This window comes from Ailuropoda melanoleuca, chromosome 11 (assembly GCF_002007445.2).
Source record: "Ailuropoda melanoleuca isolate Jingjing chromosome 11, ASM200744v2, whole genome shotgun sequence".
Taxonomy (NCBI): Eukaryota; Metazoa; Chordata; class Mammalia; order Carnivora; family Ursidae; genus Ailuropoda; species Ailuropoda melanoleuca.
Genome location: NC_048228.1, coordinates 13,943,072 through 14,009,650, shown reverse-complemented (window position 1 = coordinate 14,009,650; position 66,579 = coordinate 13,943,072). Strand labels below are relative to the sequence as shown.

Below are 66,579 nucleotides of genomic sequence, written 5' to 3'. Positions count from 1 at the left end.
ATTAAGGAAGGTCAGAGTGCCCCTCTTGCCCCTGCTGTTTCTCAGGCTCCTTTAACTTACAATAATCCAGTACGCCAAAGCAGCATATTTTGGGGTGACATGCTCTGCACTCCTTCACTATACTGCCTGGGTTTTCCCTGGCAGCTCCAGTTTTAAATATTTCCTCCCTTGTCACGTTATGAATCTTGGATGGTTCAGAACACACAGGTATGTATTAGTGGTTCTTTTAGTGCGATATGAATGAAGATGTGACTGGGTACCACTAAATCTTCGTAAAACCTCTTCGAAGCTGTGATTACTCCATTTTACAGAATTTGAAAATGAGATACAAAAGGAGTACATAGTCTAAGGTTACTAAAAAAAATTATAAAGCCTAAAATTGATTCCAAATCCAGCATTTTTAACGCTGCTTTACAGATGCCCACCCTTGCTTGAATTTACCTCCAAATCTGTTACCCGATAACGGTGATAAAGACAATACACTACCTTACAGAAAAATACCATTGTCCTTTTGTTTGTAGATTCTGGGAATGAGAAGACCGTTTCCTGAAAATTAGCTAGACTAGATTATAGTCGGGTAGTAGATTGGAAAAGGCCCTGATCATAAGTGACACGGAAGCTTTGCAAAAATTAGTGGAGGCAAGTCAAGTATTGCCCGTGCAAGTGATGAAAGCATTCTTCTGAGTGGCAAGGTTGAAAATCAGTTGCTTCTAATTATTGAAACAGGATCAATAAAAATTATTGAAATTATTAGAAATAGCCTGACATAAACTGAACAAGTTCTGAAATGGTTTTAAACTTCTCTTTGACAAAGAGTCACGTGCTGGTCTGTGAGAAGGTATTGGTACTGGAGTCTGATCTCTTGAATCAGGAAGGTCTGTCACCTTTGGGAGAGCGATTAATGCAAACTGGGAGGGGTCATTTGGACTAAATTCATTTGAAAGAGCCTGTCACCTCTTCCGGCTTCACCCCTGTTAAAATTCCAGTAATTCTTGATTATTCCACATGACAGAAATGAATAATATGGAGTATGTGGTGAAATTTGCTATGTCCTTAAATTAAAAGCAATTTAGTTTCAAAGAAAGTACTTTACTGAAATCCAGGTACACTACTAGTGAGGTAGGAGCTCAGCATTTTCCTCACTAAACCTTTCTGCCTGATACGTCCAAGTGAAAAAGATGTACCAGTAACCGCAGAATGAGTTATTACGCTGCAACCGTGATCCAGCACATTCAAAATACTGTCAACACAGTTAATCTGACTGGAGCTAGGGTAGAGAAGATAGTGTATGAGAATGTCATAACAATCAGATCAAGGATAGCTGTTTTTAGGAAGGCATTCCAAACTTCTGAAGTTCAAGCGCAGTAAGTTCTTAAGAGGAAGGTGATAAATTATGCTTTAACCTAAGGTGATAATGCAGATTTCTTCAGGCAGCTGTGAGTTAGTATGTCCCTATGATAAATCATCCTCGTGATCATTCTAGGAATTAAACTATACAGAGTAACCTCTCCAGCAGGAAAAAAAAAAAAAAAAACTTTGCTAATTTTCATCTGAAAACATGGGTTTTTCTTAAGTTATCCCTTTCTTACCTTCATTCCATTTTTGTCTCCTTTCCAAATTGAATGAGTGTTCCAGTAATGCTGCTGATTGGTACAGCAAGTTATTTCTCTGTCTTCTGGGAATTTTAGCCATTTGTTTTTTTTCTCTTCCATCATCACTGCTGTATACTTCTATTATAGTTTCCTTTGAGAATTGAGCCATCATCATAGCTAATTGCTATTTGTTGTAGCTTCCCCTTTATCTTCATCTTGGCCTACAGCAGCTGCCATCCATGTATCCCCCCATTAATCTGTCTCCACCCTACTCAGCCAGCCTCGTGCCTAACAGACACCCTTTGCTCCAGCCAGATAGTCGTCTTCCATCTTTCTCATAGAAACTGTTCGCCTCTTGGCCTTTGGGCTTTTTGGTGCATGTTGTTCTCATTAACCTGTAACGCTTCCCCACGCATCCTAATCCCACCATTCCTTTTTCAATTCAAATGCAAACTTCATAAAGTTTCCCTCTAGAATTCACATTGATTCTCCAGTCTCAGTATTTCTAACATACCGATTGTGAAAACTTCACATTTAATTTGTCTCCACCTATTTTGTATACCAAGCTTTCTTCTCTGGGAGAGTGTTATCTTCTCGAGATCAGGGCAGTGAAGTATTTGCTTCCATACTTTTCTTTTCTTTTCTGCATTAATTGTTACCCTCTGCATTGTATAGCAGCCACCTATTGATGAGGCTCTCTCCTGGGCTGGTCATTTTTGAAAATTTTTCTACCTTCAACTCAAAAAACACCAAAATTTTCTTGACATTGTCTGGCACATTGGCTTGCTTTATAGCACAATGTTATGTAAGTTTTTCCCCCTATTAGAGTATTAAGTAAGTATCCTTTAGAAGAGAAACTATACTTTTACCATCTTTGTAGCTTCCACAGTCCCCCAAACAGTACCTTGAACACAGAAACCATTAAATATTTATTTAATTATATTTTGTTGTATTCTGCAACCACTAATATAATCCTGGTCAAAAAAATACTTGTTGAATTACCTCTATTGTAACATAATAGTATAATGATGCCACTAAAATATGTCGCTACTGATCTACTACTCTCAGTGGGGATACTTTCTGAGTTTTGTTTTTTTTTTTTCAAGTACTAGTAATAGATATGCACTAACCCATTACCCCCTTGTGGATTTCTTGTCTTTGATTTCAGTAAATATTATTTGAATGGCTTCTGTCAGGCACTGTCTGAGGAGCCACAGGGGGCGGTGCAATAGTCATTCAATTCATTTAGAGGTACTGACTGAGCAGCAGGATGCTCACACACTCTGCCCCAGAGCCCTGAGGTTCTGCACCATGGTTTTGGTGTTAGGAAGGCTAAGCAGGGTTGGCTTTTGAATAATCTACTTACCCTGTTCCACCTACACACATGTGCACACTTCAACCATAAAAACTCAGTTTTGTTTATTTAAATTTTAGGGTTTCATAAAAGATGTCATTTCAAAATAAAGAAGGAATTCTGCTGCTTTTTAAAGTTTAAAAACAACTTCAATAGGGCCAGACTTAAATTGGTAGTCATAGATGACAAAGATGTTGAAATCTACAATTTTGAAATCTCGTTATGCTAATCAACTGAGTGACCAACCTGTTTTTGTTTTATTAAAAGGTGTTGGACAGTCATTGAGGGTGGAGATTGACAGGTTAGTCAACATGAAAAGTCTTCTCTCATAAAATTATATAATAGGCATCTAAGAGTAGACATGATGACCTTAACATAGGCATGAATAGAATAACAGTGTTAAGTAAATGGATGCCAAGGTGATAACTGCTATACATAAGATGTTAACCAGAATTAGACTTATTTTATAAATATGAAAAATGTCAACATATTAACAGCAGTTATCTCTGGAAGATGGGATCACAGATCATTTTATTCTTTGTGCTTTTTCCTATTTTCCAAATTTTCTCAGTACAAATGCATTACAAGTTGGGAGGAGAGTTTTTTGAAAACAAGCTATTTAAAAAATAAGTAAGAGTCTACACCAAAGTTATTATTTAACTGTTTCTTCTTTCTTTTCTTTTTTTTTTTTTTTAAGATTTTATTTATTTATTTGTCACAGAGAGAGAGCACAAGCAGGGGGAGTGGCAGGCAGAGGAAGAAGCAAGGCTCCATCCCAGGACCCTGGGATCAAGATCTGAGCCAAAGGCAGACATTTACCCGACTGAGCCACCCAGGCACCCCTGTTTAACTGTTTCTAATCATAAGCACCAGGCACATAACTGTTAGGGGGTTATAATGACTTACAGTAGTGCTTTTTAAACTACATTTCATGGAGTTCTGTGATTCTTCAGGGGCCGACAGGAAGTGGAAGGGCTAGATGCAGGGAATGAGGCTTCAAGCCCCTACTGGAGAAGGTCAGCTTTTATGTTCAGATCTATAAATATGCCCTGTTAGAAAACAGACTTACTTTTTTTCTGCTCTGATGAGAGCTGTGTCAAAAAGTCACCTTGGGAGACCCATGTTCAAATTGGTGGAGTAGGCCACGCCAAGGCTCCTGAAACATTGAAAAATAAGCAGAAACTATTTGAAGCAAGTTGTCAGAACCCTGGGAAATAGTGAAAGGGTTACAGCAACCAAGCAAATGCTGAATCAAAATACATGAAGAAGATAAGGACAGAATTAAAGGGAGAAACAGGCTGTTCTATGGTAATAGTTAGAAACTTCCATACCCTACTTTCAATAACGGGTAAAACATCTAGACAGAAGATCAGTAAGAAAATCGAGGTCTTGGGGCACCTGGCTGGCTCAGCCTGTTAAGCATCTGACTCTTGATTTCTTCTCGGGTTATGATCTTGCGATCATGAGACTGAGCCCTATGTTGGGCTCTGAGCTCAGTGTGGAGTCTTCCTGAGAGTCTCTCTCCCTTTCCATCTGCCCCAACCCCACTCATTCTCTTTCTCTAAAATAAATGAATAAAATATTAAAAAAGAAAGAAAATCAATATTTTGAACAACATAAATCATAAATCAGCATATGGGATACCCCACCCAACTATACCACATCAGTTGGTAACCAGGCAGAGTAGAATAGTGTATTGGCTTTAGAAAACGGGGGATGAGTTCATGAAGTTTTCAACATTGCCAAGTCACAAAGTAATCCTACACAAATTCCAGCTCAAAATAAACGAGGAGGCTGTTGCTGGTTTAATAATGCTCATTCAATTACATTATTCTGCCCTTCCTAAGCTAGCAACTTGGAGCCTCCATAGAATGTGCTACTTAGGCACTTTATATCACAAATCCCAGAAAGTCACTAAATGTAACTCCAGGGCTATTTTAATACTGTCTTGGGTCCTAGGATCCAAACCCAGGGCTCTTACTCTACTGACTATCCTACAAGACATACTTAGAATGGCACGTTCCCTCACTTCTTCCAGGTTGTTGCTCAAACATCACCTACTCAGGTTGCATCCTTGAATGCCCCATTTAAAATTGTGCCCCCCAATGTTACCCCTGGCACTCCCCATCCCTCTTCCTGGCTTTATTTTCTCCATAGCATTTATACCATCTATTGTACCATGTATTTTACTTCTTGTATATTAGCTATATCCCCTCCATGAAGACAGAGATTTTTTGTTTTGTTTTGTTCACTGTCGTATCTCTAATAGCTAGATCAGCACCCTCATATAATAAATGTTCAATAAATATTTGCTGAATGATATTTTGGAAGAAAATTTACTTACATAACCACATTAAATTAAATTGAATCTGGACTCCAGAACACACAGACTCTAGAACCAGACTGCTTGGGTTCAAATCCTTGTATAGCCACTTACTGGCTGTTCATCTTGGCCAAGTTATATAACCACTCTCTGCCTCAGTTTCCTCATCTGTAAAATGAGGGTAGTAATACTAATTCTTATTGTTCAGAGTTGTGAGGATTAACGTGAGCGGATACATTTTTTTTTTAAAGATTTTATTTATTTATTTGTCACAGAGAGAGAGAGAGAGACAGCATAAGCAGGGGAAGTGGCAGGCAGAGGGAAACGCAGGCTCTCTGCTGAGCAGGGAACTCAACGCGGGACTCTGGGACTCGATCTCAGGACCCTGGGATCATGACCTGAGCTTAACCAACTGAGCCACCCAGGTGTCCCAACGTGAGCTGATTTTTATAATCAGCTTTGAACAATATCTAGCATATTGTAAACACCATTAGGTGTTAACTTGTAGTGGTAGTAAGAGTTGCATTGAGCTGCGTCTGAATTAGTGCTGTGTTCTGTGCATAAAACATTTGTTTGTTTAGATTTTACAGTTTCCTCTTTGTATTTTGGAACAAATTTGTAGTTTGAAAATTTTGTAGGCTCTGGGAACTAGCCTTTTCATGGTTACAGATGAAAATAAGAATAAAAAGAATCTCAAATGAAAATTAGGCATCTTGGAATTCTGGAAAGGCCATTTAATCAAGCATTTTAGGAAAAAAGAAGCCAATGGAAAATATAATTCAAGATATTATCTGCGTCTATGAAAGGCTACACCACTTCTCTGTAACATGTATCACCATTGTTTGTACTTGTTCAGTATCAGTGTTCTATCTCTAGATTCTGACCTTCGAAGCTAGATTCCAAGCTCCATGGGAACAAAGTAGATTTGTCTTGTTCATCACTAAAACTCACGTCACATCTGTCACATGGTAGGTGCTTAATTCATATTTGGCTGAAGAAATATGTACTCTTGGCCACCCAGGATCCAAGAAAGCTATGGTGAACAAGTTATACTTTTATCCACCAGAAGCAAGAATTTATTATTTCTGCGTCTAAGAACCTACATTCACACTCTTTTCTTCTATCCGGTTTTTTACTGGAACTCAATCATGACCCCCTTTATCTGATGGCCTCTGTAGTCTGCCTTCTTCCTCTGTGCCTTTGAACTTTTGTCCATCGTTACTAGCTGGTGACTTTTTCCGTGTGTTGAAGTCAAATTTCCAAGAGAGAGACCATAACTGGCTTAATTAATTAGGAGTATTGGTCTTAGATAATATTTTAATATTATAGGCTACTCTCAAGTATTCTAGATTGACTGCCCTTGGATCAAGAGGCCTAATCGATATGGCTAGGGTAGTGGTGATCTGGTTCAGAATATGGTTATTATCTGGGTATAAGGAATAACTAAGGCGGATTCCCTCAGTACAGCTTTTGTATATAAGGTCTCAGAATACAGGATGCTGAAGGCTGGCTTGCTGAGGCTGAGGCTTTTCGGCATGCCCCATTTATTCATTAGATTACAATTATTAATGTTTACTTTGTGTTAAAGGTGTATTGTGGGGAAGGGGTAGAGATACAACACTCCATCCTAGCTCTCCTAGACCTCACAGACTAGTGGAAACAGTCAAGCAAATTGCATACAGAATAACGGTGTGATATTGGTGAGCTCATTGTGCTATGGAAACACAGAATGAACAGCCAGTGGGGACTGGGAGTGTGAAATAAGCTCCATCTGCACTCAGGTTTTTCTGTTCTAAGGATGTGTTGAAGAGAAGTCCTGTGTCACATTTATATCCTTTGATAACCCTTGTTATCTTGATATCTTGTATAAAAAATTATCTAAAGCAAAACCAAGAAATGGTATTAAGCGTATACTCCTTCACCTAAAGGACTTTTGTTTTTGTTTTTATTTTTAATTTTATTTTAGTAATCTCTACACCCAACGTGGGGCTCAAACTCATGACCCCAAGATCAAGGGTTGCATACCCTTCCTACTGAGCCATCCAGACACCCTGGACTTTTGTTTTTGAATGAAGCAACAGAGTCTTTGGCTCTCAGCTATTTTCTCCAGGGAGTGTAGTGAGTGTGTCAGAATTGTTTGAAAATAACCAGTTACAGCCCAGTAATCTGAGAGATGTGTCCATACACTGGGCTGAGATCCGGGGAGAACTTCCTCGTCCTCCTCCTGATTTCAGATTTCTGTTAGTCTTCTCCCTTCACAGCAGCCCTAACCAGTAATTACTGGACAGGTATTTAAGTTCCCTCTTTTAAAAAAAAATTTGAGTATAGTTGACACACAATGCTACATTAATTTCAGGCATACAACTTAGTGATTTGACAAGTTTATACATTATGCTAAATTCCCTCTTTTCTTACTGGTAATCTAGATATTGTAGGAGGGAGGGCTTGTGGTAACCTTTCATTCTGATAGAATTCTTAATGGGGGTAGATATTCTATGATGAGAAGCCCCCAGAACACTACTCTTTATTGGTGAGTATTAATTTTCTCCGTGTCCCCTAACTTTCTTCATCTTCTGCCACTGCCTTGCTTTCTCTTTTTTTTTTTTCCCAATGAATTCTCTAGTAATGCCTGCTTCACCCAATAGCCTGAATGTGGGTCATTGGGCCTGACGGTTATAGATAAATACTGCCTTACACTTGAGCATACACTGAATGTAAAAGTGTAACTCTACCCCTCAATGACCAGTTTTAAAGATGATGATGATATTCTAGGTATTCTGATCAGACCTAAGATGAACCTGGGAATTTGAATTCATTCGATGAAGTTCTTAATGACCTAAATATCTCTGCTAGTGGTGTTCATCCTTGAACATTTGATTTCTGGCACATAGTTACTTTCTAAAAATTGTGGTTCTTTGTTGAATCAAGGAAAGCAGTTGTCAGGGATTCTTCGGGGGGATAGAAAATGTCCGTCTTTGTTATTACTTTAATTTGAAACTTGGAACTGTGGAAGCACTTAATAATTATTGTTTTTAGCTGCACAATATGTTCCCTCAAACCATTCTGGATTACCCTTTGGACACTGAAATGCAAAGACCCTGCATTGGAAGTCTTTGAAAGAGTTCATGCCATTGACCAGTAGATGGCAGTCTTATACTATAGTTCAGAGAGAGCAAGTAGCAGAAGGTAAAGAAACATTTCATAAATTGTTTCAAGTATGCATCCGCAGTGCCCTTCCTCCCCACACTGATCCCCCTCACACTGATCCCCCTCAAAACCCCTCCCACTTACTTTCTACCCAGACAGCTATCTTACCCACCCAATCACCTCTCTTTAGGTTCCCAGGGATCTCTTGTTGCCAGTCTCTATTTGCTCACAGGAACTTTTAGACTTATTCTTCGTCAGCTCATAAAAGCAAGGCCAGCTACATAATTTGCAGGCCCCTTGTAAAATGAAAATGTGGGCTTCTTGTTCAAAATTTATTGAGAGTTTTAAGACAGTAACAGCAGCACGTTAAACCAAACACAAAGGCCCTTCTGAGCCCGCACAGGGTGTACGTGCAGGAAACTGGCTATGCTTTTACAAACTTAAAAGATCTCTTTCTCTGCCCACTTCTCCCTCTGTTATTGCAGTGCAGTCCTGTGACACACACCAAAGGGCTAGTCAAAGGAAGAATCACTGAATGTTATGCAGACATCATTGAATTTTCTTTTTTTTAAAGTAGGCTCCACACACAGCATGGAGCCCAATAGGGGGCTTGAATTCACAGTCCTGAAATCAAGACCTGAGCTGAAATCAAGAGTCAGTTGCGTAACCAACTGAGCTATCCAGGAGCCCCCAGGCATCTTAGCACTGTGAGAGAATTAGAGATCATCTAGTCCAATTGCCTTATTTTAGTGACGACTAAACTAGGGCACCTGGCTGGCTCAGTCAGTAGACCATATTGATGTGGGAGAGCGAGGTTCTTGTCTCACGGAGCGGAAGAATGAATCTCTCAGACAACGGAGAGTGAGTAAAGCGATAGAAGTTTATTAAGCAAGGATACAGAAAAAGCTCTCAGGAGTGAGAGGGGTCCCGACAGGGTTGCCACTGAGGGCTTTTAGGGATGGTCTTTTATAGAAAGCTAACCAGGGAACTAAAGTCTGTTTAACATCTCTATTGGTAGCACCATTGAGTAAGGAAAGGCTAGTGATAACACCTTCAATGGCTTACTTCCTTTTTAGGGTCGGGTAATTCTTGGTTAGTCACAAGGAGCTGTTCTAACAAGACCTCACCTCTGACACCTGGGACAGGATGGTCTGGTTTGTTCCCTTATCTCTGGTTTTCTTTCATCTCCCACATTTTTAATTTTGTGAGTCTGATCCCATGGCCCCGTACCTATCTCTCCCTGCCTAGCCCAGCCTGTCCCTTACTCAGTATAACTCTTGATCTAGGGGTCGTGAGTTCAAGCCCCACATTGGGCATAGAGCCTACTTAAAAAACAAACAAACAAACAAACAAACAAACAAAACAAAACATTGTACTCAATTCTGAAGAGATGAAGTGGTTCACCCAAAGTTCCCAGCTAGTTATATCACAGACGACCAGAACTAAGAGTTCTCACCTGCCAGGCCAACGCTCACTCTACCACATAGGCTTGGTGAGGGATATTTTGAGAAAACAGTTGTCCTGTTTATTCAATCAGGACTACTTTGTTCTGTTTCTACAAGAGAAGGGTGCAGGTTCATATTACTTAGATTTCTTGAATACCAGCTATATGCTAGGCACCGTGTTAAATGTTTTATATATTATGCCTCAATTAAAAACAATTGCAGGAAATCATTACCATTTTCCTCATTTTTCACGTAAGAAAAAATGATGCTCAAAACTTGACTTTTAGGGGCACCTGGGTGGCACAGCGGTTAAGTGTCTGCCTTCGGCTCAGGGCGTGATCCCAGAGTTATGGGATCAAGTCCCACATCAGGCTCCTCTGCTATGAGCCTGCTTCTTCCTCTCCCACTCCCCCTGCTTGTGTTCCCCCTCTCACTGGCTGTCTCTATCTCTGTCAAATAAATAAATAAAATCTTTTAAAAAAAATAAAACTTGACTTTTAGTAAGTAGGAAGACAAGAGTTTAAGCAAGTCTGTAGGATTCCAAATCCATTTTCTTTTTACCACATCATTCCCGAGTTCTAGCAACAGAGTCAGCCTGTATTTCCTGAACCTTGCTCCCATTTTTGGTCAGCTCTAGATGATCTTGGGGACTCTAGCTAGACTTTCTGTGTTCTTCAACTTTATTCAGCTTGCTCCTGCTCTAGGGCCTTTGCTCCAGGGAGTTTCCTGCACTTGGGATTATTCCCCTGGACAATCCATGAAAACAGGAATGCATGTCAGCTAAATAGGAGACTGATCATGGGCCACTGTAAGGAGATAGGCTTTTTTCTTTGAATGAAATGAGAGACACTGCAGTGTTTTGTCAGAGTGACATTATGTGATTTAGATTTTTAAAGGATCCTTCTGGCTGCTTTGTTGAAAAGAGACTAAGGGGGTAAGGAAGGGAAGGTAGAAGTTGGGAGGCTTTTTAAGGGAGTTAACATTAATCCAGGGGAAAGATAATGGTGATTCAGACCAATGCGATAGCAGTGCAAGTGATGGGGAAGGCTTGGCTTCTGGAGTTATACACGTATTTACATATTATAATTTTAACTTTGTGTTATGGAAATTTTCACATATATACAAACGTAGGGAGAAAAATATAATGAATTCCCATATTCCTACTAGGCACCCAATGAAACTATGGTGTGTTAGGTACTTTCCAACAGCTGTACAATTGTTAACTTGTAACCAATCTTGTTGAACATGTTATACCCCCCTCCCTTGTCTCCCCAACCCTATATTAGGGAAGAAGCAATTTGAAGCAAATCCCAGGCGTCGTATTTCATGTGTAAATATTTCAGCTTTTACCACTCCAACTACTTCTGACTGCCCTTCTTTTTGCTTTCTGCTTGATCATTCTTTTGCATACTCATGACTTTTTACTTACCGTCTGCCCTCTTTGTCCTCTTTAAACTTTTTCATTCCTACCAATTGCAAATTTTGTATTCTCAAATTCAGACTCCCTAAAGAAAGGAAGGTTCTTACTTTTCTTTTCTTTTCTTTTCTTTTCTTTTCTTTTCTTTTCTTTTCTTTTCTTTTTCTTTTCTTTGCTTTTCTTTTTTCCTTTCCTTTCCTTTCCTTTCCTTCCTTCCTTCCTTCCTTCCTTCCTTTTTCTTTCTTTTTCTTTCTTTCTTTCTTTCTTTCTTTCTTTCTTTCTTTCTTTCTTTCTCTTTCTTCCTTCCTTCCTTCCTTCCTTCCTTCCTTCCTTCCTTCCTTCCTTCCTTCCTTCCTTTCCTTATGTAAGCTCTATGCCCAACATGGGGCTTGAATTCACAACCCCACAAGTTGCGTGCACTACTGACTGAGCCAGCTAGGGGCCCCAAGAGAGGTTCTTCTAGGTTCAGTTAGTTGTATTCTTTTCTCTGCACAGAGGTTATAAACTGGCCAAATTATGATAGATTGGCTGTTCTTGAGTCTGGCCCCCTCTTGATCAGTCAAGTTGTCATAATATTAAGGTCAGTTTTTCAAAGAGGAGTGATGGCAATGGCACTCCATTAACAAGTGATAGGCAGATCTCTAATAAATAGTGGAAATGTAATACTGGAAAGGATATAAATTATGAAAAAATGTGAGCCTGCAATAAAGCTAGAAATTGGTTAGTACCTAACCGCTTAATTGCCATTATTTTACCATCTGACTTGACTCATTTAGAGGGCTATTCTTGGGTGCCACTAAGGAATTAAGGGGCATTTTTTAAAAGATGTTTTTGTTTATAATAGGCTGAGTAATAGCGTAGATCATAACGTACTGGATTGGAAGTCAAAAGGTGTATTTAATTCCTGTGTTCATTATGGACTCTGTACAACATTAGACAAGCTAATAAACTTCTTTGTCCCTTAGCTTTTCTACTTTCAAATGAGATTAATACCACCCTTTTCCTAATTCACATATATAGACAAGTAAAATTAGAGGGATGAAAGTACTTTGAACATTTGTTTTTTTAAAGTGAAAATCTAAATAATTGCTATTTTCTATGTGAAGTTTTTAATGCGGTTATAAAATGAACAGTGGATTTCAGTTCTTACTTTTGCAAAGGATTGCATATTCTCTAATCTATTTCTTTTCATCACATACTCAAATGTTTTTCTTCCCACACTGTGATGTATCGGCCATATGTATGTACCACTTAGAACAGTGCCTGATAGTTGGTAAGAACTATATAAATATTAGCTGTTACCTTCATCAGTGTGAAAAAGAAATAGTCAAAACAAAAGTTCATAGAGTTAAATGCTGATTAACTCTATGAGTTCTAGAGTTAAATGCTGATTAACCCTCTCCACCCCGTAATACCCACCTTCTCAAAATGTAATTGCTTGAAGTATATAACATAGCACACCATGTAAGAATATGAAGAAAATAAAACTTTTGGGACCCTAGCCAATTGTTAGAATGAGTGTTTATGAAAAAAAGGGGGAGGAGGTGACAATTGAAGGTGACACTTTTGGTATCTGATAGCCCAGTGGTTCTCAAAGACTGCTTTGTTCTCAAAGACCCCAAGAACCACTTGGGAGCTTTCTGAAATCTCTGGTTCCATTTGCAGAGATTCTATCTAGTGGCTTAACAGTAGAGATCAGGAAAGCAAAAAAAAAAAAAAAAAGTTAAGTTTCTCTGGTGATCCTGATTCTTAGCCAGGTCTGGGAATCACTAGTGTACAAAAATATAATAGAATTCTTTAACTTAGTACATCATTTATTTCATATCATTTTATTCCAAGCAGTATTTATGGGGAAATATACATATCGACACCCAGAGAAGGGGATTAGGAAGGTATCTATCAAAATCAGAATGGTGATTGTCTCTGTATTTAGGTTTATAGAAATATTTATTTTGCAATTGCTTTTCTTATTTCTGAGTTCTGGTTGAGCATATGTTATTTTTGTAATAGTAGATGTTTCTAAGGAAAATATTTACAACCAGTGCAAGATTTGTTTTTATTGAGATATAATTGGCATACGATATCCTATTAGTTTAAGGTATACATCGTAGTGATTCTGTACTTTTTATACCTTATGAAATGATCCCCATAGTAAGTCTAGTTAGTGTCACCATTCAAAGTTAATACAGTATTATTGACTATATTCCCTTTGTGTACGTTACATTCTTATGACATTTATTTTATAACTGGTAGTTTGTCCCTGTTAATTCCCTTTACCTATTTTGCCCACCCCTCAACACCTCCCCACTCTGGTAACCAACAGCTTATTTCCCGTATCTATGACTGTTTCTGTTTGTTTTATATGTTTGATTGTTTTATTTCTTAGATTCCACATATAAGTGAAATCATATGGTATTTGTCTTCCTCTGTCTGACTGATTTCTTTTAGCGTAATATCCATCTATGTCACAAATTACATAATTTCATTATTTTTTATGGCCGAGTAATATTCCACTCTGTATATCTGTGTGTGTGTGTGTGTGTGTGTGTATGCGCTCACGCATGCCACATCTTATTTATCCATTCATCTATTGATAAACCTATCCATATCGTGATTATTGTAAATAATGCTGCAGTGAATGTGGAGGTGTCTATATTGCTTCAAATTAGTGTTTTTATTTTCTTCGGATAAATACCAAGAAGTGGAATTGCCAAATCATATGGTAGCTCTAGTTTTAATTGTTGAGGCGAACCTCCATGCTCTTTTCTTCAGTAGCTGCACCAATTTACATTCCCACCAACAGTGTACGGGGATTCCCTTTTCTCTACATCCCTGCTAACACTTATTTTTTGTCTTTTGAGTAATAACTGATCTGACAGGTGTGAGGTAAAATTGTGGTTGATTTGCAGTTCCCTGATTTGCATTTTCCTGATGTTGAACTACTTTTCATGTGCCTATTGGCCATCTGCGAGTCTTCCTTGGAAAAATCTCTATTCAATTTCTCTGCCCAATTTTAAATCAGGTTGTTTGGGTTTTTTTTTTTTCTTTTATATTAAGTTGCATAAACCATATATATTTTGAATATTAATCCCTTATCAGATGTATGACTTGCAGATATCGTCTCCCATTCAATAGATGGCCTTTTCCTTTTGTTAATGGTTTCCTTCTCTGTGCAAAAGCTTTTTATTTTGATATAATCCCATTTTTTTATTTTAGCTTTTGTTGCTTTTCCCTGAGGAAACTAGTCCAAAAAAATATATATATTACTAAGACCAATGTCAAAGGGTTTACAACCTATGTTTTCTTCTAGGAGTTTTATGGTTTCAAGTCTTGCATTCAAGTCTTTATTTATTTATTTATTTATTTTTAAGAGTTTTTTTTATTTATTTATTCGACAGAGATAGAGACAGCCAGCGAGAGAGGGAACACAAGCAGGGGGAGTGGGAGAGGAAGAAGCAGGCCCATAGTGGAGGAGCCTGTAGTGGGGCTCGATCCCATAACGCCGGGATCACGCCCTGAGCTGAAGGCAGACGCTTAACCGCTGTGCCACCCAGGCGCCCCATTGCATTCAAGTCTTTAATACACGGTGTGAGATAGTGGTCCAGTTTCATTCTTTTGCATGTAGCTGTCCAGTTTTCCCAACAGCATTTATTGAAGAGACTGTCTTTCCCCATTGTATTGTCCTTGCCTACTTTGTCGTAGATTAATTGACGATATAAGCATGGGTTTATTTCTGGGCTCTCTAGTCTATTCCATTAATCTATGTGTCTATTTTTGTGGCAGTACCATAGTGTTTTGATTACTATAGCTTTGTAGTATAGTTTGAAGTCAGGGAGCATGATACCTCCAGCTTTTGATACCTCAAAATTACTTTGTCTATTTGGGGTCTTTGTCATTTCAAATAAATTTTAGGATTTTTTTGTTTTAGTTCTATAAAAAATGCCCTTGCTATTTTAATTGGGATTGCTTTGAATCTGTAAATTTCTTTGGGTAGTATGAACATTTAAAGAATATTTATTCTTCCAATCTATGAGCAGTGTGTATCTTTCCATTTGTTTGAGTCAGCTTCAATTTCTTTCATCAGTGTCTTATAGTTTTCAGAGTACAGGTCTTTCACCTATTTGGTTAAATTTATTCATAGGTATTTTATTCTTTTTGATGCAATTGTAAATGGATTATTTCCCTTTCTGACAGCTTGTTAGTGTATAGAAATGCAACCAATTTCTATATATTAATTTTGTATCCTGCAAGTATACTGAATTCATTTATTAGCTCCATTAGTGTTTAGGATTTTTTGTATATGATATCATGTCATCTGTAAATAGGGACAGTTTTACTTCTTCCTTTCCAATTTAGATGCCTTTTATTTCTTTTTCTGACCTAATTGCTATAGCTAGGATTTTCAATACTATGTTGAATAAAAGTGACAAGAGTAGGGGCGCCTGGGTGGCACAGCGGTTAAGTGTCTGCCTTCAGCTCAGGGCGTGATCCCGGTGTTATGGGATCGAGCCCCACATCAGGCTCCTCCGCTATGAGCCTGCTTCTTCCTCTGGCACTCCCCCTGCTTGTGTTCCCTCTCTTGCTGGCTGTCTCTATCTCTGTCAAATAAATAAAATATTAAAAAAAAGAAAAAGTGGCAAGAGCAGTCATCCTTGCCTTATTCCTGATCTTAGAGCAAAAGCTTTCAGCTTTTCTCTGTTAAATATAATGTTGTAGGTTTGTCATATATGGCCTTTGTCATGTTGAGATACATTTCTTTTATACCCACTTCAAGAGTATTTATCATAAATGGATGCTGAATTTTGTCAAATGCTTTTCTACATCAATTAAGATGATCATATGATTTTTATCCTTTATTTTGTTACTGTGCTGTATCATGTTGATTGATTTAAGGAAGTTGAACCATCCTTGTATCCCTGGAATAAATCCCACTTGATTGTGGTATAGGATCCTAATTCAACAATTTAGTTTGCTAGTGTTTTGTTGAGGATTTTTACGTATGCGTCCTTTAAGGAATATATGCCTATAATTTTCTTCTTTTCTTGTGTCTGGTTCTGGTATTGGGTAATGCTGCCTTTGTAAAATGAGGTTGGAAGCATTCATTCCTCTTCAATTTTTTTGGAATAATTTGAGAAGGATAGGTACTAACTCTTTTTTTAAATGTTTGGTAGAACTCACCTGTAATGACATCTGGTTCTGGACTTTTGTTTGTTGGGAGTTTTTAAATTACTGATTCAATTTCATTACTTGTAATCAGTCTGCTCAAGTTTTCTGTGCCTTTATAATTCGGTCTTGCAAGGTTGTGTATTTCAAGGAATTTATTCATTTCTTCTAGGTTTTCCATTTTGTTGATGTATAATTGTTCACAGTATTCTCTTGTGATCCTTTATATTTCTGTGGTGTCAGTTGTGACTTCGCTTTCACTTCTGATTTTATTTGGGCCCTCTATCTTTTTTCTTGATGACACTGGCTAGAAATTTATTGATTTTGTTTATCTTTTCAAAGAACCAGCTTTCAGTTTCATTGATCTTTTCAATTTTTTTTTTTTAGTCTCTATTTCATTTATTTCCACTCTGATCTTTTTTATTTCCTTCTTTCTGTTAACTTTGGGCTTTGTTATCTTTATTCTTTTTCTAGTTCATTTAGGTATGAAGTTAGATTATTTGGGGTTTTTTTTGTTTGTTTCCTGAGGTAGGCCTGTCTCACTATGAACTTCCTTCTTAGAATTGCTTTTTGCTGTGTCCCACAGATTTTGAAACATTGTGTTTCCCTTTCCAAGGTGTTTTTTATTCTCTTTTTCTCTTCAGTGAACCACTGATTGTTTAGCAGCGTGTTGTTAGTCTCCACATGTTTGTGTTTTTTTCCAGTTTTCTTCTTGAATTCATTTCTAGTATTATGTTGTGGCCAGAAAAGATGCTTGCCATGGTTTTCAATCTTCTTGATTTTATTGAGACTTGTTTTATGGCCTAACATGTGGTGGATCCTGGAGAATATTCCATGTACACTTGAAAAGAATGTATATTCTGTAGTTTTTAGATGAAGTGTTCTGTAGAGAACTGTAAAGTCCTTCTGATCTAGTGTATTGTTTTAGGTCACTGTTTCCTTATTGATTTTTTTTTTTTTTTTTTTTTTTTTTTTTNTTTTTTTTTTTTTGCCTGGCTGATCTATGTATTGATGTAAGTGGGGTATTAAAGTCCCCTACTATTATTGTATTACTGTCAGTTTCTCTATGTCTGTTAATATTAGCTTTATATATTTAGGTGCTCCTGTTTGGATGCATTAATATCTACAAATTAATTGATTCTTGGATTGACCCCTTTGTTATTATGTAATGTCCTTCTTAGTCTTTTGTGACTGTCTTTGTTTTAAAGTCTATTTTATCTCTGGGGTGCCTGGGTGGCTCAGTTGGTTAAGCATCTACCTTCAGCTCAGGTCATGATCCTGGAGTCCTGAGTTGGAGCCCCATGTTGGGCTTCTCCCTTTCTCTCTGCCCCTCCCCATGCTACTTCTCTCTCTCTCTCTCTCTTTTGCACGTGCGCACACATGTGCTCTCTCTCTCAAAAAAAAAGTATATTTTAAAAAATAAAATCTATTTTATTTGATATGAGTATTGCTACTCTTTCTTTTCATTTCCATTGACATGGCATATCTGTTTCCATCTCTTCACTTCCAGCCTGTGTGTGTCTTAGATCTAAAGTGAGTCTCTTGTGGGCATAATACTGGTGGTCTTCTATTTTTATCCATTCAGCCAACCTATGTCATTTTATTGGCGCATTTAGTCCAGTTATATTTAAAGTAGTTATTGATAGGTATGTACTTATTGCCATTTTGTTAATTGTTTTCTGGTTATTTTTGTAGTTCTTCTCTGTTTATTTCTTTTTCTCTTTGTCTTCTGCCCTGTAGTTTGATGGTTTTCTTTAGTGTTATGTTTGGGTTCTTTTTTCTTTATTTTTTGTGTATCTATTGTAGATTTTCAGCTTATGGTTACCATGAGGTTTATCTATCTTGATTTATTTATATAGCATTTTATTTTAAGCTGATAGTCACCTAAGTTTGAATGAATCTAAAAGTGCTACATTTTGGGGCGCCTGGGTGGCAGAGCGGTTAAGCGTCTGCCTTCGGCTCAGGGCGTGATCCCGGCGTTATGGGATCGAGCCCCACATCAGGCTCCTCTGCTGTGAGCCTGCTTCTTCCTCTCCCACTCCCCCTGCTTGTGTTCCCTCTCTCACTGGCTGTCTCTATCTCTGTCAAATANGTTTATTTTAAGCTGATAGTCACCTAAGTTTGAATGAATCTAAAAGTGCTACATTTTGAACCTCTCCCCATGTTTTGTTTTTGATGTCACATTTTATATCTTTTTATTTTGTGTATTTTTAAACTACTTAGGTAGTTATAATTTTTACTGTTTTTCGTTTTTAACCTTCATACGAGCTTTTAAGTGGCTGATCCACTGCCTTGACTATATATTTGTTTTACTAGTGAGATTTTTTTATTTTCTATATTTTCTTATTTCTAGTTATGGCATTTTCTTTTCCAATTAAAAAAGATCGTTTAATAGTTCTTGTAAGGCTGGTTTAGTGGTGATGATGACCTCCTTTAGTTTTCACTTGTCTGGGAAACTCTTTATCTCCCCTTTAATTCTAAATGATAGCCTTGCAGGGTAGAGTATTATGGGTTGTAAGTTTTTCCCTTTTAGCGCTTTAAATATATCCTGCCACTCCCTTTTGGCCTGCAAAGTTTCTGCTGAAAAATCGCGACCATATAAGATTTTAAAGACCCCATGCAGTCTGTCATTTTAGTTTACCAAATGTGGAAAACAAAAACAAAAACAAAACAACCATGTAGTCTATCAATGCGTATGTCACGTAGCTTTTTTTTTTTTTTTAAGGAGAAGCTACTTATAAAGCAATGTGGAAACAAAGTTTATTCATCTGTGTTAAAAAAGTCACAAATTCTTTTAGAACACCAGTACAGCAATAATGTACATCTTAGGGAATGTAAAACAAATTAAATCCTAATTAGCTTTTACTTATTTTGCCTTGGTAAGATTAGAAATGTGACTCACTGTTTATATTTACAAAAGGACTAATCAGGAAAACAAAAACAGTTTTAGTACAATATAGATTTTCCATTCAATTTGTGTTCTGGGCTGTGGTCCAAGAACAAAGCTCATTCCTTTTTGAAGGTCCTCTTGGCTTCTATTCCTTCATACACGTAAATCTGAAAGGTGTTAAACAGAATAATTTGCCATTAAGATTTAAGGCTCAATGAAGAAAAATATTAGTATTATTATAGCTTTGAAATGATTNCTCCAAGAACAAAGCTCATTCCTTTTTGAAGATCCTCTTGGCTTCTATTCCTTCATACACGTAAATCTGAAAGGTGTTAACAAACATAGAATAATTTGCCATTAAGATTTAAGGCTCAATGAAGAAAAATATTAGTATTATTATAGCTTTGAAATGATTATAGTTTTTTTTTCCTTAGTTCTTGATAGCAACATTTTATACAGATACAGGATATACCCACTTAAAAATACATTTTTTGGTTTTTAGTCACTTACATTTTTAGTTAAAATAAGTAAGATTTATGAGAAAAGTAATACTTTATTTGTTGAAGATATAACTCAGCAATCACAAATACAAAATTATTATTATGTAATTATTGTTGTCTTTAGGAAATAGCTATGATCTTTTTACCACTCACCTGAACCAGTTCACCACCTATAATTTCTCGGGTAGTATTCAGTTCATTTCCATTGTCTAGCCGTTTGAATTTTCCAACAAGTTTATTTCCCTCTAGGTTCCAACTACCCTATAAATGTAAAATAATAATAATAAATAATAATAATAACAAGCAGCTTTTTTTAGGGTCTTCCATATGTCAGGCACTGTTCTGAGTTTTATAGATCTACTTCTTCAGTCTTCATAATGACCTTATGAAGTAGATATTACTGTCTCCATTTTATGGTTGAGAAATCTGAGACAGAATAATTCACCTAAAGTCATAGGGCCAGGATTGAACCTAGGCTTTTAGGGCTCTAGGGTATATGCTGGTAACCCTTATGCTTTTCTCACTCAATTGTTTCCAAATGTTTAATTTTAAGGTAGATGAGCAATGCTTCCCTTTTCTAAATCTTTCATGTTAAAAAGAGTATCCTAAATTTAGTCATGGTTCAAGTTAGTTTCATGGAAGGCTAACAATTCTGTGTATGTTTTAATTTTATAATTGTTGTAATAATTTAAAGGGTGGCCATTGGGATGCCTGGCTGGCTTAGTTGATGGAGCAGGCAATTTTGATCTTGTGTTGTGGGTTCAAGCCCCATGTTGTGTGTAGAGGTTGCTTACAAATAAAATCTGTAAATACATAAATAAACAAATATAAAAATGGCCGTAATTAATAAAATATTTGACAGTTTGTCATTACAAACATAAAATATAACTATAAAATCCTGAGGACAAAAAAGATTTTAAAAAATCAGTTGAAAAATATGACTACCTAAAATTTTTTATCTTAAACATTAAAAGGTACATTCCCAATGACCTACAATGTAGCATGCATCAGACTTTTCCATTTGGTCACTCATTCATTAACTAATTTACTCATTTATCTTATTATTTCACTGTATTTATTACATGACTATTATGTTTAAGTTTGATAAATCTAAAAGCTTTTGCTGCTATCAGGTATGTAAAGTTGAAAACACTGATCTTTAGTTTTCTTTATGAATAATAGGTCTATGCTTAATCATCCAAAAGGTGTTTTTCTAATTCTTATTGTTCAATCCAGATTATTTACAGATGTATGAAAATAAAAACATTAGATTTAAATATCCTGCCAATTTGTGCAATATATAATGTGGATAAACTCTATTGGCTGCTTCAGTAAATGAAAGAGGCTTAACATCCAGTGACAGAAAACAGATTATTTTAGTATTGTGTAGAAAAATCAAGAATGCATTGCTTGTAAAAAGTATCTTACAGTGAGTTCAGTTCCGTCTGCTAGGCTGTAATTAAAAGTGACACCAAGCTCAAAAACAATTTCAGTGGTACGAAAAGTGCTTGATTCTTTGATAGTGAATTTATTTCCTTCTTGTGTAATTGTCAGTTTCAGATTGTCATGAGCTGCAAGCTTCCTTTTCACCATATTAACACCTGCAAAGCAAAAGATGTTGGAGAAAATAGAGTCAAAATGGCATAGAAAGTATTTATTTCAACAAATTCTGTTTTGTTTATGTACATTTTGAGGGTGGGAAGGAAAACCTGATAGCATTGCCTTTGCACAAGAGCATTCAGATTGTCTCTTACAGAAAAAATTCAAGCTTAGTCAGATCAAGAGTAGTGATTCAAGCTATTTTTCCAAAACTTATGAAAAATTAAATGAAAAACAGAATTGTAGAATCTTAGAGTAATTTTAATATAATCATCAAACTTTTGCTTCATTGTTAAGTAAACTAAATTCCAGAAATGTCAAAGGATTAACTATATTAATATATTTATAAGGAAATTTAATTCTGCATAAATATTTTTAAACTTTTTTTACTTTTCATAATGGCTTTAAAATTTTGAACTCATAATTCTCTTTGCTTTTTGTGGCATTTCTGACTATCACAAAAGTGAGAAAATTGGCAAGTATTGCTGTCAAATTCATTATCGTAAAAATGTGCAAATTCCATAAATTTCAACATGGAATTCTGGAAGTATAGAATATAATTTATGCAAATTTTCTTTTTGGGGAATGACTTCAATTTGTTTGCGCATCTCATCCAGTGTATGAGCTGCCAGAGTATTGGAATAGATATTAAAGTTAGTTAAATTAAAACCCTCATAGAAACTACATGGAATCATGAGATTATTCCCAATATTTTATGTCAGAGGAAATGAGAATTAAGTCTAATATATTTAGAGCTGTGAATTATGATAGAACTTTTTTTCTACTACTTTACTATATGATCTTTGTTTCCATCTCCTAGAATTCAACATTTTAAAGTTTTGAAGTGTCCATTATGCACTGTCCTTTTTTACTCTCTAAACCAAAAAAAAAAAAAAAAAAGCCAGTTTTCAATGATAAAGATAAAATCGGCAGTTGAAGAGTGAATGAATCATACCTGGATCTTTTTTGTTACAGNATCATACCTGGATTTTTTTTGTTACAGAGAACTCAAAGAATCTCTTCTCCCACTAGTGAAACTGTGTAGTTTTCCTAATATAAGAAGTGAGAATATTGTTTTCCCTACTCTGAGCCTCACACATTCTCACCACCAGAACAGGAGACATTCCCTAAGCCCTGAGGTTTAGAAGGAATTAGAAAGAAAAATGTCTGTGAGGAACAAAATGACAAGCCACTGAAGAATTAAGCCCTTACCCATTTTTTCCATGAACTTGTCATAGTTCTCATTCCGGTCTGTCTTCCAAGTACCATCAAAAGCCATGATCTCTAGTTGAGTCAGCCTCTAAGCAATCAGAGATTCAGGTCTGTCCTTAGGAGACAATTTATTCTATTTCTTATCTTAGAACCAACTTCATACTGTGATGTGGAAGTTTAAAGTTTAAAAGGTCACTTAACTACACTAATGCCCAGCCATTGTAGTTTATCGGTCTATAAATTTCTTAGTTCCTTTCCTGAAATTGAACTGAATTACAGTTGACCCTTGAACAACATGGGTTTGAATTGTATGGATCCACTTATATATAAATTTTTTTCTGAAAGTACGGTAAAATATTGTAAATGTATTTGCTCTTCCTTATTTTTAAAATATTTTTTCTAGCTTACTTTAGTGTAAAAATACAGTATATAATACATATGGCATACAAAATATGTATTAATTGACTGTTTATGTTATCAGGAAGACTTCCGGTCAACAGTGGACTATCAGTGTTTAGTTTTTGAGGAGTCAAAAGTTATACAAGGATTTTTGACTGCATGTGGGGGTTGGTGCCCCTGACCCCCCCATGTTGTTCAGGAGTCAACTATAAAACATGGTAAACAATACCTATTCTATCTCAAACTACAACTTGTGAGTACATTTATTTCAAGGACTAGAATGCATACTCTCTTAAAATAGGTTTTCTGCTTTTAAGTTCAAAGTGCACACTACATTGGAGGTAACACAATTTAGAACATATATCAAATAACATCTGGAAATAAGACTATTAATGACCTGTCCCCTTTTTACAATAGCAATTACCTTGTAAAGTAAGATTTTATGACCAAATATAAATAAAAAGTTAACGTTAATATGATATTGAGACTGAAGATTTATTTATTTTACTAATATGTTCTTTTGCATTGTGCTTTTGGGTTGCCAGGAGTTTGGTAAATATCCTGACACTGGTACAGTGCATGACACATAAGTGCTCACTAGGTTTCTGTTTTGGTCTAGAATGGTGATAAGCCACTGAGAAAAATTTTAAGAGGTAGAAATATAGCTAGACAACCTGAAAACTTCCATTAGAGAAACAATCAGTTTTAAACATCTGCCATGTACACAGAAAACAAAAGGCAGGTATCAGCTATGCCATTAATTAAAACCATTCATTTTTTTACTCTTATTCCCTCTCATCCCCAATCCTGGTGCAATGCAATCAGAAGCTAAAACTCAATATGTATGGGGACGAGGCTATGGAGGATAGCTAAAAAGGTAAAAAGACAAGGAGGTCACCATATCTCTCCCTTTCCCCACTGCAGGCTTTCAGCCTGGAGCAGGACTGAGCTGGTGGAGGAAATACATTAACTTGCTATGAAGTGCAGAGTTTTGATTATTAACTAGTCTGAATATATCACTTGCTCAAAAGAGACCATTATTGTGAATAAATGTGACCAAAGAAACTCTTATTAACTCAAGGTCAGTAGAGAAGCTAAAAAGCATGCCCAACATTTCATTCAGAGTTAGAGGAAGGATGTATCTAACACATTTGAACAGGAAACTGGGGGATAGTATTAAGTTTTTAATTTTTTTATAAGTAGGCTCCATGCTGGGCCTGAACTCACAGGGCTTGAACTCATGACCCGGAGATCAAGACCTGAGCTGAGATCGAGAGTCAGATGCCTCTTGATCAAGCCACCCAGGCACCTCTAGTTTTTAATTTTGATTGTATCCATTGGGCATACTTTTACAGTGGAGTTGCCCACTTAATATTTTATCAAGTAAGCACATTAAAAGGCAAACTACCTTCTACTAACTCCATTATTTCATTAAAAGAGAAAAAGGCATCAGAACATGGGGGGAGAGAAGGGTTATAATTTTAGAATAATAGAAGTCCTTTAGATTTGTAACTAACTTTATGAAAATTATTACCTTGTCTTTGTTTTTCTCTCTTTTATCAAAGATAATGAAAACCTCATCATTTGGGAACAATTACCCTACTATACTTTCAATTTGAGAACAGTAGAAAAGTTCATGGTTACCCTAAAGCCAAGGACTGGTCTCTCAGTTAATCCACTACTACTTATGGGCATTTGTGAATTTAGAAGGCCGTGAATGATAGCTCCAGTGTTTCTTTCTAGATTAGAAATATGGTACAGTAAAATAAAGCTGTAGTTCAGAAACAAAAAGACTTGAGTTTCAATACTGCCTACAACACCCATTACTGTACAGAACTTTGATGAGATTACTCTACCTCTCTGAGCCTCAGTTTCCTTATCTATAAAATGAAGATAATAATAAAACCTAATACATACGGTTTTATGAACAAATTACATAAAGCACACACGTGAGCAAAACTTCAAGTAAACATCAAGTTCTCAATAAATCTTTCCATCCTCATTCTCTGAGGAGGAAACTCCAGAAGTAATCATCAACTTTTAGATAGATCCTAGGTCTCAAACCACTTTAGGTTTTTGTAAATGAAATCCATGTCCTTCTGTTGTTTATTAGAAAGCCACCTGAAAGTTGTTTAGATATTTCATGACTTATACTCGTGGTTAACTTGGAATTGCTTGTTAAGGATAGCCTGATGCTGTAGCTCCCTCTAGGAATATATCTGTCTACTCTGTAATCTCATGACTGCAAGAAAAGTGCCTGCCCTGGTTAGGAAGGTGGGGAGGAAGAAACAAAATGGCTTCTTGCCATTGTTCACCTAACAGTGCCTTCTGAATGTGGTCTTGTCTCCTGGCTACCTCGAGCCTCTCAGGGAGTGCAGAGTAGGATAAGGTAAGCAAATAGCACTTGGACTCATGCCAGCCCACTAACAAAATGGACAAGCTAAATTTTGCAGTCTTCCATTTATCAGTGGCAATATCCTAATTTAAAGTCAGTTAGGAGTCTCTGTTGTCCGTAGACAATCCACCGTTGGATTTTTTTTAAATGACTAGATCAAATTTTTAACACTATACTTTTCCTTTTTTAGCTTCCAAACTCTGTAGCTTCCCAATTCTTACCACTCACCTGGACCCCACCTAGAAAAGATTATATAGGACCTATAGACCAGGGGCGCCTGGGTGCCTCAGCTTTAAGCATCTGCCTTTGGCTCAGGTCATGATCCTAGGGTCCTGGGATTGAGCTCCGCATTGGGCTCCCTGCTCTGCTGGGAGCCTGCTTCTCCCTCTCCAACTCTCCCTGCTTGTGTTCCCTCTCTCACTGTCTCTCTCTGTCCAAAAAAAAAAAAAAAGAAAAAGAAAAAGAACCTGTAGACCAAGTTCCTCGCAGACCTCTCCTACTGATGCTACAGTTGGACCACCCAGCTGAGGGCTGACCCAGTTCTTTATTTTCTTCTCTGATAAAGCTGGAAGACTTAGGGTCCTGCAGCTTGGGAGAGTAGGTGGATTGGGTATGTGTGTGCATGTGGGTGCAGATGCTTTCTCTCTCTCTCTCTCTCAGCTCATAGTCCATGTGAGCATGGAGTGGTATGGAAGAAGTGGAAATCAGCAGAAGCTCCTGGTAATCCCTATCCCACTCCTGCAGGGGATTGTACAAACTACATTCCTAACATGGCTTACAACGCCCCTACTCGTATCTCCAGTCTCTTGCCCTTCCTTACTGTGTCCTCCAAGGTCTAAGCACTCTAAACCTCTTTCAGTCTCCCATCTCCTGAATGTACATGCTTTCTCTTGCTTTAGATCCCAGCTTGGTCATTGACTGCTCTGAGAAGCCTGTCCTGAACTACCAAGGGTGGGTCAGGTAAGCCTACTTCTCCCAAATGTAGTGACCTTCTAAAGATCTCATAAAAGTGATAAAAGACAAAAACAGCCAATTAATGATAGCCAAAGAAATATTAGTATCATCATGAAGACCAGAGACATCATGAGGAAGGGCAGTACAATGTTTCAAGCTCATCTCAAAGAAATAGCTTTCTAGAGATCATGAAATCCTTTCACCGCATCGCAGAGTAGGAGGGAACGTTTTTCTAGAATATTTAAAAATATATCATTTATGGAAAACAGTATTTTCAGGCCTTTTCTAATCACTTCAGAATTTCAATCCCAACTTGTTTAACTTTTACATGTCAGAGAAAACTAGTGGTCTCTATCAGGCCCCTGTAAGAGAAGAATTTGAGGTACAAATACAAGGAGCAACAAGAAGCTTTAAGATTACCATCCAATTCCTAGCAGCGAATGGGGAATGAGAAAGAATTCTAGTGTTTGCCTACAGAGACCACTTCATTCTATTTTAACTGTAATCCTCTAAATTTTAGAAATAGTAAGGCCTGTTAAATTATGTCTTAGACTTTGCACCTGACATGGATGGTTGGTTTTCTTCTGAACTGTAGAGTTATAGCAGTGCATAGCAGGACATCTGCCATATAATGCCCAGTGTGGCTTGCTGATTGTCCTTAATAACAGGACAGCCATTTATGTGATCCACATGTGTCAGTTGAATGATCTTGCATGAAGGATTTATAACTCTTTCATCTTCTGCCTTCTTTGTAACCTAGGTCTCTCCCCAAAATGATGAGTCTCCCTCAAGGAATTTTGACGGAATGTCATTTATCTCCTATGCTCCTCATGCCACAGATAGTGGAAGACAGGTTTGCATTATCTCAGCTCTCCGTTGCCCCATCCAAACCATTATGTTTCTGCCCCCCCCCTTCCTTTTTAAAGAAAGTCTTTTCTTTTGAGGCCATTTTCTTTTGGCTGTCACCTTCCAGCCTACTTCATCATAGTTATCTGTCATTTACCCCATCTATCATTATATCATTATCTACCATCTGTCCCCATCTGACATTGCTATCTACCATCTATCACTGAAGATCTTGGCAGCTGGCTCACCATCATCCTCTGTGTCCTGCCTTCATCCTGGGTGACCTCAAAGTCCATGTAGATAAGTCATTTGTCCCTCTGGCCTCACAGTCCTATAACTCCTCATCTCTAGTAACCTTTATTTCTGTTACACTTTATCCACTCACACATAGGGCTGTAAGCTGTGATTTGTGTTCTCTAGAGTTTTCCTTCTGTTAAATTTAACATGGGACTTTCTGACCACAGCTCTTCATCCTCTCAGCTTCTTTATTTTCTCCCATATCTTGGGAGAAAATTTGGCTTGAAGAGAATATCAGTCAGTTCCCTCTATTTTCTCCCAAATTAGAACCCCCCCGGTTTCTTTACATTCTCCAGTCAATATCCTATTGCCAATAAAAAAAACCCTCTTGCACATTTTCCCTTCACCAACCCCTGTGCTATTACACGTGTGCTTTCCATTCTATATATTCCATTATATCTATCCATCTGTCTGTCTATCTATCTATCTCACATCTTCTTTATCCGTTTATCATTCGTTGGACACTTGGGCTGCTTCCCTATCTTGGCTACTGTAAATAATGCTGCAGTAAACATAAGGGTGCATATATCTTTTCAAATTAGTGTTTTTGTTTTCTTTGGGCAAACACCCAGTAATGGAATTATATATCACATGGAATTTCTTTCTTTTTTTAAAAGATTTTTTTAAGGTAATCTCTACACCCAATGTGAGTCTCAAACTCACAACCCCAAGATCAAGAGTCACATGTTCTACCAACTGAGCCAGCCAGGTGCCCCTCATATGGCATTTCTATTTTTAACTTTTGAGGAACCCCCATACTATTTTCCACAAGAGCTGCACCAATTTACATTCTCCCCAACAATGCACAAGGGTTCTTTTTTCTCTGTATCCTCACCAACACTTGTCATTCCTTGTCTTTTTGATACTTGCCATTCTCTCAGGTATGCAGTGATATCTCATTGTGGTTTTGATTTGTATTTCCATGATGATTAGTGATATTGAGAATCTTTTCATGTGTCTGTTGGCCATCTTCTTCTTTAGAAAAATGTCTCTTCAGGTCCTCTGCCCATTTTAATTGGGTTATTTGGTTTTTTTGGTGTTGGATTTAATCATTTTCCTATACCCTTCTTCCCTTCCCTTCAGCAGATGACTTACACATTATTCACAGGGGAAATAAATCATCAAATAATAATTCCTTCAATTTCTGCCTTCTCATTTTCAACATTACCTGTTATCACTTACTTTACTCCTATAAATTCTTTTACCCACTTATTTACTCAACAAAAATTAGAATTCCTACTGTGACCTAGGCACTGTGCTAAAGTATAGAAGAAGAATGAATACATACAGTTTCAGTCAAGAGGAAGCAAGGCTTAAAATTATAACTGAGGCACATGCGAAGACTTTTCCCCCCTGCATCTTCATACTTGCACCTCTCTTTCTCTTTTATTTATTAAGCTGAGGTGGGATCTTTTCTCCTTCATATCAAGATGGTCAAGTCTTTCCCATTTTAAAAAATGAAAAGACACTCTGGATTCTTTTGATGTTTCTAGAAACTATTCAGTCTTCTCCTTCCCTTTATAGCCAGGCTCCCTGAGAAAATAATCTTATACTTGTCTCTACATTCTCTCTTCTATTAGTGCCTCAGTCTACTACAGTACCAGCTTTCATATTCACCAGTCCGCTGAAACTACTCACTGAGGTCATAGGTGAATTTTTTGTTGCCAAACACTATGCACACATCTTGGCCTTTATTTTGTCACTGAAGCATTCCAGATCATTGATTCTTCTCCCTTTTGAAATTTCTCCTTTTCTTTTCCTGACTTGATTCTTTCTTGACATTCAACTCACTTCTCTGAATACTCCTTTTTAGGCTCTTCCATGGGCAGTTGTTCCTCATTTGACACCTTATATTTAAAGTTGTACCTTAAGATCTCTTTTCATTCCAGTCTACCTGGGCCATCTTATTCTTTCCCATGTCTTCAGTTTTCATCTATGTGATTCCAAACTTCAGAGCTACAACTCAGATCTCTCTCCTACCAGGTACCTATTCCGTATCGAGTTTCTCTACCTGCGTGCTTTATCAGCACCTCAAACTCTACACAACCAGAAAGCAGCTTAACTTTTCACTCAGCCTTGTTCTCTCCTCTTCGTTTCCTGTATCAGTGATTGATTCTGCCATTCTAAGGATAATTCTAAAATCTTTCCTCTCCTTTATTCTTGGTTTTCCATTTTATCAACAAAACAACTTTTACTCCCTTATATCACTTAAATATATTCCCTCTTTGTATTTTCTAGTAGTCACCAACACTCACCTAGATTGCTATAATAATCTAAATGGTGTTCCCCTCCTCCTGTCTCTCAGAATCCATTTTGTCCAGAGAATTATCTTCACAGAATGCACGTGTGACCATGTTTTTGCATATTATCATTCAGTAATTCCTTATTGGCATCAGACCTCTCCTATTCACCCCACTTTACACTTCCCCTATTCAAGGTGCTCTGATCTCTCCCCTCTCTATATTTTTGTCCATCTTCTTAACTCTGCATGTAAATCCCACCCCTTATCCCATGCTCTCCCTGCCTAACACCCACTTTGACTTTCAGAGTCAGCTCAGTGTCACCTATCCAACAAACTGCCTTCCCTTCCTCCTTCCTGCCAGCCTGAGCTAACTCTTCTTTGCCTGTGTTTCAGTATTGCCATCAGAACCCTATTACACTTATTGTATTGATTGTAGTGTCTGTTAACCTTTTGTTTCTTCTGAGAGATTTTCAGATTTGAGGGCAGAGACAATTCAAAATGGGTACAAAATATGTACAAAGTAAGCTTATGTATCCTAATTAAAGCCTTTGTTGCCTGTTTAGAAGTGCCATTTGTTTCCTAGTCTCGGTTCAGCATGTGGGTGTTTGACCAGCGAACAGGTTGTTTAATAGTGAACAGTACCCCACTGCCTTCTAATTTGATACTAGGGTCATGGGCTTACCCAGTGTAATATTTTGATTTCCTGCCTATTTTGCAACCTAATTGAGGAGCCTCCATCTTGAGGCTTTCCAAAGGAAAGTTAATTGCTGATCATAGGCTCCAAAGCTATCTGGTTGGCAGAATACTACAAGGGACTTTGGCTCCTTGATGGAATGAAGCAAACTTTTATCTCAGAGTGAAAGAATAATATTGCCAAAGAGTTTCTTTTTTAGGCATGGCAGAAGTAATCCTGTAGAAATCAAGAAAATGTTACCAGTGTTAGGAAAAGCATCAGTCGGCATCACTCTACCATAGCTTTACATCCTTGCTACAAACTAACATGCTTAGTGGGAAGACTATCATGACTGTATATGTCACTGTAGAAAATTTTGAAAATACAGCTAACCACAGAGGAAAGTAAAAATTACTCAAGGTCTTATCTCCCAAAGTAGTCAGTGCTAGCATTTATACATATACATATATATATAATGAAATATATAACTATATAGTACATGTATTATATATTACATATAATTATATATATCTATACACACACCATTTATATAAAATAAGCATGTTACACAAATAGGTGAACTTATACTATATATATTATCTTACAAATCTTTAAAAATTAAGAATCTTATCAAAATTTTTCCATTTCATTAAATATTCCTCTACATCAAGAAATTTTTAAAACTTATTTATTTATTTATTTAATTAATTAATTTATTTCTCTGGGTTGGGAGCAGAGGGAGAGGGAGAGAGAGAATCTTAAGCAGCCTCCACACCCAGCACAGAGCCCAGTGTGAGGCTCAATCTCAGAACCCTGAGATCATGATCTGAGCCAAAATCAAGAGTCAGATACTTAACCGACTAAGCCACCCAGGTGCCCCAAGACATTTTTTTTTAATTATAGGTTAATGAGCAGTCAATGCAGATAACTTAGAAAGTAGAAAAAGGCATAAAAAAATTAATCAAGGACTTATAATTCTGCCAACTCTACGTAATTAATGTAATATTTATGTACGATTCATCTAGTTTCAAGAATGCTTGAATACAGACGTGTGTGTGTGTGTGTGTGTGTGTGTGTGTGTGTGTGTATTTACGTATTTCTATGTACCCATACGTGTATATATGTACGCATAGGAATGTGTATGTGTATACTCCTATAAGTTGGTGTGTGCATAGAGACCCATGCACATATCTTCATTTGATCAAGATTTGTATTTTATTTTATTTTATTTTTTTTTAAAGATTTTATTTATTTATTCAACAGACATAGAGACAGCCAGCGAGAGAGGGAACACNTAGGAATGTGTATGTGTATACTCCTATAAGTTGGTGTGTGCATAGAGACCCATGCACATATCTTCATTTGATCAAGATTTGTATTTTAGAAGGCTTCATTTGGCACCAAATATAGGAGGGATTTGAGGGACTCATCTGGAAGAAAAGGCAAATTAAATATTGCTATAACCTTGCTGAGAAATGAGANTATTTTAGAAAGCTTCATTTGGCACCAAATATAGGAGGGATTTGAGGGACTCATCTGGAAGAAAAGGCAAATTAAATATTGCTATAACCTTGCTGAGAAATGAGAACTGAAAATAAGATGGTGAAACTGAGACTGGAGAAAAGAGAACCACAGCAACGTGGGAACGCCCTAGATGGCTGTCAGACTAGATTAGCAGATGAGACAGCAGATGCCAGCTGTGCCAGATGTGTATGCTATCTCCCAAGGGCATCAGGGCACAGTCTTCTCTTTTCAGTGAGTTTATCTATATGGAAGACCAACCTTTGAATTACAGATAAAGTCCCTAAACAACATCAGTCAGTCAGACATTGAAATTTGCCCCCAATGAATGTTCGTTCCCTTTTCAATAGGCATTTGCTTCTTAAATCATCTCACTGTTAAAGAAACAGATTAATTTAAGTAGAATCACTCTCCTTAATAAATAGACCTTTTACAATCTGTTTATTCATCTAGGCAGTCCCTTGTTTTTTCTGCCCATTCAAAGAATAAAATGTTCTTTTTTGTGTGTGTGGGTACAATTTTTCCTTTTTATTTATTTATTTATTTTTTTAATGATTTTTTATTATGTTAGTCACCATACAGTACATCCCAGGTTTCCGATGTAAAGTTTGATGATTCATTAGTTGTGTATTACACCCAGTGCACCATGCAATACGTGCCCTCCTTCAGGGCATCGAATCACACAGCTCCGGGGGCACCATTTGCATTATAATCTTTGTAAATGAGTCTCCTGGAGTTTAGCTCCAGTAGATTCTAATGGGAATTGTGCCCTTGGAGTTCTGCAACGGGACCTTGCATCCTAAGGCCAAGTTCATCTCAAAATCATAGTTTTAATTCAGTATTTAGGAATGTTTTATCTAACATATTAGAGAATACTTTACTCTTCATTCAAGTTGAGACTTCACTACACTCTACCTTCATTCCAGGGCCTGGCTACAAGCAAGCCAGCAGTCGTGGGGGGAGAGTCTGCCATAAACCTTCTCGCTTCTGACTTCTAGGGTTGGAGGGCAGAATGGAAGGTAGAGAGAGGAGGGGCCCCTTTTATTGCCCTGGCTCTCAGTCTAGCTCTCCAGATGTAGCAGTGCCTCATCCTCAGAGCCCCTCAGCTTCTGCCCTGCCAGCTACTAGGTCGTCTTCAATCCTCTCAGACCATCCTCTTGGACAGGATACCTTTTTAAATGACCACAGGTAATATTCCTACCATTAGCTTTCATCTAGTTCCTCGAATTCCCATACTTTCGACCACTATGAGAGGAGAGTGCAGTACCTTCCTAGTCACCCGCCTCTATCCTGCTGTAATAGGCTGCTTTAGCAGGCACAGGAGACGGGCTGACATCATTAGCTGGTACCCCTCACTCAGGACTGGAAGGGGTGAGGCCCTTGCCTTAAGAGCAAAATTAAAGGGGATCCCAAAAAACTCAGCACTGAAGATAAATAATATTTTAGTGAAACATTTAAAAAAATAAATATTAATGGAAACAAATATGGGCAAGATATCAAAATTTTATATTTTTAAGATTTTATTTATTTATTTGAGAGAGAGCAAGAGAGAGAGCAGGAGCGAAGGGGGGAGGAGAGGGAGAAGCAGGCTCCCTGCGGAGCAGGGAATTAGGGGCTTGATCCAGGACCCTGGGATCATGACCTGACCCGAGTGCAGACACTTACCCAACTGAGCCACTCAGGCACCCCAAGATATCAAAATTTTAAATAAAGACAGAGTTAGTGCAGGAGATAGTTCTATGACTGTCTTGAGGTATATTGCAAACAATTCTTTTCATTGTTCACCCTCAGCACATCTATCTTTCCAATGAAATAGTCCTCAAAAAAAAAAAAATCTCCCAATTGCCATCATCTTTTATACCTATATTGAAATTTGGGCTCTGTGGCTTAAGAGTTCCCTTTGAAATGTATTTTGTATATTGTTGTATTGGTCAAAATTTCCAATTTAAATTACAGTTATCCATCTGTCATCCATCTGTTTACCCATCAACCCATCAATCCATCCATTTATTTACTGGGGTTGTGTATGAAGGAGAATAAAGACGACCTTTGGGGCGCCTGGCTGGTTCAGTCAGAAGAGCATGCGACTCGATCTTGGGTCATGAGTTCAAGCCCCATGTTGGGTGTAGAGATTATTTAAATAAATAAAACTTTTTTTTAATGTAAAAAAGGACAATCTTCAAAAGCTAATGACTAATCCATTCTAAGAGATGGTTAAATGAATGACTGTGAAATGGAAATATTTACAGTTACAAAGGGAATACTAAGTTGGTCTGCCTCACCAAGTGGGCCCTGAACCCATATTGATGTGTAAAATTAGAGGGAGTCACAGTGCATTTTAGTCTCCTATTAGAGATGTCCCCTAAAACATGCCTGTTACTAACTCCTCTATCCTGCTTACATCCCCACCTCTACAGAGTCAGTTCTTATGAGCTCTTCTGAAACAGCGCACTCCATAATTTCTCATCAGTTTGTTGTGAATGTAAGTAGAGACTCACCTTCAGAGGTAGAATGATGAGCCTGTATTGTTCAGAGGAAAATTAAGGACCTTCAAGCTAGTAAATTGTCGTTCCTTTGTCAAGAGTGCTTTCAAATGTTTTAACATAGTGGATTAAGTTAAACTTTGTGTCAAAGAATAAAGGTATGCCTGTCATTGTAGGCACTGAGATTTTTCTGAAACCTGTTTTCAAAGGTTTTTTTGTTTGTTTGTTTGTTTGTTTGTTTTTAAGCTGACATATTAAAGGGGTAATTTAGTCAATAAATATGTGTTGTCTATATAGCTGACTTCCTACAGAGCTATTGGCTCCAGTGATTTTGAGTAGTCGGAAAAAATTCTATAAAATCAATGAAGGCACCTTTTGGCCTGTTTGTGTAACCTGGCACAAATTAGTAAGCTCCCTGCTGGAGTCCAACTGCAGCGTACGGTCCAGTAACATCCAGGGGTCAGCTATTGTTCCCTGGGTCTGTTAAATGCCCCTGCTCCATTAAGCACAGCCTAAAATGCATCTGGCTCAACAAACAAAACTGTAATATGCTGGCCACAGAAAAGAGGATTTTATAGAACTGTTCCTGCTTGGAATAGCATAATCGGGAATTGAATTAATTATGTTCCAAAAAGTTGTCTTAGCCCATGGCATATGAGTTCTAAAACCCCAAAATGCCAAAATCTTACTACGTAAAAATGATCCATATAATACAAAAACAGACACATAAATTGAATTGAATTTCACAACATGTTGTTTACATCTTACTACGTAAAAATGATCCATATAATACAAAAACAGACACATAAATTGAATTGAATTTCACAACATGTTGTTTTCCTAAAATACACTGTCTAAAGAGTTCTTGCAAATCAGTTCCTGCTGCTTTATACATGACGATATTTACACTGAATTACAACAGCCCTCCTGCAGCAGAGGCCAGCTTGTTCAGAGAGTGAATTAGGGCCCAATGACACCAGGGACTCTATGGCCCCATTGCTGCAAGTGAGCAGAAGGTCAGTGAAACTGAAGCATATTATGAAGTTCACATTTCTAACAAACATCTTCCAAAGAATAAAATGGGAATTCAAGAAACATGTACAAGTTCACTTAATATTCTTAATTAACATAACGTAGATATGAAAGAATACATTCCACATACATAGTACAAAAGATAACCAAATAAATCCCATTTTAGCCTTTCCTAGTTTATTTTTTATTTTTAATTTTTTTAAATATTTTATTTATTTATCAGAGAGAAAGAGTGCATGCACAAGCAGGGGAGCTGCAGGCAGAGAGAGAAGCAGGCTCCCCACTGAGCAGGGAGCCGGATGCGGATGCCGGGCTCCATCCCAGGACCCTGGGATCATAGCCTGAGCCGAAGGTAGACACTTAACCAACTGAGCCACTCAGATGTCCCTAGCCACCCCTAGTTTAAAAAGTAGAATAGTGCTGTAGGAGGTTTACCTCCTTAGTGCTCACTATTCCCAAAAGCACTAATGGCGCTCTGCCTTAAGCATCTGAGATGCTTTGCCTGCAGGCTTTCCTCTGGTCAAGAACCATGCTGAGCCCCTGCAAGCAGGGCATGCAGGATGTGCCAGGAATGAAGGCATCAGGAGCAACCCTCATGTAATAATGGGCAGGAGCTGGTAGATAGAGATCTAAGTTTCTTTGTCCCTCAGGTAGGATGACTTTGACACTATTCTGTATGGTGTTCAAGAGGTCCCCATTGAGGGGTGCCTGAGTGGCAGTCGTTAAGCGTCTGCCTTCGGCTCAGGGCGTTATCCCGGCGTTATGGGATCGAGCCCCACATCAGGCTCCTCCACTATGAGCCTGCTTCTTCCTCTCGCACTCCCCCTGCCTGTGTTTCCTCTCTTGCTAGCTGTCTCTATCTCTGTCAACTAAATAAATACAATCTTTAAAAAAAAAAAAAAAAGAGGTCCCCATTGATTTTGAACCTCGGTTGCTCACGGTAATAATCTGCTTGTAACTTACCCTGAGTAGACCACCTTTCTTTTCCTTCCCTTCCCATTTGACTTCTCTCCTCCCTTACTAGTGTCTGCAGGGACAACTTCCTACTTACATTCAAATTCTCACATCAGGGTTTGCTTCTAGGGACTCTAACGATTGGCAGTACTCTTGAAGCTCCTTATTTTCCTCCGCAATTTTAACTCTTTGTTTCTCTCCAACCAAGCGTAATTACTGCTTTGATATTTTATGTTTATCATTGCTTTGCCTTTTTAATGGTTTATTAGATATATTAAAGATATTAGTAACTGGCAATACATTTTTAGGATTTTTTATTTTGAACTGAACAAATTTATTTCATACTGTATTCATCCTTCTGTGATTTTTAAAGAACTGTTATGTTTCTAAGACTCATCCAACACTTAACTTTTTGTTGCTATGTCAATAAAGCTATGAATATTTCTGCACATTGCTCCTGTTACACATGTCAAGAGTTTACCTAGAAGTGAAATTACTGAGTAATGGACTCTGTACATCTTCATTTTTTTAAGTCACATTTCCTAGTAAAGACAGTAGTTCTAATACATATGTCTAATTTTGTTTCCTTTAAAAATCTAACACTTTTAAAAAGGCAAAAAATCCACAGATATGGAGAAAAGAGAAGATGAGACAATATCAATAAAATGTTTAAATCTGGAAAGTAGTTGGATGAATGGTAAATTGCTTGGTAGAACTGAGAAAGCCAAACCTAAATCAGGGTAAGGGATGATGGGAAGGAATCAGAGAACCGACTTAATTTATACTGTGGAATCTTCAAAAGGCCCCCAAATTGGTGCCTCTGGACGATGGGATTAAAGGAGCTAGCTGAAATATAGTGAATTGATTGAAAGTGTTTAAAGAAGCAGTTAAATTCTCAATCACCTTCTCTTCTTCCATGAGCGATTGTCCCTCACAGCCAGCGAATTATTCTCCAGAGAAGCTAACACAGAACTGACTGAGGAAAAGTAGACACAGCTGAAGACACAAATACTGTGAAGAAACAGGAAGATTAATTGAATGTGTGCCTATTAAATATTGAGAGATCCACCCTATTCACTTTTTAGAACACTGGCAGCCAGACCATTACTCTCTATCTACAAAATTTTAGAAGAGTCTTCTCTGGAGTATCTGACCAGCCCATGGAGAAAGACCTGAAGAAAATGTCATTGCACTTTCTCCCAAAAATGGCCCACCTAGATCACCCAAAGGGAAGTTCACAGTTGACAAGCTCACCAGGCCTTTAGTCACAGACCTTGAAAAATGAACATTTAATTTAAAGGAGACATTTGAGAAAAGAAATCTCTAATATGAAAGAAGGAGAGCAAAACGAATGGATGAAATTCTTCTAGACCTATGTGGGAAGAATAAAACCTCAAAAATAAAAGTAGGAGTGTAACTATCATTAATATTTTCAGAAATGTAAAAGGATATATTTCTTTGGAACAAAAATAGGATGCCATGAGAATTGAAAGAGAACCAGAAACCGCTATTAGAAACTAAAAATATGATGGAAGAAATGAAATACTTAATAAGAGAGTTGGGTGATAAAGAAACATCCTAGAAAATATATTAAGAAGAGAAAGAAAAGGAAATTAGAGGAACAGTCCAGGAGTCATAACATTTGAGAAACAGAAATTCAGAATGTGCATAGTGGAAGACAGGAAGCCATGCAGCATGTAAGTCACAAGAAAATTCCCCAAACTGAAAGATGATATTTTCCACATTGAATGGGACCACCAAGTGCTTAGTACAATGGGTGAAAATAAGACCACACTCAGTCACAAAGTGAAATTTCATATATGTGGGGAAAAAGAAATAATTTTATAAATTTCTGTGATTCTGGGGGGCAGGGTGAGGTGGCAAGGACAGGTGACGTACACATCATAACCATTATGGGTTTAAATTTCTCAACAGCATACTGGAAGTAAGATGATCAAGGAGCATTGCCTTCAAAGTATAAAGGAAATTGTTGCTTTTTTTTCTAATCTAGAATTCTATCCAAACTATCAACTGAGTATTACGATAGACTACAGATGTTTTTCGGTTAGACATGTCTCAAAAAATTTATCTCATTAACATCTTTTCTGAGAAGCTGCTGGAGGACAAAGTGTGCGTAAAACTTGGATTTAGAAAAACCCTTAAGACAGATTTAAAAAATAGGGAGAAAAATAATACCAAATAACTTTCAAAGTGGTGTATCAATGTACCCTCCCTAAACAGTGTATATAAGAGTGCCTTAGGTCATGTCTTCATCAATAATTATTTTTCCTTTAAAAATTTGATAGAACTCATTTTGTAAATCTGAGCCAGACAGATCCTTTTTTCTTCTTTAAGGGAAAAGTTTTAAAAGAGCAATTTAATTCCTTTAACTATAATAATATATATAAGGATATAGTGTAATATAGTATATATAATACATATCATGTAATATGTATATTATATATACTATAATTTTTACTATTATGAATATCATACATATTTTATATTTTTTGAGTCAGTTTCAATCAATTATTTGTTTCTAGATGTTTTTCTTTTGTCTGTTACCAAAATTTTTTTCACTGGTATATATAATCTATCTGTTTTGGTTTTGTCTCTTCTTCATTTTATTTTCTGGGACATTAAACATGAAATATTTAATCAAACTTACTAATAACTAGAAAAATGCAAATTTAAATAAGAATGAAATGAAATATTCTTTCCTCCAAATGTGTCTTCTTCATTTTGTATGTTGTAGGTCACACCTAAATGTCTGTTTTTCCTCTGAACTTAATGACTCTAAGAAATTTTATATATATTAAGTGTGTCTGTATGCATATATAGCTCTTACTACAGAAGTAATTTATGTTTATTGTGGAAAATCAGAAAATGCAGATAAGCAAAAAAGGAGACAAGAACCTTCAATAATGCCTTCATTTAGGAATTGCCACTATTCACATTTATTTTAGGTTGGGTTCCCTGAGAGACAGACTTGAAGACAGATGGTTCAGTGCAGCTCACTGGGGAGCGCTCCTGGGAAAACCCCTGTGAGTGAGTGGAGGCAGCAGGACTAGGCTGTGGGGATTAGCTGGTCTGCTCCGCCATAGCAACCAAGTCCTTAACCAGTCCTCTGAGGAAGTCGAACTGGAAGAGCCCTGCAGAGTTGTACCTCACTCAGACAAGGGGGTTGGGTCTTTGCTCTGAACCCTTATTGCCCAGGGACAGGACACAGGCTGCCCCTGGAGAGAAGGCATAACCCTGAGCCAGGCAGCTCCCTTGGCCCAGCTGTGACCTGACACTGTCAGCAGCCAACAGTCCCGACAGCTTGGACAGTGCAGCCTTTGTGCTTTGGTGTGGCATGTGTAGGGCTTGATGTGAAGGTGGCTAGGGTGAGAGGTGAATCTTGTCAGTACACCTCAGCAACCACTAAAACCTACCCCTTGCACTGCCTGGATCGACTCCCTTAATATGAGTTTACTTCATCTGGGAACAGTTCCTCTGGGATTCTGATTGGTCTCTTTTTTCTGGGGAAAAGTAGAAGATGAGTGGGGTGAGCTATTAGCCCCAGGAAGGCAGCTATCCTTGGGGTGACAATTGAGTTTATAATCTCTCTCTTCTGTTCCCCATTCTAGATTTGCCTTGCCTTAGGGCCTTTCCCTGAGGAACCTGGGACTCTGGCTTACACTGTACTTAATCCATTTTCTTCTAAAATTTGGCAAAGAAATACTAAAAGACACTCCAGTGGATCATTTGGGTACCAAACCGATTTTTTCCTTCTCCCACAGTGTAAGACCAATCCTATCTTCTGATACTCTGTCGTTAATTATTCCTGCCAGGATGGTGACTTCTTTCCTTGTCTATTGGCCTCTTGGGAAATAAGATTTCCTAACTCATAGAGGCCAGAGCTGGGGTGGGAAGTGGTCACAACAGGGCAGCTTTTCCTTTTACTCTTTATTTCTCAGACCCCTGTATTCTGCGTGTTGAAGCTAGAGCACCATATGCTGGTCATTCTGAGGTACTACATCCTGGAGGCTGTGCCCCGCTCTAGCAGTGTGTGCACATAGCCATTCCTTAGGCAAACTTCCTAAGTTAGATTGGATGGCCAAATGCCCAGAGTAAAATCAGCTCACACAGATGAAAGTAAGTATCCTTCCTAGGTCCAGGCCATGACAGAACACCCTGGGCCGTCTACAAATGCTCTCCTGTTCCTTCCAGATGGTTTGCTCTGCCTGGCAAGTAGCAGCCTGAGTTAGTCTAGCTGCCCAGGAACCCTGCCCTGGTATGGAGCAATGGATTCTGACGTGGAATTGTCCTGGCAAAGAGCTTGTAAAAAGAAGGATGTAATTGTAGCCGGTAAATACAAAGGGAAATATTAGTTAATACCTCACTATTCTATCATAGTTACAATCCCTACTGGGGAATAATAAATTATATGTTCCAAAAAAAAATGATATATTCCAAGGAGAAAGGAGTCTGTTTCTGAAAGAGGTCAGTGTGGCTAACTTGAAAATGGGAATGCAAACTTCAGAGAAGACTGTTCTTCTGACTTAGATAGCCTAATGAATGATTAACTGGCTGAAATATCATTGATGGTTATGGCTGTGTTGTATATAAAGCTTATTTCGGGCAAATAAGAGAGCACTTAGAGGATTATGCTGGAATAAGCAGATTGCAGCAAATGCTATGTTCTCCTTTGCAATAAAACGTTCACCTCAGCTTTTTTTTTTTTTTTTCTCATGTAAGAGATAATACTAAAAAAAAATTGATGGGGGTGCCTGGGTGGCACAGCGGTTAAACGTCTGCCTTCAGCTCAGGGCGTGATCCTGGCGTTGTGGGATCGAGCCCCACATCAGGCCCCACATCAGGCTCCTCCGCTATGAGCCTGCTTCTTCCTCTCCCACTCCCCCTGCTTGTGTTCCCTCTCTCGTTGGCTGTCTCTATCTCTGTCAAATAAATAAAATCTTTAAAAAAAAATTGATGATGGCTTTCTGTTTAATTGGTGTGTGTGGGGGGTAACATGGAGGAAAGAGGCCTGGAAGGAGAGAGGAATAGATAGAATAAGTAAGGATCATCCATGAGAAAAACTCCCGGCTCAGCTGTCCTCTGACCTCCATCCCCTTGCTTGGTGGTGGGAGAAGTGCATACTGATTCTCCCTCAGGACAGCCTAATTAGGGTGTTTGTTTGCAGACCCACAGAGATGGCACAGGTGATGTCCACATGTGATCTCCATTGATGTAGGGGCAACAGCTCACACAGGAAGGCCTGAAGTGACCTTTGCTCAGAGACAGATGGTGAGCCCATTGGGCCCCTTCTGCTGTGACAGCACTGCAGTGAGGAGAGCAGAGACTTTGCAGCCAGACCAGAGTTCATATCCTGGCTCTGCCAACTGCAAGCTGTGTGATTTTGAGTAACTATTTCTCTGCTTTGTTTTCTTGTCTGAAAAATGGGGATAAAATTATCTACTTCATGAGATCGTTGTAAGGATAAAATGAGTTAGTGTATGGAAAAGGCCTGGCACATAGTTACTGGTCAATAAATGTTCCCCTCCTTCCCTCCACTGTGCTAGAAGGCCTTGCTGCAATGCAGAGAATTGTCCTCTGGTAATTCTATAGAAAAGTCTTCTGTAGGCATGAAATCACCTGCTAGTTGTGTCTGGGACACAGGTTTTTGTGGGCCAACTAAGGTGCAGGGCTTAGGGCAGAAGGATGTTTCACTGTACCTGTGGCGGGACAGTCATCAGGGTCTCTTTCTTGGCCAGAGTAGAGCTCTTTCCCTGAAGAGTTGGAATCGCCCCATTCCCATCTGGCGTGTACCCCAGGTTTTGAAGAAGCTCCAAGATAGAGCAGCAAGGAAGATCTAAGGCTGAACAGGGGATCAACCTTACCCCAGATTTTGGGTTTTGATGAAAGCACCACTATCCTCACCTCTCCTAAATCTCCTTGAAATGCTTACTGTCTGTGATAGAACAGACTGCTTTTCCTCATGGACGTTTTTTTGCCTGTCTTCCCCAGGGCCTCTTTCAAAGCTGGACTGATCCCTTGGTTCTGAAAATGAGCAGTGATTGTCGGACCTCTGGTGTGGCAACCTGCCGGAATCTTTGCCCTCCCAAACTGCTCCTGGATGTTGATTCAACCCATCAGGACATAGATGATAAATCAGAACGAGAATCTTTGCCCTTACTCCCAGATCTAGAAACAATTTGTTGAATTACCAGTAAGCAGTATTTATAACATATAAAATGTCAGCTCTCCCTTTGCTCCAATTTGTCTTTGTTCCAACTGTGAGAGGACTTAATTTCATCATTCTGGCCTGCTGCAATTAAGTGTTCTCCAAGCATATGATCTATGAGGAGGAGGAGGAAGAGGACCGATAATGGATCTGACCTTTCAAGGTCCTGCTTAAGCAACTGTAGATAATATAGAATGAGAGGAAATTCTGGAAGCTATCATTTTATTTGTTTATTTATTTACCCCACAACTTATTTTTTTATTTTAATTTCGGTGCAGTTAACATACAGAGTTATATTAGTTTCGGGTATATAATATAGTGATCCAACACTTCCATATATTACTCAGTGCTCATCAAGATGAGTGTGTCTTGATCTCCATCACTTATTTCACCTATCCCACCACCGACCACCTTTCTAGTAACCATCTGTTTGTTCTCTATAGTTAAGAGTCTGTTTTTTTGTCTCTCCCTCTTTTGTTCATTTGCTCATTTGTTTTGTTTCTTAAATTGTATGTATGAGTGAAATCATATGGTATTTGTCTTTTTCTGACTGGCTTATTTCACTTAATATTATACTCTCTAGATCCATCCATGTTATTGCAAATGGCAAGATTTCATTCGTTTTATGGCTGAGTGATATTCCATTGTATATGTATACCGCATCAAAATAAAAAGCTTCTGCACAGCAAAAGAAAAAACCAACACAACTAAAAGACAACCTACTGAAAAGGAGAATATATTTGCAAATGACAGATACAATAACAGGTTAGTAACCAAAATACGTAAAGAGCTTATACAACTCAATACCCAAAAAACAAATACTCCAGTTAAAAAATGAGCAGAAAACATGAAGACATTTCTCCAAAGAAGACATCCAGGTGACCAACAGACCCATGAAAAGATGCTCAGCATCACTCAGCATCAGAGAAATGCAAATCAGAACCACATGAGATATCACCTCACAGCTGTCAGAATGGCTAAAATAAAAAACTCAAGAAACAAATGTTGGTGAGGATGTGGAGGAAAAAAAGGAAGTCTTGTTCGCTGTTGGTGGGAATGCAAACCAATGTAGCCACGGTGGAAGACAGTATGGGGGTTTCTCAAAAAGTTAAAAATAGAACTATCCTACAGTCTAGGAATTTGTACTACTGGATAGTTACCCAAAGAATAAAAAATTTGAAGGCGTGTATGCACCTCAGTGTTTATTGCGGCATTATTTAAAATAGACTATGAAAGCAGCCCAAGTGGCCATCAATAAATGATTGGAAATCATCATTATTATCCTATGTCTGTCTCTGTTGAAATTCGACCTTTTACTTCTCTCTTTCCTATGTAGATGGAATATATTATACTTTTGTTGAGAAGAAAAATCCAAATAATTAGAGAGAGAACAAAGTTTTCAATGAGTTTGCTCTCTAAAGTGTTAATCACTGAATCATTACTTAAATGGCTTTGTGTGGCTAGGCCTTTACTCTCGAGATTGTAAGCAGAAGAAAAGAGCAATGTTTTAGATCAGTAGTTCTTCAGTGTCCATCAGAATAACCTGGAGGACTTATAAGAAACTCATCTCGCTCATCCTGACCCTCAGCAGATCAGCCACGGGGCCTGAGCATCTGCATTTTCAACAGGTGCGGCTGCTGTCACTGGTCCAGGAACCACACTTTGAAAATTACCAATTTACATAATAAAAGCCTGACCTTTTGGAACTGCTAGAGAGCAGAACTCTTTTGTAATGCAAAGTATGGCAGATGTGATGGGGGGAGACTTGGGTTCCGGTGGCAATTCCGCAGACTACCAGTGGTGAAGCCACTGAGTCTTTGAGACTCAGTTTCATCACCAGAAAGTCAGGAATGAGAATAATGCCTGTATCACAGAATTGCAGGCAAGATGAGATAAAGTCACGTGTGGTGAAAGAGTGTGGTAAATGGCAAAGCACAATCTAAGCTTAACTCATTCTGGATATGCTTTCAATAGTCAGGTTTTCTCTTCTTGAGAATCAAAGCTTTTATTTTAACTTCTGGGATAGAAATCTTTCGTCATTGTCATCATCCTGATACTGGTAACAATAATTGTGGTCTTCTAGTCTCCTAGTGTACTTTTTGTGCTGGGAAGTTAACACATTTTGTTTATATCTTTCAAAAACCTCATAAAATCTATTTTAGCATATACATTTTTGCTTACCTAAAAGGAATATAGACGGAATTTACATTTTTTTTGAAGATGGAGGAAGAGGCCACAATGTAAGCCGTGCAAGCAGCCAAAAGCTCAAAAAGGCGAGGAAATGGCCTTTAGAAGGACTGCAGCTATGCTGACCCATTGTAGACTTTTGATCTCCTGTTTTAAATCCATACATTTGTGGTAATTTCTTATACCAGCGATAGGAAACTAATACAATGACTTTTCAAGGAATATTTTAGAAAATTGACTGCAAAAGAGATGTTGACATATTTCACTGTCCAGTTAGTACATGTGAAAATCAGTTCCCACCGGTAGTGTCCGGGTACTGTCTCCCTGTTCAGGTTCTGGAACCATCTGTTTGTGTTTTTCATTGTCAGATGTGCTCCTCCTCCGGAACTTCATAAGCTCCCTGAGAGAAAAAAAGAGCAGCTCTGTTATACTCACAATGCTGGGGCTCTTTGTAACCTGTTTGTTGTATGAAAATAGTACCTTGTTGCTTTTGCAGTTCCCTGATACCATTTATTTATATTGGTTATATTATTACTTCCCACTGCCACATCCATTGTACTGCCTGCGATTCCTGTCAACGAGCCGACGATCATCAGGTGACGATCAGCATAAATGCGAGTCTTAGAATCGGCAGAAGAAAAATATGAATGATAATTTATGGTCTTGTTAAATTTGCTTTTCAGAATTTGGTAATGCAAAATAGGACAACATATCTCACAACTATGCTTTTCTTGAACTCTTTAGGCCATATTTACTGCATTCCTCCCTAAAATGGGATCTCATTCAATGTTGACGTCGCTCCCATCTTCTATACAGCCACTAGCAGGTTCGTAAGAAGAATGTTCTGACTTTTACATTACGTCCCTCGAGCAGCCTATGAGGCTATGACAGACTCGGGAAAGCAGATTTACCACATTGATCAGAAGCAGGAGAGGCCATTGATTGAAAAGGCCCATTGATATTGCAGAACGACAGTCTGGAAATACCTTACAGGAGACGGGCATAGCACTCCGAGAAAACCTTGTGATGCTTGCTGGTGTGGAGCTTTGTGGAGATGGTTAGGTAAATAAGGTGTTTGAAGAAAATGTATAGGTTGGAGAACATGCCATGGTTAAATGGGCTTGCTAACATTCCCTGCCTCAACCCCACCCCTTCAGAAGGTTAGATCTTGAGACAGGACACATATCCAGACACTTACCTAGGATTTTCGACTTATACTGGATCAGGATTAGAAAGGTAAAGAAAAGAAACAAGTCCCCAGCATTCACTGCTTTTTATTAGATGTACTTCACCCATTTAAGGGCTGTGGAGTGATGTGGCCATCACCCTCCAATTGGGTATCTGACTGAGTTGTGTTAGAGGTGGAACAAGAGGCTAAGGGTGTCGTTTTAGGGGTGTTCCTTCGTTTGGAAATACAAGAATGAGGTATTAATGATTTCTCCTAACAGCCTCTATCAAAGAGTTCTATTGTGTGAATTTCTTGGGGATCTGATCCTAGTCTTGTGGCTTCTGACTTCATACACTGTGAATTGCTTCCTCATGTGTTTTGCAATGATGAATTATGAATTTGTCTTAGTGGCATAATTTCTATAGAAATTTTATGGGTCTATTTGGGGTTATGTTCTTCCAAAGACATTTTACCTTTGCTTTTGTCAGGTGTCCAGGGATATTATTGGCCTGAGATTTCTTCTGTAATTACAGTCTAACTTGGGTAGTCCTGGGTCATATTCAAACATCAAATCTGTGTTAATGAAGATGGACCCAATGTTATTATTAGCCCAGATTAAGACAAGCATGCTTCCTTTGTTTTCCTGTGTCTCCGAGTAGATTTCTTTTGCCCCCGCCCCTTAACCCCCTCACCCCTCATCTTAATGTTCTTTGAGGGCATAACTCTTCAAAGATTTCAGCCTTACTTGGAGAGCCAGTACCCAAAAACCCTGTTTCCTGCTTGGGTGGGTATTAAACCCCCTTCATGATTTGGTCTGCAAGTATTCCTAGGTCTGACATAGTATCAGTTCACATGCTGACTGATTTCTCAATTAGCTTTATTTTGGCCTCTGGGGAGTTTTCTTTCTTAAGAGTTCAAATATACATTTATTAAAGCACATTTGCTTTATTTATACATTTATAAATATTTATGTATTATATATAATATTTATATTTAAGTACAATATTAATACTTTATAATTTTAATCTTCATCATTCATAATTATAAAACTAATAAGTATTTAAATAAAGAGTGGGAAGACTTTCAACTTCTCTAGTCTGCCACTTTTAGATTTTCACACATATTGTTTCTTCTGCCTGAAATGTTCTTCCTTTTCACATGGCTAAACCAGATATGACACCCTTAAGGAAGCCAATTGTGAACCCTCAGGTTGGAAATAAGTACCCTCTACTCCTCACCCTCAATGCACAGACACATATAACTCCCTTGTATGTAGCCTGCACTGGGCTAGAAGCTCTGTGAGGCCATGCTTGTTTAGTTTACTCCAGCTGGACACATAGTAGAGAATCACTATTTGTGAATGAATGAACATATTCTGCTGACCTTTGTTTGCTTATTTATTCATTTATTTATTTATTTATTATTTTTACTTTTTAAAATTGTTTATTTAAATTCAATTTAGTTAACATGTAGTGTATTATTAGTTTCAGGAGTAGAATTTAGTGACTCATCATTTGCATATGACACCCAGTGCTCATTACATCCAGTGTCCTCCTTAATGCCCATCACCCAATTATCCCATCCCGCCACCCACTTCCCCTCCAGGAACCCTGTTTGTCCCCTATAGCTAAGAGTCTTTTACGGTTTGCCTCCCTCTCTGTTTTTATCTTATTTTTCCTTTCCTTCCCCTACGTTCGTCTGTTTTGTTTCTTACACTGCCCATGAGTGAAATCATATGGTATTTGTCTTTCTCTATTTCACTTACCATGAATGAAATAATCTCCCTCCACATCATTTCAAAGAGTAAGATTTCATTTTTTTGATGGCTGAGTAGCATCCGTCGTATTTATACACCACATCTTTATCCATTCATCTGTTGATGGACATCTGGGCTCTTTCCATATTTTAGCTATTGTGGACACTGCTGCTATAAACATTGGGGGGGTGTGCCCCTTTGCATCACTGTGCTTGTATCCTTTGGATAAATACCTAGAAGTGCAATTGCTAGGTTGTAGGGTAATTGTATTTTTAACTTTTTGAGGAACCTCCATACTATTTTCCAGAGCGGCTGTACCAGTTGGCGAGGATGAGGAGAAAGGAGCACTCCCTTAACACTTCTTGGTGGAAATGCAAATTGTTGCTTACTTATAAGTGTAAATCTTATCTTCTCTGTAACATCACTGGCCTGTAGCCTTCATGAATTTTCCTTGGCAATATGGCAAAACTCCCACTTGGAGTAATGGCACTAATGATTATCAATTTATTAATGAAAGTCTGATAGCTAACTTAATTTTCCCAGGAGAAAACAAATATTTTTTTCCTAAGAAATTGTTTTGTTCAGCTTGTTTTTTCATCTTGAATTTCACCTCTTTCCCAACTGAGAATTTCTAAAAATTCTGTATTAATTTTTGTTTCCCTTCACTGGAATTACTTTCCCCTTTCTTTATAAAAAAATTCAATTTTATGTCAGGTGGCAAAGTATGGAAATCTATTCTTTACTCAATATTTGTTGTTGGGTACCTTCAAAGTACAAGAAAGATGCAGAGATGCTGGTAGCTTAGGAGGGCTGTGTGATTATAACAGGTGTTCTTAGGGCCACAGGAGAATCAAATGTGTTTGAAGGCCTAGAATAGGAAAAAGAGAAACAGGGGTTTCAAGAAAGAGGGAATTATGATAGGACACAGTCTTCCCTTCATCACCCAAAGAATTTATAACTTATTCTAACAGATTGAGTAGAGCACCCCTAGAAACTACTCCTATTGGCTTGTATGCACGGGCGACAGAAAGAGTGTGAGCGAGCCCTTGTAGCTGAGGCAGTTGCTGACCATTTTATGCCTTTCCTCCTTGCGCTAGGCAGATAGATCAGTGAGACCAGAGAATTCCTGAATTTCAGAGAGTGGGTTGGTAAAGGGTGAAGCTTGTTTTTCTTTTTTTAAAATAATTTTTAAAAATTTATTTGTCAGAGAGATAGAAAGAGAGGGCATGAGTGGTGGGAACCTGCAGGCAGAGAGAGAAGCAGGCTCTCTGCTGAGCAGGGAGTCCAAAGTGGCACTCGATCCCAAGACGGGATTATGACCTAAGCCGAAGGCAGATGCCTAACCAACTGAGCCACCCAGGAGTCCCTGAGAAGCTTGTTTCTTACAGGCATATGTTAGATTGGTGTTAGATAAAGCCTAAAAACACTCCTATTGGGTAAGGGGAACAGTGATAAGAAGTGAAACACGGTTTTAAAAGTAATGAATATTGGAGATATAAAGGTTGAAAGCTATTGTGACAGTCTATGTCTATTGCTTCCCCCCTGCCATTTGGCCATGTAAATTTGTCCCTTACATGGCAATTTAGAAAGAGGAATCCTAAAAGTGCCGTTGGGATTGCTGTCTGATGATTGAGAAAGTCAACTTAGTTCCTGTATATTTTACACACATACACACACACACACACACACACACACTCTTAAAATGATGCAAGCCAGAGAGGAAAATCATGCATGCCATTTAATTAGATTTCTTTTAGTTTCAAATAATTACTCTGATTCCATTCATAACTTTTGTGAACGTTTATTTTGAAAAAGTGGTTCTTTCTTCTTTCTTTGCCAAGGCTGAGTATAGCTTACAATCAGAGACTATTCTAAGTTCAAAGAGTTTAATTTAATGTCATGTACCTTAAAAATAGAAAATCATATCCTGATATTTGCATATATCAAACGTAGGAATCCGTTTGCTGAGAAAGCAGCACAGCTAATGCAAGAATGTGAATTCAAGAGAGTTGTCAAATGCTTCCTTTTTCTACAAAAAGGGGTGATGTCTCCATGGATGGAATCTTGAGTGTATCAATCAGAGACTTCAGATGATCAATTATTGTTTGGAGAACATCTTGATGAAATGATCACCGATTAAACAGCAGTAAGCAAGAATTAATTCTCTATTGATTATTTCCATTTTGCTTTTCTTTAGCGGGTAAAAATTTTTCAAAAAGCAGTTTTATTCATTGTACCCAGTGGGGGATTACTTCTTTAAATAATCAGAAACTCTGGCTCCCCCTAGTGGTCAGGAGATCTAAACTGTTTTCCGTGAGCTTTCATTTCGTTTTTGTCTTTAGTTTTGTGAATTAGGCATAGCCTAAATATTCTGTTCCACGTGAAGAGGGCTTGTCTAGTGGCAAGACTAAATGGTGAATCAAAAATTCGGAATTTAATGATACCTCCACGCCTCTACATTACCAGTGCTGAAGCATGGCGGTATCGGGTTCTGTGAAGGCCTGACATCAGCTATGATCAGATGAACTCCAGGAATGTTAACAGTAAAAACCCAAACAAAAGCAAATCTGCCAGGTAAGGGAAATTTTACCTCTCATGCTTCTAGATAGCCCCTTTGATCCACTAAGAATGGCTTTAAGACCTTTTGCAATTAAAATTCAAAAAGAGAATTAAATGGAATAAATACCTGCTTTGAAACTAGACCCCTCTGGGCTTGAATCCAGCTCATGCCCTTTGGCAAGTATGGAACTCCTATGCCTTAGCTCCTCCTGCAACAGGAGACCAGTAATAATCACCCTCCATGGAGCTGTTAGGAACTGGAAGTGAGGAAGGTATGGAAAATGTTGCCCTCAGATTTGTAGCAAAGGATGTTAATACAAAGAAGACTCTTAATGAGAGGAGTCTCGGTTAAGGAAAGGACTTGATTAAATCACATTTTTTCAGCTAATATGACCACAGGTTAGCTTGCCTAAAGTCTCTCAAACCACTGGGCCCATTCTCCCTGCCTAAAATTCCCCTAATAATCACACAATACTCATACCTACTTGTTCATTCTTCTTTTTATTTTTACAAAGCATAGCAAAATGAGTAAACAACTGACAGGTGAAGAGTTTGCACAACAGAAGACCACCCTGACCATCTCTTGATTTTATGGGGATCATAGGTGGGGAAGGTGTTCCTTTAAAGTGATTTTGTCATAGAAGAGTCATCGGAAATGGTTCTTATGGTGGGGGAGAGGAAAGACAAGAAATCAACACTCACAATTATTTAAAAGGACTTAAAAGCTAAACATAATATACATAGTAACTCCTTTATCCTAGTACAAAAATAGTGCCAGAAACTATATATTTGTTCAAATATATTGAAAAAGGTATAAGAATACAAATAGATATCAACAGTGGCTAGTGACGATTCATAAGGTTTTCTTTTTTTTGAACTGTAATAGAAATTTATATTTCCAACTATTTACACTGCTTTCAACAACATTTATTAAGACACGTTTACACAGGCTTTTGAGAAACATATGGAAGGGTGAAGTGAGCTTTAATACTTTCTTCCTTGCCCCCTGTAGGGGAGCAGAAGGGGTCCAAAACTGTGCACAATTTAACAATCTAAAAGAACTCTGAGTAATCTCTACCTGGCTAGCATATGGAAAAAAACTCTATATAGTGGAATACATGACTCCTTACATAAGGTGTTCTTTAAGCTATCAATAGGCTAAATGATTCATACTTGTAAGAAGACAGGATATTCACTGACAATTCGAATTCTTAGTAAATTCCAGGTAAAGAAGGTCGTTGGGGGGAAAAAAAGAAGGTCCTTGGAGAACTGTATATAATACATATATTATAGATGACAATGCAAGTGATATAATGTATCCTATATTTTCAGGTTCAGTTGGCAGGATCAGAATCTGGTAAGTCTCTTATCTAGCCGTTTTTGCAGACTGTGGGCTCCTTGAGGTCACTGCTCTGTCTCCACGGTGGGGCACAGTGCCTGACAGGTCGCAGGGACTCAATAAAGGGTGGACTGTCGCATGTCTGGGACTGAGCAATTCAATTATACCACCTGATTTCAACTACAGTCGTTCACAGGAGAGGAACAGCAATTACACCTTTTCTTCCTCTCATCTTAAAATCAATCTTGTAAACAAAACAAAACAAAACAACAGCACTGCTTGTGATGACCTATCAAGTGTTAGGAGTAAAATCTGGTGAAAAACACAGAAATATTGAAAATCAAATTGGAGTAGGTCTAACATTTGTGCTCTATGCTGAAAGTAAAGGCACTTTACTGCTACGTAAGAATAGATCTTTGACCAGTTTCCTCCCAGAACCCAAGATTTCCAGTATATTTTCACACACTTTCTAATCTCAGTACTCTTATCTAAGGAAACTATTCTTCACAATTAAGAAATCAGTGGTGACAACATCACTTTCCAGAGTTTGTACCTTGAGGCAAGGTACTCAAAATCTCATACTCACTAGTGATCTGCATGAGAAACCAAATAAATGTATTGTCTTTTTTTCATTCTTCAAAGCATAGGAAGTGACATGTGGGATTAGATACCGTGCTCTGTAGCCCAATATCCCATTTCTGACAGTGGTCTCCAGGGCCCATTAGGGCTGACGCAGTGGCTGCCTTCTGTGACATCCTCCTTGAAGACAGAGGCTTGGCCCAAACAGAGGTTAAGTGACTCACACAAGTTCACACAGGACTGTGACTGGCGAGGGCCAATCCTGTGAAAAATATAAGGCCGGGCAATTTTATAGACATTTTTTAACAACTTAGTAAAATAGTGGGCACTTTTCGGGCTGAAAATTGAAATCAAGTGGCATGTCATTCAGCTATAACTATAACAACTTTAATCTAGAAAAAGAACAACTTCTTACCGGTTATGGGTAACATAAATATAGAGCAGGGGAAAAAGGACTATAAATATATTTTTTCCAACTTGGGAAGATACTGGAAAAAAAATATTCACATAAGAACAAAAGCTTTGATTTGTGCCCGTATACCAGATAATCTATGTATGGAATGATTTTCCTTAAAAGTAAAAATTATTTGAACCAACTAGTCCTTAAGAAGCACTCTTCTTCCGTAAGAACTAACACTTCCAATAATATAGGCATGGCACTACCCAACTTCTTTTAATTGCTAAACTAGTAAAGTAAAATAAACCATTATCTAAAGGTAAACCAAACAATTTCTAATCTACATATTATCTTCTTGCTTGTTAAAATGACACACAGACAAAACCTCCATACATCTCAGTGACCTATTAGATGGGTCTAGACAAACTACTGAAGTATATGATTACAGATTTTAGCATAACTGCTAAATCACAAGGTGTATGATAAAAGGTTACTAAAGACTGCTATTCTTGAAACAGTTTTTCTATACTAAGGAATTAACGTATGCATGCATAGGTGTATACCAGTATATAGATATGGCATTTTAGTGACAGCTTGTGTAATTTACACACCAGTGCCACCAAGAGGCAACTTTATAGATCTCACCTACATGACATCAAATAAAAATCAAGTAACATCCTGAAAATACAAGTATTACAACTATTATACAGACAGCAACAGTTGGTAAATTCCTAGACTAGCCTTTACCACTGTAAAGTAATGGCAATACAATTTGTTTTGCTTTTTTTTTTTTAACCTGAATGGTAAGAATAAAATCACATTATATAAGATTCACACTCAGAATTTTAAAAACGTAATGAATATGTTGAATTTTAGGCAGTTTAGGGAAAAAACAATATGAATGGGAAACAATGTGTTTAGTGGAAGTTCTTTGAGGATGCTGCACCGTGTCCCCAAGAGATTTTCTACCCAGTTTAGTGACGGAAACTCAGAAACTTTTTTTTGGTGGTTAACAAATCAGACAAACGCCTCTCTTCCTACTTTCCCTGAGTCTAAGCATTCCCACATGTTCGGGACAGATTTTCGCTTCCTGCTCGATTTGGTATCTACTCCTCCAATAATGAATAAATGTGTATTCAGGGTACACAGGATCAGTGGGAACCCACTCAAATGGGCTCAAATCTAAGACAATGTTAACATTTTCTAAATGTGCTAAAAGCTCTGAGAAGTAAATATGAATACTTATCAGCCCAGGGTCAGCATTCAGTGCACACACCCACACTTCTGTGACTCTGAGTCGATTAGTCCTATAAACTGAAATAGGGCGGTTACGTAGATGCAAACTCAGTACTCTTAAGTGTTATTCGGGCCTCAGCTTTCATACCTTCCCGCTCCCTCAATTTAATTTTTTTTTTTTTTAAAGATTTTATTTATTTATTCGACAGAGATAGAGACAGCCAGCGAGAGAGGGAACATAAGCAGGGGGAGTGGGAGAGGAAGAAGCAGGCTCACAGCAGAGTAGCCTGACGTGGGGCTCGATCCCATAACGCCGGGATCACGCCCTGAGCCGAAGGCAGACGCTTAACCGCTCTGCCACCCAGGCGCCCCCCTCAATTTAATTTTTGACCCCAGTATCAAGGATAGCTCTGTGCTATTTATACAATTAAAACTATTCTCTATATTTCCTTTGACAAAGAAAAACAATGATTCATTTTACCTTTTATCTGCAGTCATATCTCACCTCAGGTCAATGCTCCAATTATCACTTTTATTCTCAGTTCTGTCGAGACTTACACTGTTCACTTATAAACTATGATTTGTAAGGAAAACGATAAGGAAGTTATTTTAAAAAGGAAGTTCAATGTTCTAAACACTGACTCTCAGAAGAATCTTCCAACAGAATGTTTCCCTTCACTGACACATAGACATGGCCATTCCATTTCTCGATCACACCCATTCCTCAGCAAAGTCAATGACATGAAGTCTGTGAAATCAGTGTCTTCTCCTAAGGTTTCCCCCGCTCCATCAGATAGGGTAGACGGAAACGATTTTACGGGTAATTTTTGGATAGACGTATGTACTGAAATGAAAGAGTTCTCCCCTTCCTGCTCACTAACAAAAACAGCAAATCAATTAAACTATACCTTTTCTTTACAATACTGCCTGATAGTACTTGCCATTTGTTTCAGAGTTTTAACTTTTTTTGTTAAGGTAATACATTGTTGACAGATATTATCCTTTCCCCTTAAAATCCACTAGGCCAGCACTTTTCTCTTTCCTATGAAGGTTTTAAATGTCACAGAATACATTCAATTTGCTCCTAGACTATTTTTGAGAATGGAAAGATTCCAAACATTCTTTAAAAGATTGGCAATTCAGAAAACACAAAAACAATTATTTAAAATCCCCAAGCAAAAACCAAAAACCAAAACCCCCCAAGCCCCAAAAACAACAACAAAAAACAAGTCAGTGCAAGAATTTTCACTTGCACTTTGCAGTACACAAAATATCACAAACAGAGCTCTTATCTGTGTACTAGGAGTGAGTGGGTGTCGTTGAGAATCTCAGATCAGTGGCATGAAACAAATATACAGAAAATAGGTAAGAGTCCCCTAAAAACATTTCATGCTGTGCTCTTAAAAGTTGTGCAAAAATAAAAATACAGCAGTGGCAAAGTATACACTCGATCTGTACAGTGTATAGCAAAACTAGACATACTGCCGAATACACCGTCTGTAAACTTGAATTCGGCGCGAACGGGCCGCTCAGTTCCGCTTGGCCTGGCTGCTCTCCCCATTAATCAGCGTTTTCTCCTGCTGGTCTGCAAGAGCCTGCCATTTTTGCCTGTTCTTTCTGCAGCCGTCCAGCAAAGGGAAACAGTCCTCTGATACATGCGTCAGGGCCTTAAGAGGGAAAAAGAGAGCAAACAACTAGAAATCATCCAGAAGATAAGCCCTCTTCCCCAGGCCTATCACCAAGGGCCACAATCTACACTCATTTCACCAGCAGGCCCACTGTTGGGGTTTCACAAGGTGTGTGAACAAATATGCAGATCATTTATGATGGATTTCTCTTAATCTGTACAGACAAGGAGTATGTGCTGAGAGAGCATACACACACACTCAAAGTAACCTTACTGAGTTATGATAGAAACAGATCTGTACGGAACCCGCTTTGCGGGGAAACAATAAGTTTTGCTTTTGGGTAGTACAGATGGCTCTCCCGAAGTGTGACTGTATCAGGAATGGTGTAGTTTTGTGTTTTTCTATAAAATAGTTTTATACAATGTACTTAAATAGACTTGTATCCAAGATCATAATAAAGATTAATTTATAATTCTCCATGGTATTATTATATACCAATTATAGTACCACACGTATTTAGATACAAAAATGTTCACTGCAGGTTTCTTTGTAATAGAGAAACTCTGAAAATAACTTTAAATACCCACCAACAGGGTTGGGTATACTATGTTACTATTTTGCATCCTTTAAAAATATCACAGAAACACATGACATGGAAAAATATACATTATGATGTATTATGAACTACAAAAAGCAAATTTGTTAAGTGGAAGAATATGAAAATTTCATAAAGCATATACACGAATATATTCACAGTGGTTGCCTGAGTAGTGGAATTATGATTCTCTGAGTTTTCTACAATGAGAACATTATTATTTCTGTAATAACTAATAGTTAAGGTACGTATCGATATTACTGAGAATTTAACAGCAGATCCGAATGAAGTAAATCCTTGCACACATATGAAAAGTAGGATAAAACAGTTACCGAACTGTGAAGTGTCCGGATTAGAAGATTCTAGGGTTTCTTTGAGTCTTGACATTCTATGATAGCTCTATGATAAATGCGGTTTTCCTAAATAATTAAAACTTAAGAGAGTTTCCTATTTAAGCTTTAAAAACAAGGATATTGTCTACTTTCTGTACTTTGGGCATAAGCATCTAAACCAGCAAACTGGATGTTTTAGGGAGAATATCCTTACCTAAAAAATAAAAATCCCAAGCCAGCAGGTATAAGGAAGTGGGAACTTGTAATATTCGTCCAACTATCTCCTTTATATCCTCATAAAAATTTTAACGATATTAAAGCTGCACTATACAATGAGAAAAAGTTGCACAACTTTTTTCTTTATTTAGGCCTCAACTTAAAAGAATATGCTGACATAGAGTATTCACAGCATCCCTCCTGAAGGTAACACTGGCACATAATGCTTTTTAGTATTCCTACATCAGTCTGCTAGAGCCTAGCTCAGAGCAGGCACTCAACAGATACTTATACATTGAGGAAATAAAGTTTTTGAGAAAAATCCAATATAAAATGTGTTCCTTATTCAATGCAAACAGCATGTTCATCAGCAAAAAAAGAAAAGAAGAGAAAAGAAAAGAAAAGAAAAGCCTAGTGTTAATCGCTTCAATTTACTTGAGGTTTTAATTCATAACACAGTTCTTAAGTTTAGCAAGTCTAGTGTGTTCATATAAATACCTCATATAGTTGCAAGCAGATGGCATCTATGAACCCAACTTGCATACTTGGGATTTTGTTTTTCTTCTCCCTGTTCATTAGATCCTGAAAAGACAAACACAGAAACAGACAGACAGACAGACACACACACACACACACACACACACACATCTGCATTTACTTAAAGAACACAACGCAAGTTGTCTCCAATAACATGAATCACTGGGTTAGCTAAGGAAGGCCAGATACTTGCCTATCTGTCTCCTTCCCCCGCAAGTCTCCTGCACTCCCTGCCAGGACCGGGCTCGGGGAGGCCCCAATCCTCTCTGCCTTGTTCATCCTGGCTGACTTTTCCCACACTACCCTCGGAACTGATCACTAATCTAGAGTCAACCACTGACCCAGAACTGACCACCGACATGTATTTGGAGAACACACAGCTTTGAATCGTCTATTGATGTGGAGTCGCACAGCCTCAGCTTTGTGGAAGAAGCCACCGAGGCCACAGCTGATTACAATTCAGTTCATGCAGCGAGCCTTCTGAGTGACAGTTATGCAGATGTCACTCTGCTTACTCCCAGGAGGTCACGGCTGGAGCACCAGAAGAGCCCAGCACCGCCATGGTAAGCAATGAGTCTGTCTTAGTGCTTGTTTAAATGAAGCAAATTCCCCATTAGCTGGAATCCTCACTCTGCTACCCACCACTTTCGAAGAGGATTCTGCGCCCCTGCATGAGCCTACCATTACATTAGAGGACGCTGAGTCGTTGTGAAGGGCTAGTGAGACACGGGATGTGCCCAGCTGAGGCTGGAGAGCTGAGTGGACGGAACTGCACACAGAGGGGCGGTCATGACCATGTCCCATTTAATATGGGCTTAATAAATGTCCATTTGAATTGAAAAAAAGAAGACTCTATTCTTGGTTTTCAGGAAAAACTCATTCCAAAAAAGCCAGAAGTGGTTTGAGAAGAATCTTTTTCTTGTTTGTGAGATCCATACTCTATGTAAAAAAGGTGGTATGTAGCAAAAACCTTTAAAAAAATCTGTGCCCTTCAACACAGCAATTCTGGGAATTTATCCTAACAAGATAATGAAAAAGGCACAGAAAACGTTAGCAACATAGACATTTATCAAAGTGCTACTGGTCATAGTGAACATTGCAGACATGACACCAAAGGAAGTAGGCAAATTATAGTTCCGTCTATTTCATGTGCTCATTGTAAATAATACACAGAGAAGCATCTAGTAGGACGAAAATAGCTTACGATATTCAAATAGAAAAATTACAAAAAAGTAGGTACAATATGATGACCCATAGAGTCTTTTTGTCTTATTTGCTTATTTTTTTTTTTTTTTTTTTTAGGATTTTATTTATTTATTTGACAGAGAGAGAGTGAGCACAAGCAGGGGAAGCAGCAGAGGGAGAGGGAGAAGCAGGCTCCCCGCCGAGCAGGGAGCCTGATGCGGGACTCGATCCCAGGCAAAGCCAGACCGCTTAACGACTGAGCCCAAGGCAGATACTTAATGACTGAGCCACCCAGGTGTCCCTACTTATGTTTCCTGTAATAAACACGTATAATTCTTTTAATGAGAAAAATGTTTTAAAAACTAAAATGAAAATAGTGTTCCTAAGATCCCATAGAAAGTATAAGACGTCTACACTAAACAAGTGTCTTTGAATAATTCCTACCAACAAGGTCTCATACTTACAGCAGGCTCTATGTTGAGTTCTTTTCTCTCTCTGTCTCCTTGGTCAAAAAATTCAGTTGCTACAAGTTCTGCTATCTGAAATAAATAACCAATTAAGTTTTGGCAATTAAAAGCATTTAAGTCTGTAAAATAGAGACTTTGAATAAAGATAATAATATCCATCAAAGCTAGCTTTCAACCACATCAGTAAAATGATAATAAAACAATAATGGGTAATAGAAATTATATTTTGTTTGCTTTTAAATATGTGCCTAATCACAAAGGCTAGAGTTTATAACCTGTAATTAGGCGGAAAAAAGCAACACGTGGGGAAAAGGCAGTGTGTGCCCATCTGTATGCACGATCAATGAGGTATTTGTTAAGCACCTGTTATACCAGGTGCTGTGGAAAACAGTATCAACACAGGGGTGTATATGGTGATTGATGGATATGCCTTTTAAATTTATTTTAATCTACATGTTCCTCCTCTTTTCAAACATTTTCCTTTGGAGCCCTTGTTCCTTTAAATTGAGGTACTCAGAAAGCTCAATATGGGCACCAGTTTTATTCATTACCACCAGGTTGCTCATTATTTTTAAGCCCTTTTAGAGGATGGAGCTAGGATGCAACAGAAATTCATACAACATTTCAATTCAAATTCAGGACTGCGACATTTCTGCCCAACCTATCCGCCTTTATCTTTCTACTTACGCTGACGATCCTGGCTCTCAACAATATCAGTACAGTTTTGTATTTGCTTTTATCCCACATCATCTACAACAGTGACTGAATATCTATGCAAAATTACCACTAATAATAAGAGTACTGACAACAGTTTTAAAGCCTTTTTTTGGTAATTCCTGTTTGTTTTTAGGGTACATCCCACTAGAGATACATGGTCAAATTGTTGTTTTAATGTCACTTGGAATGAAATATTCCTTTCAGTATGGCTTTGCAACCAACATCAGGTTTGTTTCACTTTACTGTCAAGGCTTAGGAATACTTAAAATTCAATGTTACAATTTTAAAAATTATTTCCATGGTTCCAAAGTTACATCTACAAAACTAGTACACTCAGCAACTCTAGCTTCGATTTCTTTTCCCTAAGTCCCTCCTTCCCTTATTGGGAATCATTAGCTTTTTTGTGGTTAATCCTGGGTTTTAAAAATATGAAGCAAATATGTACATTTATTCATATTTTACCCTTTTCTTAGATAAATGGTACAGTATAATATACTTTTTTCTCTACCTTGCTTTTTTCACTTAAAAATACATCCTTGTAATCAGTCCATAGTAGTATACAAATAATCCTCATTTCTTTTTACAGCTGCGTAGAACTCATTGTGTGAATGTACTATAAATTATTCAATCAGTACCCTACTGATGAATATTTGGGTTACTTCCGGCCTTTGCCATTACAGAAAGTACTAAAGTGAATAGCCTGGTATAAACATCTTTTTATATTTTTTCCAGCATATCTTTGGGATAAAATTCCTAGAATTAATGGTACATGAATATGTATGTGTATTTATAAACTTCCAAAGAGTTATATTATTTTGCATTCCTTGTTTTTCCTCAACTTCCCCAACAGACTATATCCTAAAACCTTTGGATTTTGCCAACTCAACAAGTGAGAAATGGTATCTCAGTGTTGTTTTTTTTGATGAAGTAGAATTTACATACTTTGAATCGCACAGATCATGAGTTCACCGTATTGACGAATGCATATAACCATGTAACAAATACGCCGTCCAAGACACAGACTACGTTTATCGCCCTTATGACCCTTCTCAGTCAGTTCCTGCCCCTTCTTTCCTCCCTCCCCTCGCAATCACTATTTTATTTCTTTCACCAGAGATTAGTTTTGCCTAGTCTAGAACTTCATGTAAATGGAATCACAGGATGTATTCTTTCGTGTCCGGCTTCTTTTGCTCGGTATAGTGTGTATGAGACTCGTCCCTGTTGTTGCACGTGTCAGTGGTGAGTTTCTTTTTATTGCTGAGCGGTACCCCACTGTATAAAGAATATACTACAATATGTTTAGCTATCCTCCTGCTGATCGATGTTTGGGTTGTTACTGGTCCTGACTACAGTAATCTCCCTTACCCACAATTTTGCTGTCATGGTTTCAGTTACCTGGGGTTAACCCCAGTCCAGAAGCAGATGTTCCTCCATCTGATATACGGTCAGAAAGTCACCAGTAGCCTAACGCGACATCACAATGCCTGTCATGTACCCCACTACCTCTCAACTTTATTATCTCCCATCATCACAAGAAGGAGGGAAAGTGCAATGTAATAAGAGACAGAGAGGCGCCACATTCACATAACTTTTAGTATAGTATATTGTTAGAATTGTTCTATTATTAGTTATTGTTAATCTCTTACTGTGCCTAATTTATAAATTAAACTTTATCACAGTTAAGTATATATAGGAAAAACCATAGTATATAGGAGGGTCCAGTCCTATCTGTGGTTTCAGACATCCACTGGGGGTCTTGGAATGTGTCTGCCACAGATAATACTACTATATCAGGATACAGCTGTTAGATACAGATTCTATACAAGCTTTTTTGTGTCAGTCAAGTTTTATTTGCATTTTTGCTTAAGAATGAGGTTCTGAGGACCTCTGCAAATGAGTAAGAGCCATTCATATTTCATCAACTTTTTGTTCAATTTTTTGGCCCATTTTTCTGTAGGGTTGTTGTCCTTTTTCTTCTCTATTTTTTACAAGGTCTTTAATATTAGGGGTATTAACTATGAAATATAAGTTGCCAATATTTTTACCAGTTTCTCATTGACATTTACTTTGCTTATAGTGTCTTTTCCCATGCAAAAGTTTATTTTTTTCATTTTTATGTAATCAAATTTATCTTTTCCATTGTTTCTGCAAGTTGAGCCATAGTTAGGAAAGTTTTCTCACTCCGAAGTTATAGAAGAATCCACAGATGTTTTTATTTAGTACTTCTATGGTTTAATTCTCTACATTGAACTTTATGATCCATTTGGAATTTAAGTATGCAAAGTACATCCAATTTTGTTTTTTGCCATCTGGTTACAGAAGATGGGAAAGTCACCCTAAGATTATTTCATAAAAAGTCTCTCTTTTCCCCACAGTTATTTGAAATGCTATCTTTATTATATACTAAACGTTCTATGCAATTCTCAATGCTCTATTGTGTTCCACTGGTCTGTCACCAATACCAAACTATTTTAATTATACAGGCTTTATAGTATTGCTTTTTATGTCTGGACCCCAACCTCATGGCTCTACCTTTTTGGAATCTGATTAAGAAGATAGGATAAATGAAAAGACAAATTCCCTCTTCCATCCTCTTCCCTATTTGGAAATGTGCAGATAGTCCCATTTATGACGGAGCAGGACAGTCTGTGAAGACTACCTTTCCCGAGTGCTTGCAGCACGTCAGCTTTGGCACGTGGAGAGTACATTTCTGGTCTTGTTTCCTCAGCATGTGTGTTTCATGAGATGAACCTGTCACTAGGCTCCATGACCATGCAGCTCAGAGCCCTGACCAGCAGCAGGCTGTCTTGGGTAGTGCATTTAGGATTAAAAATGCAGTTGCAAAAAAACAAAAACACAATAGACACATCATTGTATGTACAGCCATCCCTTTATGTACAGCAGGACCTTTACTGGCCCTGCAAAATATTATGGCAGTTACTTATTTAGAGAGAAGGATATATTTCTAGCCTCCTAGCCACAGGCCCTGATCACATCCTTCCTGACACCTTATATCAACATTTCCTATATTTATAAGCCCCAGGAAATGTTTAAGTTCTACTCATTAATGCCTACTTAGAGCTGAGGTATGGCCTCGTAGGCTAACCATAAAGAAAAATCATAAAAGGAAAAATAATTTGTTCCTTCTATTTTTCAAGGTTATTTTTAAAAATGTGCTAAAAACATTTCTAAGTGAGCCAGAAGCAGTCCTGGAATTAAAGATTATCAACAGCTACATTTTTGCTGTGTTAATACTGATGCTCTTTCTTAATATATCGTATAAATATTAGCACATGCTAAGGACTCTTCTAAAACAGAAAACCTATTTGTGTCTAATTATCTGCTTTTTAAACCACTTAAAAACTAGATAAAAAGTTCCACAAATACTTCCGAGGCTACCTTTAGAATACAGACTTTTCTTACTTTGACTTTTTAGCCCCTGCTTTTACTGTCAGCAAGCAACATACCCGTTGTTGAATAGGCCAGGGTTTGGTAATGGCAGAGAGATCACAAGCTGTCATCAGCATCGCTCTGTTAGGGGAAAAAGAAGCCCGATGCTATGATTTACTTTTTATGCAAATATATACTCTCAGTAAACAGTTAACTGGTAAAAAGGTTAAAGTCCCCTAAACTATGAAGACGGCAGCTTATAAAGACTAAAGAAACCAAAACAATTTCTATGGAAGTGTGGTTGATTCAGTGACAGCAGAGTGTCACTGTTTTGGTTGCCCACACAACTGCTGGAATGTGCCCTAAAACTGCCTCATTTAGCTCCAGATTGGCACAGGGAGAGAAATAACTAAATTACAAAAACTCGCCTGCTATTACTATTTTTTTCACCTTGGTATTCCATTCTCAGTGATAGTAAGATCAAAACACATTGGTTACTAATAATTAGCCATTAAAGGATAACATCAGATACCCTACTGATAGAATTCCTAGGAGAGCAAGAATTACGTTGAGTCATCCTAATGCTGAACTCAGCACATGTAGTGACTTCTGTGTGAAAAGCTCTGACTTACAAACAGTATCTGCCAGAGAAAGAGGGAAATGAGAGGACAAAGTCTGTCTTTCTGTTGTTGAGAGAAGTGAGAACCATGCTGGACTCTGGCGTCGATGGCAAGGTGCTCTAGAACTCAATAGCGTAACTATCGTATGACAGTGGTTCTGTACTTGGCGCAGTGTTTTCCCATGTTGGATCCAGGTGCCTGTTTGTAATACTTTTGTCTGAAGGAACAGGCAGAAAGGCCATCACCGTAATGTAGAAACACTTGTGGTGAGGGACGGTATCCCTCGTCCCTGCAGGAAACCCAACCTAAAAGCACGTTCTCCTTAAGTGTGTAAGGCACAAACAAAGTGCTTTTCTGCTGCGCCTCGACCTCTTCCACCAACTCTCGGAGAAGCAAGCACACCAGAGATATTTTTAATCAACGTGTAAACCCATTGTCATGAAGGACGTCGATGCTTGCCAGTATAAACTGCCTGCCCCAAAGAAGACTGTGCCCCTCGGTGAGCTTCACTAGAATCTGAAAACATGAGTGTGCACGGCGACACTGAGCTCTGGGACTGTCAGGACTTCTCTGCAAGCAGTCCCTTGGGTAGGACGCAGGACAGAGCATCAGGGACAGGCGCAGACTTGGAACTGCGGTTGGATTTCTTTTTTGTTATTGGGATAAACTGTTCACTAACTACAGTAGCATGTCTATACTTTTATTTTTGTTTTTTTAAAGATTTTTATTTTTAAGTAATCTCTACACCCAACGTGGGGCTTGAACTTTTAACCCCGGGATCAAGAGTCCTGCTCTACCCACTGAGCCAGCCAGGCGCCCCCACAGGTCTCTACTTTTCGAAGGCACTGTTATGAGACACATTCTGAGGCTATGAAGTCAAGCATGATTATGAAGAACAGAACAGACAGCCGGGTATTTCTGTGTTGTTTCCTTAAAATTTGCATCTTCATTTGCATGCTAAGTAGTATCTATCCATTTAAAGAACAGCACTCTCCTTGGTGTTCTGAGTCATTCCTTTCTTTATGATTGACAGGAACACTAACAGCGAAGGGATGCTGTCTGCAGCTAGAAGGGGGGGACAGGGGGACAGGGGAGGGAAATGGAAATCTTGACGCTCTGATCGTGCTACTCCGCCATCACTCAAAAGAAGTAAATACTTCACAACCACCTTCTTGCTCCCACAGTCTTTGGGAAGCTATTTTCAGTTATTCCATTACAAAGAACTGGGCACATGAGCAAAGAAACCTTATAGCTTTGTACTGATATTCTACCATATTTTAAAGGTCCTTCTAGGACAAAGGAGTGATTTATTCACTTGCATTGGCAAATGCATTTCTTTTCAAATAAATATTCATATTCAGCCCTTTATACAACACTCTAGAGAATTCGAACACAGCCTCTAAGATCATCACATTATAACAAATAATTGCAATAAAATCTGACAGTGATAACATTAGCTGGGTAGCAAAACTTCAGCTTTAAGGGCAGTAACCCTACTTACAAAAACAACTCTTTTTGATGAGGATCTTCCAAGTTGAATTGATTTTTTCTTATAAGTTCAAAAAATTCTCCTCGTCTCCTTGAAAATAAAGAAAAATATTTGGTAGTTATGATGAGTCCCCAGGCTCTTATTTCTTTGGTTCACAAAGACTCATAGAGTCAATTTCTTTGGAAAAAGAATCTCTAATGGTTTTTTCCCATCTTAGAATCCAATATAGAAATCATCATTTAAAAAGCTAAAAATATCTCACTTTCCTCCCTTCTACCATTTTCTTTGGGTAAAATGGATTACTTTTAAATTTAAATTATTTTAAAATGGTTATTTAACTACAGATCACAAATAATGGTAATTTCAATTCTGAAACATGAGTTTCAGAAAATGAAACAATAGGAGTTAAAAATTTGATGCCAAGAATGACTTAGGGAATTTTAAGTGTATGGCATAATCAGATCTATATAGCTTCAGTTTAATTTCACTTATCTTACACATTATGGTATAGGGTAGAAAAATGTTTGTAGTAATTACTCTACGTCACTATAAAGTGGCAAAGGCTTTCTGAAGCAAAGACCAAGTGAAGTGTACTCTAATAGTCACTCAGCGTAGAGTGAATACTCCTATGTGCCCAGCACTGTTAGGCATCTTGGGAAGTTATAAGGCATGAGTCCTTTTGACAGTATTTGAAATCTAGTTGGAGACACAAAACAAACATAAGAAAAACGTATAAAACAAAATTGACTGTATGTGATTTGAGTACCAAAAATGAAAAACAGGTTTCATAAGGGTTCAGAGGTGAGACCCGTGTGTCCTGGAAAGGCTGGGAAGGCTTTGTGGTTACAGATACTTTTAAATTCTTTGTAATCTGATAATCTTTATTCTGCAATCATTTTAAATAAACTGAAATTTGCTGCGTTTTCTTTTATCCTAATTAACTTTAAAGTGTTCCAAAATCCAATGATGTGGACCCTTTAGGATGTGGTTACTTTCAGATGTACAATTGTGGATATCTGGTATGTGTTTTTCGGTGTCTACTGTGTTTGTTTTTACTTCTCATCTGAGTGGTTAAAGCCATGGATGTGAATCGTTGTGCAGAGGGAGACAGGGTTGTTTGTGCTTCAGGGAAACCCCATGAGTGTGACCACCAGACTCCCCTCACTCCTACACGTGCAGCAAAGATCTCAGTCTGCATGTGGGAAACTAATGCCTGCCCAAGGGCAGCAAAGGCTTTCCCGTATTTGGAAAGGCAATTTAATTATGGGCAAATGCATACACACGTGACAAATACTCCTCTAATGTACACTTTAATTTCTGAGTCCGTAGCTTCACTAATTAAAGTCCTACATTAACACTCTTCTGCCAGAATCAAATAAAAAGAAACAAGATTTACTTGTCTGACACTTGGCTCCTTTTCCTGCCCATCTAGGCTTAGATGACCGTATGAAGGAACTGTGACATGGTCAGAAGCTGGGGGAGTGAAGGAAAGGAGGAAAAGCAAACGGGCTGCATAAC

The 66,579-nt window shown here is 37.9% G+C and overlaps 2 protein-coding genes and 2 long non-coding RNA genes across 8 annotated transcripts in view; 2 read left to right on the top strand and 2 right to left on the bottom strand.

Moving 5' to 3' along the window:
• The first annotated feature begins 6,209 nt into the window (after positions 1-6,209).
• LOC117804372 lies at positions 6,210-34,424 on the top strand. Its single transcript, XR_004628726.1, has 3 exons — positions 6,210-6,237; positions 26,336-26,396; positions 34,387-34,424. It is a non-coding gene; the product is annotated as an uncharacterized LOC117804372 (long non-coding RNA).
• Positions 19,591-22,723, bottom strand: FABP2 (fatty acid binding protein 2). Its single transcript, XM_034671299.1, has 4 exons — positions 22,643-22,723; positions 21,260-21,432; positions 19,985-20,092; positions 19,591-19,653 (listed from the first exon to the last, which is right to left on the bottom strand). The coding sequence occupies exons 1-4, from the start codon at positions 22,707-22,709 to the stop codon at positions 19,603-19,605; spliced, it is 399 nt and encodes a 132-aa protein (XP_034527190.1). The 5' UTR covers positions 22,710-22,723; the 3' UTR covers positions 19,591-19,602.
• A 20,990-nt stretch (positions 34,425-55,414) lies between the features above and the next one.
• PDE5A (phosphodiesterase 5A) overlaps positions 55,415-66,579 on the bottom strand; it is a 136,443-nt gene continuing 125,278 nt past the window's right edge. For all 5 annotated transcript variants that reach the window (XM_019808688.2, XM_019808690.2, XM_034671297.1 and 2 more), the window contains 5 exons: positions 65,074-65,151; positions 63,030-63,093; positions 58,843-58,917; positions 57,155-57,238; positions 55,415-55,552 (listed from right to left, as the gene is read on the bottom strand). In XM_019808688.2, coding sequence (XP_019664247.1) covers positions 55,415-55,552; positions 57,155-57,238; positions 58,843-58,917; positions 63,030-63,093; positions 65,074-65,151 — 439 coding nt within the window. The remainder of the gene's footprint in view (positions 55,553-57,154; positions 57,239-58,842; positions 58,918-63,029; positions 63,094-65,073; positions 65,152-66,579) is intronic.
• LOC109490995 overlaps positions 66,359-66,579 on the top strand; it is a 20,304-nt gene continuing 20,083 nt past the window's right edge. The window contains exon 1 of the long non-coding RNA XR_004628724.1: positions 66,359-66,579. This exon is cut by the window's right edge and continues 73 nt beyond it. This is a non-coding gene — a long non-coding RNA (uncharacterized LOC109490995).

Bases quoted from the DNA above. Each gene is read 5' to 3' on its own strand.
- FABP2 (XM_034671299.1), bottom strand. From the start codon at position 22,709: ATGGCTTTTGATGGTACTTGGAAGACAGACCGGAATGAGAACTATGAC. The intron at 21,433-22,642 runs GTAAGGGCTTAA...TTTGCTTTGCAG, and splicing joins CAAGTTCATGGAAAAAATGG to GTGTTAATATGGTGAAAAGG. The intron at 19,654-19,984 runs GTGAGTGGTAAA...AACACCTTTCAG, and splicing joins TAGGTGGTGAACTGGTTCAG to ATTTACGTGTATGAAGGAAT.